The following is a 72,089-nucleotide window of genomic DNA, read 5'->3' as shown; positions in this document are numbered from 1 at the left end:
TTCTCCTGTCCTGTCCTGTCTTCTCTTCTCCTGTCCTGTCCTGTCTTCTCCTGTCCTGTCCTATCCTGTACTGTCTTCTCTCTCCTGTCCTGTCCTGTCTTCTCTCCTCCTGTCCTGTCCTGCCTTCTCTTCTCCTGTCCTGTCCTGTCTTCTCTTCTCCTGTCCTGTCCTGTTTTCTCTTCTCCTGTCCTGTCCTGACTTCTCTTCTCCTGTCCTGTCCTGTCTTCTCTTCTCCTGTCCTGTCCTATCCTGTCCTGTCTTCTCCTGTCCTGTCCTATCCTGTCCTGTCTTCTCCTATCCTGTCCTGTCTTCTCTTCTCCTGTCCTGTCCTGTCTTCTCTTCTCCTGTCCTGTCCTATCCTGTCCTGTCTTCTCCTGTCCTGTCTTCTCCTGTCTTCTATCCTGTCCTGTCTTCTCTTCTCCTGTCCTGTCCTATCCTGTCCTGTCTTCTCCTGTCCTGTCCTATCCTGTCCTGTCTTCTCTCCTCCTGTCCTGTCCTGTCTTCTCTTCTCCTGTCCTGTTCTGTCTTCTCTCCTCCTGTCCTGTCCTGTCTTCTCTTCTCCTGTCCTGTCCTGTCTTCTCTTCTCTTGTCCTGTCCTATTCTGTCCTGTCTTCTCTTATCCTGTCCTATCCTGTCCTGTCTTCTCTTCTCCTGTACTGTCCTGTCTTCTCTTCTCCTGTCCTGTCCTGTCTTCTCTTCTCCTGTCCTGTCCTATCCTGTCCTATCTTCTCCTGTCCTGTCCTATCCTGTCCTGTCTTCTCCTATCCTGTCCTGTCTTCTCTTCTCCTGTCCTGTCCTGTCTTCTCTTCTCCTGTCCTGTCCTATCCTGTCCTGTCTTCTCCTGTCCTGTCTTCTCCTGTCTTCTATCCTGTCCTGTCTTCTCTTCTCCTGTCCTGTCCTGTCTTCTCCTGTCCTGTCCTATCCTGTCCTGTCTTCTCTCCTCCTGTCCTGTCCTGTCTTCTCTTCTCCTGTCCTGTTCTGTCTTCTCTCCTCCTGTCCTGTCCTGTCTTCTCTTCTCCTGTCCTGTCCTATCCTGTCCTGTCTTCTCCTGTCCTGTCCTGTCTTCTCTTCTCCTGTCCTGTCCTATCCTGTCCTATCTTCTCCTGTCCTGTCCTATCCTGTCCTGTCTTCTCCTGTCCTGTCCTGTCTTCTCTTCTCCTGTCCTGTCCTATCCTGTCCTATCTTCTCCTGTCCTGTCCTATCCTGTCCTGTCTTCTCCTATCCTGTCCTGTCTTCTCTTCTCCTGTCCTGTCCTGTCTTCTCTTCTCCTGTCCTGTCCTATCCTGTCCTGTCTTCTCCTGTCCTGTCTTCTCCTGTCTTCTATCCTGTCCTGTCTTCTCCTGTCCTGTCCTATCCTGTCCTGTCTTCTCTCCTCCTGTCCTGTCCTGTCTTCTCTTCTCCTGTCCTGTTCTGTCTTCTCTCCTCCTGTCCTGTCCTGTCTTCTCTTCTCCTGTCCTGTCCTGTCTTCTCTTCTCTTGTCCTGTCCTATTCTGTCCTGTCTTCTCTTATCCTGTCCTATCCTGTCCTGTCTTCTCTTCTCCTGTACTGTCCTGTCTTCTCTTCTCCTGTCCTGTCCTGTCTTCTCTTCTCCTGTCCTGTCCTATCCTGTCCTATCTTCTCCTGTCCTGTCCTATCCTGTCCTGTCTTCTCCTATCCTGTCCTGTCTTCTCTTCTCCTGTCCTGTCCTGTCTTCTCTTCTCCTGTCCTGTCCTATCCTGTCCTGTCTTCTCCTGTCCTGTCTTCTCCTGTCTTCTATCCTGTCCTGTCTTCTCTTCTCCTGTCCTGTCCTGTCTTCTCCTGTCCTGTCCTATCCTGTCCTGTCTTCTCTCCTCCTGTCCTGTCCTGTCTTCTCTTCTCCTGTCCTGTTCTGTCTTCTCTCCTCCTGTCCTGTCCTGTCTTCTCTTCTCCTGTCCTGTCCTATCCTGTCCTGTCTTCTCCTGTCCTGTCCTGTCTTCTCTTCTCCTGTCCTGTCCTATCCTGTCCTATCTTCTCCTGTCCTGTCCTATCCTGTTCTGTCTTCTCCTGTCCTGTCCTGTCTTCTCTTCTCCTGTCCTGTCCTATCCTGTCCTATCTTCTCCTGTCCTGTCCTATCCTGTCCTGTCTTCTCCTATCCTGTCCTGTCTTCTCTTCTCCTGTCCTGTCCTGTCTTCTCTTCTCCTGTCCTGTCCTATCCTGTCCTGTCTTCTCCTGTCCTGTCTTCTCCTGTCTTCTATCCTGTCCTGTCTTCTCTTCTCCTGTCCTGTCCTATCCTGTCCTGTCTTCTCCTGTCCTGTCCTATCCTGTCCTGTCTTCTCTTCTCCTGTCCTGTTCTGTCTTCTCTCCTCCTGTCCTGTCCTGTCTTCTCTTCTCCTGTCCTGTCCTGTCTTCTCTTCTCTTGTCCTGTCCTATTCTGTCCTGTCTTCTCTTCTCCTGTCCTATCCTGTCCTGTCTTCTCTTCTCCTGTACTGTCCTGTCTTTTCTTCTCCTGTCCTGTCCTGTCTTCTCTTCTCCTGTCCTGTCCTATCCTGTCCTATCTTCTCCTGTCCTGTCCTATCCTGTCCTGTCTTCTCCTATCCTGTCCTGTCTTCTCTTCTCCTGTCCTGTCCTGTCTTCTCTTCTCCTGTCCTATCCTGTCCTGTCCTTTCTTTCTCTCTGTCCCCCTTCCTCTCACTCTCTTGCTCTCTGTCTCTCCCTCTCTCATACATTTATTTGCATATTACCTCCCCCATCAAATTATAAATTCCTTGAGATGAGGAACTTCTATCTTTCTTTGTATCCCAGGCATTTTGCACAGAGGCACATATTAGGCAATTCGTAAATGATTTGTGTGTGTGTGTTGTCATGACCTTGCTTAGTTGGAGAAATTACTATTAAGAATGGGAATGAGATGAGATCTATTGGACATATATTATCATCTAATACATATTTCCATGTTTGTCATGTTGTGAAACAACACACATTGCTTACACTAGAGAAAAACTTGGAGGAAATACAATAAAGAATGGTGCATTTCAGTCTTCATTTGCACTGGACCTGATACTTTATGGTGGTGGATCTCCTTTTTCATAATGAGCCCTTTGGAATGATCCTGGATCCTTTGCCTTGTTGATCATAGTTAAGTCATTCACAGTTGATCATCATACATTGCTATGACAACATTCTCCTGGTTCTGCTCACTTCACTTTGCATCGCTTCATTTAAGCCTTTCTAGGTTGTTTTTTGTGTGTGTGTGATCATCTTGTTTGTCATCTCAAGGCAAAATAGTAGTATTTAATTACAATCATATATCACAACTTGTTCAGGCATTCCCCAATTGATTGCCATCCCTTCAGTTTCCATTTCTTTGCTACCACAAAAAGAGCTGCTATAAATATTTTAGAACATATAATTTATTTTCCTTTGATCGCCTTAGGAAAAAGCCTAAAAGTGGTAATTATTGGGTCAAAAAATATGCATAAATGTTTATTTATGAATAAGAAATAATTCTAAAGTTCATAAATGAGTATTGATTGAATGACTCCCTTACCTAAGCCATTGTATTTTTGTTCCTGTTTCCTGAACTGAAAAAGAGCTACTGCTGATGGGGTTGGTGGGAGGGAAGAGGTACCTGACAAGGAAGTCAACAGCCTTTTCAGGGCAGCTGCCAAACTGCCCAGATACATTTGCAGGTGGGGTGTTCTTGCTCAGATCTATTCTCCTGCAGGACCAGGAGCAGCTGAGGGGCTTTAGTGAAGCTTTTCTTTCTTTTGGCTTTGTTAACCCAAACAGAAAGACCCCAAGTTTTTTTTTTTTTTAAACCTTACCTTCTGTCTTGGAGTCAATACTGTGTATTAGCTCCAAGGCAGAAGAGAGGTAAGGGCTAGGCAATGGGGGTCAAGTGACTTGCCCAGGGTCACACAACTGGGAAGTGTCTGAGGCCAGATTTGAGCCCAGGACCTCCCCTCTCTAGGCCTGGCTCTCAATCCACTGAGCTACCCAGCTGCCCCCAAGACCCCAAGTTTTAAACAGTAACTCAGGACCCTGATTCGACAGTGCCACTTTGGATCTTTGAGGGATCAGTGGGATCTGGGTGATCGTGTGCTCGAGATCTTGAAATTGTTTAAAAAATGAAGCTTACTCACCTAAATCACCAAATACTAAAGGTGGAAGAGGCCTCAGAGATCATCTGGTTCAGCCCCCTCGTGTTACAGATGAAAAGTAATTGGTAAAGTGATTTACCCAAAGCCACATAAGCAAAGCTGGACCTGGAACCCAGGTTCTCTGATACCCACATTCCTTTCTTGACTCTCATGTCTGCTACTATGGGGAGGGGAGAGGAATAAAGGGGAAGAGGCTAGCAAAGGGTATTTTGCTAAATGCTTTACAAATATCTCATTTAATCTTCATACCTGCAAGGCAGATGCTATTATTCCCATTTTATAGTTGAAGAAACTGAGGTTAATTAAGTAACTGGCTCAAGGTCAAAAGCTGATAAGTGTCTGAGGCCATGTTTGAATTTGGGTCTTCCTGACTCACAGTTTCAAGCTGTCACAATAGAAGTGCTTTTAGGAAAAGTCTTTGCCATGGCATAATAAGCATTTGCTCTTTCTCTTCCCATTTCCCCCAAAACACAGTTCTCACGTTATCACGTGGTGGCAGTTGCTGGCACTACAGGAACTTTGGGGTATGACTTGCAAATGCTAAGTTCCATTTTATCATTTCTGGTCAGGTGGTGGCTGTGGCTTGGGCTGACTGAGCTGTTGTTTTTCTCCCTCAAAACTAAGCATCAGCTGTGACTGATTAATTGGTAACCAATTAATAGTTACTAAACAGTAGCATTTGTTTCAGCCCCAGACGATTCTTATTATCCACCTAGAATTTCATTTTCTCTTGAGTCTTCTCCCTTCCGGGTCAAAAGAAATCTTTTCCCTTGTCATCCTGATCATCAGAGTATCTATCAATGATTTGGAGTTGGAAGGGATCTCAAAGGCCATTTAGTTCAGCTCCTTGTAGCCAATGAAATTTTCTGGAGCTTTTAATTTTATTTTATGTTTTTACAATTTAAAAAATTTATTTAAAATACTATTTTTAGTTTTAAAATATTAATTTATTAAATCTCTGATCAAGATCTCTAACTAGCCATCAGAGTTCCTGAACAGATGCCAAAAACTCGCTCAGGGCCCCAAAGTTGTGATCGGAGCTGCAGCAGTCAAGCAGAGCTAGGCTGGGTCAGAGAGAGCACAGAAGAGCCAGGCAGGAGAGCAGGGAGAGCGGAGGAGCCTTCCTGGCCAGAAAGCCCGTCCATCTCCCTTCTGACCTCATCACTCAGGCCCTCCCCAGGACACCTGTGACTGGAGAACAGTCACACAGGAAATGAACTCAGACCTCAGCCACAAGAAGAAGCAGGATGCCAAGAAGCCCTCTTCCTGCGGCTGCCAGAATGGTGGCACAGCCTACAGCTGCCCAACATGGCCCGACTAGCTGATTTCATCATCTAATCAAGTTCGCGTTTAATTGATAAATACGGGAGCACCCCTGTGCTGCAAAAAAAAATCAAAGCAAAAGAAGGGAGGTCTTAACCCAGTTTCATAGCCTCAGGGAGAACTGTTGAACTTTAAAATCAAAACTTTAAAGGAGGTATTAAAGAAAAAATTATTTCTCAAAAAAATGACAATTCAATATTAAATTTTCACATCCCTAAGTTTACAAATGAGGAAATGGTCCCCAAGAAGTTAAGTGACTTGTCCAAGACCACACAAGTATTAAGTGGAGGAGGTGGGATTTGAAATTAGGTCTTCAATTTTGTTTATTGCACTTTCCCACTGTATTCTTCTGCCTATTTGTTTCTGAAAATCAGAAATTAGCTTTTTAAAAGAAGGATGAGAGTTCATGATCCCTGTCATATTGGTATTTCTTTGCCCTCTCAGAATTTAGTTTTCATTTGGTTTTGGGGTTGGGCTATTAAGTAAGTCTCAGAAAAGTGGGATTCAAAACCAGATCTTCCTGATTCTAACTCTTATGCCTCATCTACGGAGTCACACTGCTTCTCTGAAAGTTGAATGACTTGCCAAAAATCACTCTATCATCTTTTTTTTTGTTTTTGTTTATGGAAGAAGCATTTAAAAAAATGTTTAAACATTATTTTATTTGGTCATTTCCAAACATTATTCATTGGAAACAAAGATCATTTTCTCCCCCCGCTCCCCCACCACCTCTCCCATAGCCCACACGCGATTCCATTGGGTATCACATGTGTTCTTGATTCAAACCCATTTCCATGTTGTTGGTATTTGCATTAGAGTGTTCATTTAGAGTCTCTCCTCAGTCATATCCCCTCAACTCCTGTAGTCAAGCAGTTGCTTTTCCTCGTTGTTTTTACTCCCACAGTTTATCCTCTGCTTGTGGATAGTGTTTTTTAGATCCCTGCAGATTGTTCAGGATCACTGCATTGACACCAATGGAGAAGTCCATTACGTTCGATTGTACCACAGTGTATCAGTCTCTGTGTACAATGTTCTCCTGGTTCTGCTCCTCTCGCTCTGCATCACTTCCTGGAGGTTGTTCCAGTCTCCATGGAATTCCTCCACTTTATTATTCCTTTTAGCACAATAGTATTCCATCACCAACATATACCACAATTTGCTCAGCCATTCCCCAATTGATGGGCATCCCCTCATTTTCCAATTTTTTGCCACCACAAGGAATGCAGCTATGAATATTCTTGTACAAGTCTTTTTCCTTATTATCTCTTTGGGGTACAAACCCAGCAGTGCTATAGTTGGATCAAAGGGTAGTCATTCTTTTGTCGCCCTTTGGGCATAGTTCCAAATTGCCCTCCAGAATGGTTGGATCAGTTCACAACTCCACCAGCAATGCATTAATGTCCCAATTTTGCCACATCCCCTCCAGCATTCATTACTTTCCATAGCTGTCATGTTAGCCAATCTGCTAGGTGTGAGGTGATACCTCAGAGTTGTTTTGATTTGCATCTCTCTGATTATAAGAGATGTAGAGCACTTTTTCTCACTCTATCATCTTAAAAAAATTTTTTTTAATTAAAAAAAATTCTGTTTTTTGGTTCTAAAGCAGAAGAATGGTAAGGGCTAGGGCAGGCAGTGAGGATTAAGTAACTTCTTCAGAGGTACACAGCTAGGAAGTTTTTTAGGTCACATTTGAACCCAGGACCTCCCCTCTCTAGGCCTGACTATTCCTGCGACACCCAGCTGTCCCCTCCATCACCAACTTCTGCAGCAACGACTTTCTCATGTTTACCCAATACATTGGCCTTTTCTCAGTCTTCATCCTTGTTATCTTTTTCTGGAACATTCAATATGATTGACATCTTCCCAAGAGCCTCGCACCACAATTCCTCAGTATGTGTAATTTCCTCCTACTAGAACATAAGCTAGGGGAGCAACTGGTTTTGTTTTTGTATTTGTATTTTCGGCCCATGTAAATAAATGCTCTCTGGTTCATTCATTCAATTATCCATCCATCCATTCTTCTTTTGGCTCCAGGGAGAATCCTCCCTCTTGGTTTTCCACCTTACTTGATCACTCCTTGTTTTCCCTCTTTGGAACCACTTCTTCCTGCTCCCTGAAAGTAGGCATTGCCCCCTCCCGTCCAATTCTGTTCTTTGCTCTTTTCTCTCTCTACATTCTCTTCCACAGTGGTCTCCTCTACTCACTTTTCAATTTCAGGTAGCATTTTCTAATATAATTTGTGAAATTTGCTTTATTTGCTGTGATCATCATGGATGGAATCAAAATCCCAATTCAAACTTTAATTGAACTATCCTCACATCCCCCATCTACATCACTAGCACATCAGAGAATAGCTCTGAAATCACTGGAAATCCCTTCAACTCTGCCAAGACAGTAAATTGTTCCCAGATTTTTGAAGAAAAAAACCCAGCTATTGTCTACTAGGCTCATACTCCAAGGACAGCAGGGACACAAAGAAAGATCCCATAGAGGGCCAAATATTCACAGCAGCATTCTTTGTGGCAGTAAGAAAATTAAATGAAGTGCTACCTGTTCATTGGAAAATGGCTGAACAAACTGTTAAAGGAATTCAGTGGCATATTAGGGTACCATAAGAAACAATGAATGGGAGGACTTCGCAGAAACATGGAAAGACTTGTGTGAACCGGTACAGATAAAGAAAATAGAACCAGAGAGCAATAGACACAATGCCTACAATAATAGCCAATGAACTACAAACACCCAAACAGCTGCCCAGCTCAGTAAAAAACCCATTTTGATTCTAAAGAAGAATGAAGGAAAAATACATCTCTTTTTGGTAGAAAGGTGGAGAGCTCTGGGTATGCAATGCTGCATATACTCTCTGATGTATGTAGTCTCTTTGTTGGCTGGGTTTCACCCAATTTTTCCTTGTTACAAAGAAGGAATCGATTAGCAGGTGTCAGAAGGAGGAGAAAATGCTTTGGGAAACAATTCTGATATTTTTTTGAAAGGCATAATGAGCAGCTTGCAGTACTTTCTAAGATTGACATCCAGAGGAGAAGATTAAAAATGTTTATAAATAGGAATGCATTTGGGGATTTGACGTGATAATTATGTCTAATTCAGATCTGATGATTGCTCCAAAAGGGTTCTCATTTAGTTTTTACATAGTCCACAATAATAGGAATCATTTCTGAGACACTTCTGTCCACACTAAGAGACAGAAAGTTTTCTGGGGCTGATGGCGGTTCCAGAGTGTCAAACTGTGACTGGAGCAACTCCGGGGGCATAAAATGTCCTTTTCTTTTGGCTAAACGGCCAGAGATCACTTCAGAAGGTCCATTCAAATAAACCACAAGGAGCTTCAGCTCCTCTTTCTCTCCTGGCTCATCATATTTCTGGGTTGCAGCACTTTCTCCTCTCCTTAAGATGTTTCTGTACATTTTCTTTAAAGCAGAACAGGCAAGGACCACACTTTGACCTGAGGACACATTTCTATTTACAAAATAAAACAAAACAAAATAAGGCATGTTGGAGGGGAAATCAGGACCAGTCAGTAGGATCTGCCACATGTGAATGTCTTATTTTCATTTATCACTGGATTGAAGTCTTATCCAAAGATATGATTTAGAATAATAATAACTAAATTTTATATAGAGCTTAAGAGTTTCAAATCACTTTGCCTATATTATCTCATTTGATTCTCACAAAAACTCTATGAGAAAGGTGCTGTAATAATTCTCATTGACAGCTGAGGGCAGTAAGGCATAGACAGGATAAGTGACTTGCCCACTGTCACACAGCTGTGGGCAAATTTGAACCCAGGTCCTTACAACTCCAGACCTGGCATTCCATTCACTGTGTCACCTAGTTGCCCTTGAAACACCTAATTGTTTACTATGTGCCAAATACTGTGCTAAGTATTGGGGATACAATCAGGAAAAAAAGTGATAAAATCTCTGCTTTTAAGGACATCACACTTGAACTGGGTGAAACAAATTATAAAAGAAAAGTCAGGAAGATGGAAAGGCCTGGAAATTCTAAGGGTGCAGTCAATGGTAGGGCTGATGGCAATGCCCAGGGACTATTAGGTTGGCTTCATCCTTAGGTTAGAAGGCAGTGCCAGGCGTCAGGAGGGCTACAAAGCAAGGGGGACCTTCAGGTTTCCCAGAGGAATATAGTTGGTGATTTCCAGCTCATTCTCATTTTGCAGTTCAGGAGGGGTACACTTGCTCAAGTTCTGCCAACCCTGGAATCCCCGTGTTGACTCTGTCCTTGACAACCAGTAGGTGGGTGGTCTCTCATCCTGTTCAATGACCTGCACGTAGTAGGTGCTTAATATAGGCTCATTGTATTAAATTCAGTCAAAGAGAAGGAAAAGAGATTAATTGCCCAAGAAAACATGGTTCTAGGGCTCAGTCAGTAGCTAGGGCCATCCATGAGATTTTCTAGTGAGCAAAAAGCCAAAAGCATCTCTTTGGAAGCTTCTGAAGCTGCTGGGGGCAAGAGGTGAGACAAGTGGCAGAGTATAAGAATAGACAGTTAGCATGACATAATGATGTGCAAATGCAGGAGTTCTTAACCTGTGATCTGTGATTTTTTTTCCCTATTATTTTGATGCTGTATTTCTCCTGGTTCTTCTCCAGACAATCTCATTATTCTCTGTGTGACTGAATCTTCCTTTACTCTATGCTCACTAACTGTGGGTCTCCCCAAAGGTTTTGTCCTAGGCCCTTTTCTCTTTTTGCTCATGATTCTTCCTCACTTGGTTTTTCTCATGAACTCTCAAGGGTTCAATTACCAACAAGAAGGTTCAACGGCTGAGAGGGCGACGCAGCAAAGCACTGTGGAGTGCTCAGGGCGTGTTGGAGCACAAAAGACAACATGGTCATCCAATGCAGCTGAGGAAGTCTCCAGGTGTAACGACTTTTCGTGCCACTGGACCCAGGCTTCCAACACCGAGAGAGTGGGACTGTCTCTGTGCATCAACTTTGCCACTTAAATATCCTTCACGCACAAGTGTCTTTGTGCACACTCATCTATCATAGATGAAAATGCACAAAGACAGTCGTCATCCTCGGTTACCAAGAGACTACTAGTATTTTACAAATTTTGATAATTAATTTTCTTTGCAATCTAATGTATTTTATGCATTTGAAAAAATTATTCCAAGAAGTCCATAGGCTTCACCAGACTGCTAGAGGGATCCATGACACAAAAAAGATTAAGAATCCCTGTTTTAATGCCTAGTTTAAGAGAACAGAGAGGCAGTGTGGTGGAATGAATAGAATAGGGTCTTCAATTTCAGGAAAACCCGAGTTGAAGTTCTGGCTCAGCCACATAGTGTCTGTGGCTTCCTCCATTAATCACTTGACTTTTTGGTGGCCTGGGTGACTGTTGAGAGGATGCTAATCTACACTGATAAAGGATATTTCCTCACTGGGAGGTCCATACACCAAAGAAACTATAGATCTGGACCAAAGGAGAAAAAAACAAACAAATAAACCTAGAAAGGTTGGGAAGAGAGAATTTGGAAACTCCAGACTTTTAAAGACTTGGTTGAGAAGCAGGAAATTGGCTGTGGGCAGTTAGGAAGTGGAGAAGGACATATGAGTTTGGGGGAGGACAGGGAAGGGGCCCAGAAAGGTAAGAGGTCAAAGACAAAGTCTGTCTGTTTCGAGATCTTGCTCAGGGCTTGTTCTATTCTACTTCCTCATCTGGAGCCAAGAGTCATTGAGTTCTTGTCCCGCTTTGCTTCCCTTTTTCTTCTGCCAGGGGTGGTGGGATAGGGCAGTGGGGAAGGGGAAGGCACCCACCAGGAGCTGGCCCTGGGAAGGGGATAATGTTATGTACTTCCAGTGTGAACGATTGACTGTGAGTGCCCTGCTGCTCCCGACCCAGAAAACCAGCTTGGTGACTTGGCCTTCCGAGGATCCCCCCCAGTCTGCTCTGTGGAGAGTGTCCAACTCTGTAGAAGAGACACATTTCCTTCTACTGCTTGGGGACGACTGACCTGGGAACGCCTGGGACTATCCCTGAAGACTGTATTCTGAAATATGCCTCTGCCTTTGCTAGTCCACATGGGATCTAGTCTCACTAACTTTGGTGTTTGTCTCCAAGTCCACTCCTCCCTGCCAGTCCAAGTTCTCTAATGAAAAAAGGATGAAGGAGATTACGGGACCATTTATAATAACATGAATAATGAGAGTCATAACAATAGCTAGTAAAAACACTCTAATGTTTGTAAAATACCTTACAAATTTTATCTCATTTATCCTCCTAACAACCCCAGAAGTAGTTGGCATTATTATCCCCATTAAAAACACACACACACACACACACACACACACACACACACACAAAACAACCCTCTTAGAATCAATATTAAGTACTGGTTCCAAGGCAGAAGAGTAGTAAGGGTAGGCAGTGGGGGTTAAATGACTTGCCCAGGGTCACACAGTCAGTGGCTGGGACAGGAACTGAATTCAGGGTGTCCTGACTCCAAGTCCAGCACTCTGGCACCTGGCTGCCTCCATCTGGTATGAACCTGATGCTGTTCATGCTGTCTCTTCTGTTCCTCCAGAAGCGACTGCACCCTGAACACCAGAACACAAACTATTGGCTCTTTAGCAGCTCCTTTCAATAGAGGGTTTACTGGGCAAGGTTGGGGGGGAGAGGAATATTCATGGGAACTAATAAGACTCCTGATTTATTCTTGGCTTAGTGGCTGGGGAAGGAAGCCCTTAGGGATGGACATTACCACTTCTAAGGTAGAGAAGTACAGTAGATCTCCATTGGGTGTGTTTTATATTAGGAGCCTGGGATGAGAATCTCAGATTTAGTCAAGGCTGCATGAGTGATGTCTCTTTCGGATAAAGATATCACCTGGCATTTTAAAGGGCTGGGGTTAGGGGGAAAGGGGAGAAGAGCAAAGTGAATTTTCAATCAAATAGCTATTTTCTCATTTCAGGATGGCTCAACTTCTTGTAGAGTTTCAAGATAGGACATCATCTCAAAGTTCACAAGCTATTGTGAAGGAACCCTGAAATCAGTGTTGATTATACCTAAGCGTGTGCTGGTAAATGTTAACAATCATTTCCTAGGCAGTTGGTGGCTCAGTGGTTGGAGAGCCAGGCTTAAAGAGAGGAGGTCCTGGGTTCAAATCTGGTCTCAGATACTTCCTAGCTGTGTGACTGAGCAAACTGCTTATTCCCAGTTGTCAAGTTCTTACTGCTCTTCTGCCTTGTGGAATTGATATCAATTGTAAGACAGACATTAAGGACTTAAAAAAACCCAAACAATTATTTCTCTAGGATGAAAAGTGTTTAATACTTGGCATTATTAACATTTTCTCTCTCACATTTAAAGATGTAGACAATCAAAAAAAAAAAACCCAACAAATCAAATCCTGATTTGTAGCATTTGATGTTTTTAAAAATATTTAATTGATTAATTAAGAAAATTTTTCATGGTTACATGATTCATGTTTTTCTCCTCCCCTCCTCCCACCCCTGTCCTGTAGCAAGGAGCAATTCCCCTCAGTTTTACTTGGGTCATTGATCAAGACCTATTTCCATATTATTGATATTTGCACTGGGGTGATCATTTAGAGTCTACATTCCCAGTCATATCCCCATCGACTCAAGTGATTTGATTTTTTTGCATTAAACTTTGAATTAAGTATTTATATGGAAAATTTAACAATTGGGTACAAGCTGAATCCAGCACACCCTTAAAGAATTCTTTCTTCTCTTCCCAGAAATAGGTTTCTAAGTTAGCTCAAAGCCACAGGTATCTTCCTGGGACTTTTTCAAGACTCTTTTGCACCCATTTCACTTATGTAGGGCAGCAGGGATTTCCTTCAGCAAGATAGTCACACTGTTTACGCAGCTGACCTTTTCATTAGCACTGACAACCAGGAAGCTGCTGTAGTTATCACAACCACATTTCTTGGCTCAGAACCCAAGAGGGTAAGTGGAGTATGCCCAATATTGATTCTATTGATTGCTTTAATGGTCAATAATTTGTTCAACTATTTATTAAGCACCTACTTTGTGCCAGGCACTATGCTAAATAGTAGCGATATAAAGAAAGAATGTTAGAAATGGAAGGGACCTTAGAGATGGTCAAATCCAGCCCTCTTATTTTACAGGGAAGGAAACTGAGTTACAGAGAGTAAAGACCATATAAGTTAATAATCCTGGAAATTGAACACAGGTCTTCAGACACTCAGTTCACTGATCTTTCCATGCCAGACCTGAAGGAAATGTATTCTTTAGGATCTGCTTATTATTTTAGTCCAAGGACTAAACAGTCCAGTCAGATGATAGCATAAGAAATAATAGAATAGGATAGGAAAAACACTAGGATTTGAACAATCCCCCCAAATGCCAAGGTTGGGTTGAGAGTTGGCTATATCCCACTAAGAAGTGCTGGATTAGGGGACGGGGGTTCAAATTTTGCCTCTGATAATAACTTGTGGCAAGTCAGATATCTCTTGTAAAATGAGGCTTTTTTTTTTCAGGAAAAGGTTTAATTTTAATTGTTCATAACAAATACCAGCCATAAAAGAATAAAATGAGGATTTTGAATTTGTTACTGTTCAGTCATTTCAGTCACATCTGACTCTTCTTGATTCAATTTCACATTTTTCCATGACAAAGACATTGGGATGGCTTGCCATTTTCTTCTCCAGTTCATTTTACAAGTGGGAAAACTGAGACAAACAGGGTTAAGTGACTTAGCCAGGGTCATGTAGCTAGTAAGTGTGTGGGGCTGGATTTAAACTCAAAGATTCTTCCTGATCCTAGTCCCATTGTTTCACCTAAATAACAACTAAAGTCCCTGTTGACTCTAAATGAAAAATTAAATATCTTATATGATAGTTATATGTTATTAGACAAAGTAACTAAATATTTCCCCCATTATGAGCTGTGTAGACAATTTTAAGAATTGTGTGGGACCAGTAGTATTACAGTCAATGATCTAGGTCTGTTGGCTTTCTGTCTTCACTCCCTTGCTTTCTAATGACCACTGACACCCCAAAATTGCTTAGTGTTTTGGAGAAGTGAATCAAACAAACCTTAACAGACTCTGAGACTGTCCAATAAAACAAAAATTCCCCTCTAGGAACAAGTGGTTGTCCAGCCTTTGCTTAAAGGGTTTCAGTAGAGTGAAGCCTATTAGCTCCCAAAGTGGTCCATGATCAAGTCAAAACTTGTTTCTTGGCAACTTTTACTCATCTGCCCTTCACAGCAATGAAGAACAAGTTTAATTCCTTTTCCACATAATACTCTTTGAGGAATTTGAAGTCTCTTCTCATGTATCTCCATACCTCATATTTTTATGTTTTTCACCCCAAATTTTATGTTTTTTAGTCCAAACAACTGTATTTGCACCTACTAGTGAATAAAACTAAGATGTTATTTGTATAATCCTTATAGATTTTTTTGGTGTCTTAAGTAACTTTTAAAAGTATTTATCCTGAGATAAAAAAGTTGATAATGACTAAGCAATATTTTTGGATTGATTACTTGATCTTTTTATGCTTTTTTTCTACCTACACGTTATGACAGGTATACATCATTGGCCAACAGTTCTCTTACCTCAATAAAATGTCATGCAAGTTGAAAAGCCATGGAATCCTGTCCTGAAAGAAAAATCAAACAATAATGTCTCTTATTACAGTTTGGTTTCATAGTGTATATTTCACAAGATGAACTCAAAGCTTCTAACAAAGCCTAATTATGTCTCAAAGCTCTCCTGTAATTCTAGGGAACTAGGAACTTGAATGAATAACCAACTCACAGAGCTAATTAGTCATTAAAGTGCTTTCCTTGAAGGACTAGAGGCCCACTTATTTTTTTTAGCCTTAAAAAATGAATTTACTTAAAACTTTTTTTATTTTTGACCAATTACATGTAATAAATTTCCACACAAGTGTTCCCAAATTATAAGATTGAATTTATCTCCCTCTCTTTCCCTTCTCCCTCCTGGTGCTGGCAGGAGATTAGATCTGGGCTATACATGCATTATCATGCAAAATATATTTCCATATTGTTCATTTTTGTGATTAATCTTATAAAACAAACCCCTCAAACATAAACCCAAATAAACAAGTGAAAAATCATATGCTTTCATCTACATTCTGACTCCAACAGTTCCTTCTCTGGAGGTGGATAACATTCTTTGTTATAAGTCCTAGAGCCCACTAATAAGTGACCCCATTTAAAAACCATAGTGTTGTTTACCTATATAGTTCAGGTACCATCTGAGATCCAATAAGCCTTGGAGTGCTATGCATTTTTTCCATGCAAATATCATACATTTCATGACACTTTAGAGGTAAAATTTACAAAATGACAGTCACACAGATAATAACTGAAATTATATTTATTAGATTATAATTGATTTGACATTGATCTAAACCCATATCAGAGGTGACAAAAGAGAAGACTTTGGAAGCTTTTTATTGCCCAAAAGTTCCTAGAACTGGTAGGGAAGGGAGAGAAGAATCTGGAACTGGAAGGATCCAAAAACTAGGGATGCTTTCAGTGCCATATAACAATATATTCTAATACCTCATATAAAGAGAGTAGAGTAGTACTAAGGGAATCAAAAAGTAGCAAGGGATAGTGAGAAGACATTAAATTAACTGCAGCAGAAGGCAGATCCCTGGACCTGGAGTCAGGAAAACTTGAGTTCTGTTGGTCTATCTTACCTATATAGACACTGTGATCCTGGACAAGTCACTTAAACTATCTACCTCGGTTTTTTCATCTGTAAAATGGTGATAATCATAATACCTACGTACCTCCAGTGTTGTTGTAAAGATAAAAAGAGATATTTGTAAATCACTTTGTAAACCTTAAAGGGCTACATCCATGCCTAGCTATTAGAGCTGATCTTAGAATTGGAAAGACCCATATTTGAGCCCTACATTTGATATTTTTTAAAGTTAATAAGCATTTATTTTCTTTCCATCATATCTCCCTTGATTGAAAAAACAAAAGCAAAACACGCAACAAATATCTGTACAGTCAGGCAAAACAAATTTGCATAAGGGCTCCATCCAAAATATATATGTTTCAATCTGCACCCCAAGTCCACCACCTCTTTGTAAGGAGGTGGGTAGCATGTTTCATCATTGATCACCTGGATTCATGGCTGATCATTGAATTTATAAGAGTTCTTAAGCCTTAGAAATTTTTTTATCTTAAAGATCCTGTTATTATGTAAATTGTCCTCCTGGTTCTACATACTTTAATCTGTATCACTTCATATAAGTCTTCCTAGGTTTCTCTGAAACCATGCCTTTCATTTTTATATCACAATGTTATTCCATTACACTAATATACTTTAATTTAGTCATCCATTCCCCAACTGATAAACATCACTTCTCCCTTTTCAAACCAGGAAATGAATGTAGGTACTAGGGTTCAAATGTCAATAACTCTTATTCCATAAAAGTTGCTAAATTTTAGACAAGTATGCCATAGTGGTAGTTTCCTTTTTATCCAACTTTTAAAACATTTTTACTGCTATTTGATTAATTTGCTATATGAAATACATCACCTTCTTCATTAAAAAATTCTGAACCTAACACTGACTACAGTGAGTATATATATACTACATATAGATATATATAAAAGAGAAGGAGAGACAGAGATGGAGACAAAGAGAGGAAGAGAGACAGAGACAGAGAAAATTGTACATGAAATTGTGAGTCTTTTATGTCTAGTTTGCTTTTCTTTTAAAGCATAAAATAAGTGCAACATTTAACTTTCAAAGCTTTCTTGCTTGTGTGATTCCTCTGGCCTCTCTTCTTTCTCTTCTATGTATTTTAAAAATGTTTTGAGGACTCTCGTTCTTTCTTGGCAATGCTATCACCATCTTTCCTTCTGATTCCTATTCCTCTCCCTCAAAAGAAAAAAAAACTGTGAAAAAATAAAAAATAAAATCCTTGGAACCAATATGCACAACCAAGTGACATAAATCTCCAGGTTGGCTGCTTTTGGAAATGTACGTTTCATTCTGAGACAGGATTCCATCCCTTCTCGGTCAGAAGGTGGGTAGGGCTCTTTATCACTGGTAATCTGGAATCATGATTGATCTTTGGCTAAAAAACTTGTCAGTAGCTACCTAATATGATCCAGTTAATGAGATGAATTATTATTTTTTTTTAATTTAAATATATTTTATTTGATCATTTCCAAGCATTATTCGTTAAAGACATAGATCATTTTCTTTTCCTCCCCCCCACCCCCCATAGCCGACGCGTAAATCCACTGGGCATTAGATGTTTTCTTGATTTGAACCCATTGCTTTGTTGATAGTATTTGCATTAGAGTGTTCATTTAGAGTCCATCCTCTGTCATGTCCCCTCAACCTCTGTATTCAGGCAGTTGCTTTTTCTCGGTGTTTCCACTCCCACAGTTTATCCTTTGCTTATGAATGGTGTTTTTTTTTTCTCCTGGATCCCTGCAAGTTGTTCAGGGACATTACACCGCCACTAATGGAGAAGTCCATTACGTTCGATTATACCACAGTGTATTAGTCTCTGTGTACAATGTTCTCCTGGTTCTGCTCCTCTCGCTCTGCATCACTTCCTGGAGGTTGTTCCAGTCTCCATGGAACTTCTCCACTTTATTATTCCTTTTAGCACAATAGTATTCCATCACCAACATATACCACAGTTTGTTCAGCCATTCCCCAATTGATGGGCATCCCCTCGTTTTCCAGTTTTGGGCCACCACAAAGAGCGCAGCTATGAATATTTTTGTACAAGTCTTTGTGTCCATTATCTCTTTGGGGTACAGACCCAGCAGTGCTATGGCTGGGTCAAAGGGTAGATATTCTTTTGTCGCCCTTTGGGCATAGTTCCAAATTGCCCTCCAGAATGGTTGGATCAGTTCGCAGCTCCACCAGCAATGAATTAATGTCCCTACTTTGCCACATCCCCTCCAGCATTCATTACTTTCCTTTGCTGTTATGTTAGCCAATAATGAGATGAATTATTGACATCTTTTTTGACTCTCTGATATCATCAATAGAGGTATTCCTTCCAAGGGTACAGATGTCTACCCCTCCATGCCTTCTTATCCTGGCTCTCCATATTTTTTGAATTGTTGACCTGAAGTAGCATCAAAGCTACCTCACTACACTCTGGGGTTAGGTGAGGCTTCCATATAACTACTGTGGGTCTTATAGTAAAGTCCTAATTTCTTCTCTGTTGTGTAGACTGGGAAGTTTCGGGAAAGAGTGGGCTGGAAAACACTAAGAAGCCCACGTTAGCTCTCCTATTCGACTGTAAGGGGCAAATTTTATTTTCTCTTTTGCTTAGAATGCCAACACTATTTGTTCATCATCAGCAGGGCTTGAAGTTGTTCTTTCTAGTAGTCCTGATGATGGACTTGTACTGATCTAAACATATTCTCCTGCCTATCAGGCTACCAATCAAATGATAAACAATCTATGATGTGCAAAGCATGTATGATGCACCGAGAGAGATACAAAGATGGTTGAGACATGGTTCCTGCCCACAAGGAATCATAGTAAAGTCCGGCAGATAATCATAGCTTGAGAAGCAGGGGAACACAGTGGATAGAAAGCTGGTCTCAAAGTCAGGAAGACTGAGTTCAAGTTCCACTTCTGCCATAGAGTGGCTGTGTGACTCTGGGTTATCATTTAACTTTTCTGCACCAGGCAACTCTCTAAATTGCAGAAAAGATGCCAACCTACACTGGTAGAGGAAATTCCTCCCTTAAAGCTTCCTACACTCATGAAATCACCGGTTAAAAAAAGTAATAATAACATGTGCACACAACATAGTATAATTTACAAAGTACTCTCCCTCCCCCTGATCCTGCAGTGCAAGTATTTCAATTATACAGATGAGTAATCTGAGGTTTTAGGGATATTAAGAACTTGTCCAGGGTTACACGGCTGGTAAGCAATGAAATTGGGTTTGAGTCAGGGTCTTCTTTCTTTCACTATTCCATGACCTTCCCCTTTATGTCAATGGCTGAATAGTTCTGTGGTTCTGGAATGAATTTATTAGGTCTGCTCATCTATGGTAGATGATAAATGCTTGTTGGTTGCCTTGATTACTTAAGACTCTGACCTCATCTGAACTAAGCTCTAGATGACCTAAAAGGGGGTAGCCTCTGACTCTGCTTCTGAACATTCTCATTATTAACATAATTTGCCCCATATCTTGTTTGTGGTGATTTGTGCCAGGTAATAGTATCTAAATAGGAGCTTTATTGTCCGATTTCTTTTTTTTTAAACCCTTACCTTCTCTTTTATTAAAAAAACCCTTACCTTCTCTCTTATTAAAAAAATTTTTTTTTTACCCTTTGCCATCCTGCAAAAAACAAAATTTATTCTAAGGCAGAAGGTAAGGTCTAGGCAACTGAGGTTAAGTGACTTGCCTGGGGTCACACAGCCAGGAAGTGTCATGAGGCCAGTTCTTTATCCTTATTAACTTCTTAACTTAACTGTGAATCCAGGCTTAAATGTCAAAGATACAGATTATGAAAAACTAAAACTATCCAGGGGTGAATGGAAACCAGCTTGAAATGGTTTCAAAAGCAAAACATTACATTTTCAGGGTAAGCATTTGCACTTTAGAAATCAAATCAGCAAACTACAAATAAGAGCTTGATTTATTGTTTCATTAATTGTTGAAACTTAAGAAAGTAATGAAGAAAATGATAATAATTCAGATTAAACTTAAAATTGTGTCACGGGTACCTTTCCTTCCCTTCCCCCCAAATAGGTGATTGATAAACATTTACTAGCACACTCTGGCTCAAATCATTACAGTATAGAAAGTGTACTCTTAAGCATGTATTTCACTGTGGTATCCAATATCTTGTAATATTGAATAGATACCTACTAATGTTGGTTCAGGGCCATATACAATAAAAACACTGGCAATGGAGAATAGCCAAGAAAATGTAATAATATGACTTGAAACCAGATTGTTGGGGTGGGGTGAAGGCAGGTCAAGGCCACAGAAAGTGAAAATAATCGTATCTGTATTGGCTTGATTCCAGCCCCTTTTACACAGTTCATAAGTCCTCCCATGCTCTAGCCCTCTGGTCTCTCAGTGATCTTTGAGATTTGCTCTATCTGGAAGCCTGATTATACTTTTTGGGTCAAGTGTGCAAAGGTAAGAGAAGAATATTGAATCATCCTGGAATACTCCCTCCTCCTCTCAATGTTAAGGGAAGAGTAACAGATACAGACTTATTTTTATTTGATTTTCACTAGAACCCTGAGAGGTATGTAGGGAGCTCCAGGACTATTCTCATTGAAGAGGAAGTATGCCATACTGCATCCAGGGTGACTCCTGGCACCAGGAAAACCTGGGTTCAAAATCTTGTTTCTGATACATCCTGGCTACGGATCTAAGGAAAGCCACCTTTTGTACATTGTGTAGGATCTCCCCACACCAATGGAATTCTAGATGTGGACATCTCTATTTTTTTACCCTTCACCATTCTGAAAAAGACAAAACTGAGCTTCTAGAAATTAAGGGGTAGAGTTGAACTTGGGTCCTTTGACTAACTTCAAGCCCATGTTCTTTCTTATAAACATTGTAGCATTAAATTACCTGGTCATTCAGTGGTATTCCTTTCCCCATCTTTTTTCGATTTTCTTCAGGATGATAATCATCTGCATCATAGAATTTCCACCCCAGCTTTAAAAGAAACAAAATATCATGCATGAGAGGTTAAACAATAAAAATTATAGTCATCAAATGTTTATAAACACTGCCTTATTAAGAATAGTGATGAGAGCTATCTCTCTATTATAATAGCTTAGTATTTAAGGTACATAAAGTATTTTATATCTCATTTGACCTGCATAACAGTGCTTCAAGGTGGGTGCTACTATTAATCCCATTTTACAAATAAAGAAACTGAGGTGGACAGAGGTTAAGGGACTTGCCCAGACTAATAAACCTAGTTAATATCAGAGGCAGGATTTGAATTAGGGTCTTTGAAATGTTAAGTCCTACATTGTGCCACTTCACTGCTTGTGTTCACGTGGCAATAGACCCATTCCAAAATGTGTGCATTCTGCACTCGTTTAAAATTTTTCTTTCTATTAGTGAGGTACCATTTTATCCTTCATGCACTGTTATTTTAAATACCAAGACAGAAAATGAAATAAATAAAAATTAGTTGCATTTTATGCACAGTAGGTACAGAGGTTTTTAACTTTTTCTGGGTGATGGAGCTCTTTGGTATCAGATGAAGACTAAGGTTCCCTTCTCAGAATATTTTTAAATATATAAAATAAAATACATAGTATTGTATAGTTATATTGAAATATGGTCATCAAAGTATTTATAAAACCAAGTTCACAGACCCCAAATTAAGAATCCTGATCTAGAAGGGAACAAGGAGATGAAGGACAGTGGGGCAAAGACGTTAGCATGCTATCCTCAGACACTGGGAAATCTGGGTTTAAGTCTCTCCTCTGAGACATTCTGGCAAGTCATTAAGCCTCCTAGTGAGTGGCTCAGACAACCCCTGACATCTTTAAATTTACCAATTTTCATCTGTAAGAGGTCATTACTCACCAGGAGCTTTGAGCACCAATGAAATGACAGGTCTGGTTAAAAAGTGATAGAGGGAAATGACCCCTGATTATTTACTTGGCAGAAAGAAGGAGTGGAAGAGAAAAATAGAATTAAGTAGGCTAATACACTTGTTATGACAAAAACAAAACAGTACCTCAGTTGCCAGGAGTGATCCTACTGTTGATCTGTAAAAGAGTATACAGATGTTCAGACTGACATTTTAGTCTATCATATTGTGGAGAGATGGTGAGTGACGGCCTGAGAAATAGCTTTTTCTGTTGCTAAAGATGGTATTAGAACGTGGAGAATGTTATAAACAGAAAGAATGATTATTAACAGTTTGACTGTAGCTGATATCAGTGAATTGAACATAGAATTGAGTAGTTATTACCAATTTTAAATAAAAGTATTGACCATTGGGCTATCTGATAAAATTTTGCATAATTGGAAAACACAAATTAGAAAGGCTGCAGAATTTGGAGTCTAAGGAGCACAGATGAGATGATAGGATCATAGCTTTAGTGCTAGAAGTCTCTGAGGCCATCTAGGCCAACCCCCTTATTTTTTTTTTTAACACTTATCTTCCAATTTAAAATCAATACTGTGTTTTGGTTCCAAGGCAGAAGAGCAGTCAGGACTAGGCAATGGGGGTTAAGTGTTTTGCCCCGGGTCTAGTTATCAATATAATGACTCACCTAGCTACTTGCTCCAATTTCCCTCATTTTAAAGATGAGAATACAGAGGATCAGAGAAATTAGAAGACTTGCCTGAAATTATTTATTAATTAGTATTTATTAATTAATTATAGAAGAAAGCTTTGAACCCAGATCCTCCAACTCTAGGTGTGAACATTCTTTCTACTATACTATTGAAGACACAAATATTTGCCTATACATTCACTTCCTGTTTCACACTGGGTAAGTCACTGCTGCAAGATCTTTCAAAATCATCTAACCTCTCTGAGACTCCATTTCCTCTTTGGTAAAATGAGAGTGTTGGACTAGATGTAAAATCCCTGAGGGCTGCTACTGTCATTCTTTCTGTCTGCATTTTTGGTCTCTCCCCTGTTTCCCCCACCCCCACCTCCATTAATAAATGCTCTCTGCCTGGCCTTCCTTGCTTTAAGGTTTGAAAAAGTGCTTTTCACATGTTAGCTCTTTTGATCTTCTACAGACCCTTGAGGTAGGGTGCTATTTTTAGTTCCCAATATAGTTGAGAAAATCTGGGATCAGATTTGGTAAGTGACTTGCCCAGGGTCACCACACAGCTCATAAAGCATCCCAGGGGAAACTGGGACATGGTTTTCTAACTACAAGTACATCTCTTTACCACATGCTCAGAAGCTGTAGAGGGGCTACAGTGAATGAAAAGCCCATTTGAGGTATCATTTTTTAAGCTCTCAGCATGTGCAATGCAGTGTGCTAAGACCTGGTGTTAAAAAGAAAGACAAAAGATAGCTCTTGATCTCAAGAAAAAATAATTTCAATAACTAGGTATTTAAAATAAATCATACATAAAAAATGAAGGAGGGATTATTTATTTGGAAATAAGGAAATTTCAGTTTTGAGATAAATTTGACGTTTTTACTGTCACTTGATAATCAACCAGGAAGCAAATGTGCCAGCCACCAGTAACAATGTTCTTTTAAAACTAGTTAAATTCCAGCCTAAACAGCTCTCTAAATCACTCCCTCGGAGCCATTCTCTCCGCAGTCCACGTTCGTTAGTTGGTTTTATAAACCCTTACCTTCCGCCATAGAATTAATACCGTGTATTGTTTCTGGGGCCGAAGAGCGGTATGGGCTAGGCAATGGGGGTTAAGCTACTCGCCCAGGGTCACACAGCTAGGAAGTGTCTGAGGTCAGATTTGAATGTGCCAGTCTTTTAAAAGTCTGCTTTAGAATCTAGCCTCAGGCTCTTCTTAGCGAGGGACCCGGGGCAAGTCACTTAAGCCCGGTGGCCTAGCCCTTACAGCTCTTCTGCCCTGGAATCGATTCTAAGTCAGAAGGAAAGGATTAAAAAAAAAAGTCTACCCAAAACTTTAACGTTATTACACCTTAGCCGAGGGTTGGAGGAAGAGGGAGGAGGGAAGAGGAGACTGGCAGGAGGTAGAGAAAGAGCGAAGTCATCTTTTTAGGGTGCTAAAGTCTGCTTTAAAAAATGTGGCTCACTGAGCAGGAGGGTGAGTGCGCTACAGGGGAGGGGGAAGGGCTGCTCAGCCCAAATGACATAACTAATGCCATTCAATTGGGACTGGTCGCAATCTGCCAGGGAAGTTTCTAGATTGTTTGGGGTGGGGGAGCAGCGCAGGGGGAGGTTGTGGTTCTTATCTTTTGGGTCCCTCTATGGCTTCTAAGCGTCTCTGCGCTGGGCAGTCGTAGAATCCGATTCATGAATGGGGCCGCCATGAGTGACGTGTTACTACGTAGATTTTCTAGGCCTGGGCGGGCCAAGAGCCCGGTTCCAGGGCTCCAGGCTCCTCTGGGCTTGGGGGAGCGAGTCATCTCTAACTGACCCTTTGCAGCGTTTTCAGAGGAGCTGGGAAACCCCAATCCCACGTCTGCCGCTGGACCGGCTGCTCAGCGACCCTGATGTGCCACCTGTCCGCGCCTCTTTGGCTCTCAGTGCCCACCAAGCGCCTGCTACAAACAGACTCATCCCCTGCCTCCAGCTTCCTCCGTCCTGGCGTGGAAACGCGCGCGCGCGACCCCGACCAAAATACCTACTTTCCGGAGCCGCTCACTCCCATCACCAGCACTGCCACGGGAGCTTCCATGGTTCTGTCTCCGGTTCTCGGGTGACTCCGCCCCGGCTCTCCCTCCCCAGTCCCCGAGCACCAGCCTAGCCCTGCCGGTTTTTACTAGCGTCTTAAGCTACTTGGGCCCTAGTCCCTCCCCCGAAAGGGCTTGGGATTTAGGACTCTTGGAGGGTCGGGGCTCCAATCGAGACCTCTGCCCAGTCCGCAGGATTCTAGCCCTAGAGTCTGAGTTCACCTCTTAAATTGTTGAGAACATTTAAGGTTCTTCCCCTGCCCCTTAGCACTTAGATATTCTAGAGAAGAGACTTTGGCCCAGGACTTTACTACCTTGTTTTTATCGGATAGGACTTCTTTAGGAAGCTAAAGGAATCTTTAGGAATCCCTTCTTGGAACTACTAACGAGATTTGATCCCATGCAATTCCACGCATTATTATTTAAACCCTATTGAATGGAGAACCAGCTTTGGAGACAAGTTTGGTCTTTGATACAGGACATCAACTGGGTGATTATTTCATTGACACCCTGGAAAGGAGCAGGTTTATTGATAAGGGGGCCAGGGCTTAGCTGGAGTCGTCTCCCAAAAGCGAAGTCCCGAATATTTGCAACAGCCAATTTATATACTTTTTATTTACGTAATAATAGGCCTCATAACAGTAATCAGACTAGAGACAGCAGGCTTTTCTTGTTTAGAAATGATCAAGGACGAAGCAGGGAGGGAAGGGGGTGTTTCAGAGACGGGGAGTCTGAGAATCTGGCACCTAGGACAAGACAGGAAAAGGAGGGAGGGAGTCAGAGAGGGGGATTCAAGGGCTTCAGGGAGTAGGGAAGAGGAGAGATACACAGAAAAAGGCAAGCCTTAAAGCTCTGAAATTTTGCCTCTACTTTGGCACCGTAGGCAATTAAAAAAAAACAAACAACAAAATTCGACAGGAAGGAAACAAGCATTTATTAATTCAGATTCTCTGCTAGATGCGAGGGATGCAAATACAAGCCACAGGAAAGATGATAGTTCCTGCCCTCAAAGAGCACATTCTCGTGAGGGAAGACAACAAAAGAAGAAGCTGAAAAATGAAGAGGGGGAAAGGAGGCAGGTCGACCTGGTCCCCTTCTCAAAATGGGGGCTCCAGGAGGAATTTATCAATAAGAGAACATAAGGGACCTTGGACAGAGGCAAATATTCCATGATGAGAAGGCTGGTGGGAATGGAATAGGGTAGAAGGGTGGTCCAAAGTGAAGAGGCTCCAGATGCTGAGCAAAGTTCCTGCAGTAGGGCATAGTTTCTAAGAAATTTAGGGAAGAAGTGTAAGGTAGTTCCTAAGACCCATGAGACTATAGATGGTAAAATGACCCACCTCTTCCTCTTCCTTTAGCTGACGACTACCTGGTCAGGAAATGTGCTATGCCTTGGGTATACAAAGATAGAAAACAAAGTTCCTATCCTCAAGAAGTTTATATTCAGGGGCAGCTGGGTGGCTTCGTGGTTTGAGAGCCAGGCCTAGAGACTGGAAGTCCTACGTTCACATATGGCCTCAGACTCTTCTGAGCTGTTCGATCCTGGGCAAGTCGGCTTAATTCCCCTTTGCCTAGCCCTTACCATTCTTCTGCCTTGGAACCAATACACAGTATTGATTCTAAGACAGAGGTAAGGGTTAAAAAAAAGTTTACATTCAAAATTTCTCAAATGATAACTGTTTTGAAGTATTTGAAAGTTGTCCTGTGGAAGAGGGATTATTTAGTTTGAGTGGTAGGACAGAATTGGGACCAAAGGGAGGAAACAATGGAAAGAAACAGTGCCAAAAAAGAAAAAAAGAAATGTGTGTGAAACATTGTTAAAAAAAAGTAGGTGGTTGGCTGATAGCAAAGGATAACAAATGGACAGCCCAATGACAAGAGACCTGGAGGATAGGTAGGAGTGGATAGACTCCTCCTTTCCCTAAGATTTATAGTAGTGTTTGAACATGAGTCTTAGGGGGAAGAGAAGGCATAGATGGGTTAAAATATTCTGGAGTGGGATAAGTGCTTACTTACAAGGATGACAGTACAGATGTTTAGAATTCTGCAGATTTGAATACAATTGTATGCAGGTAATCTAAGATCTATAGAGGATTATTTAAAAAAATACATAATCCCCTACTTGACAAAAGAAGAAATTGATAACCTAGAACAGCAGTTCTAGATGTAGGGTCTAAGAATCCCTGGGAATCTCTAAGACCCTTTAAGAGAGTCCATGAAATCAAAACTATTTTCATAAAACTATTTGCCTACTAAAAGGATTCTCCCTTTTCCAACTGTATATCTGTTTGAGAATAGATTTTCTTCATACACTTCAATCAAAACAATATCACATGCAACAGACTGAATGCACAATTATGAGAATCAGTTTATTGTCTATTGTCAGATGTTAAAGAGGTTTGCAAAAATATGTGAAACAATGCCACTCTTCTCACTAAATTTTTTCGTTTTTGAGAACATGGTTTTTTCTTTCTTTAAAATGTTATTTATTTATAACCTATAGTGAGTTTGTTTTTTAATGAATTAATAGATATTTTAAAATTTTCATCAGTTTTAGTTTTTAAGATGGCAGTTATTGATAGATAAACCCACATATGCCTTAAATAATTTTTAGGAATGGAAAGTATACTTTTGGTCCCGAGACCAAAACATTTGAGAACTACTGAACTAGAGTAATCTTAGGAGATGTCAAAGAGCTACATTGCTGAAAATATATGTAAGATGGTATTTTTAGATTCTTTTGATTAGGTTTTCTTTGATTAGTAGTGAAATTTATGTTATTTTAAAAAAAGAAGCCTTTACCTTTTGGGGGGTAGCTAGGTAGCTCAGTGGATTGAGGCAGTTCCAGAGATGAGAGGTTTGGGTTCAAATCTAGCCTAGACACTTTCTAGCTGTATGACTATGGGCAAGACAGTCCCCATTGCCTAGCCCTTAACACTTTTTTCTGCCTTGGAACCAATACACAGTATTGATTCCATTACAAAGTAAGGGTTTAACCTTCTACCCATGGTCACACAGCTAGGAAGTGTCTGAGGTCACATTTGAACCCAGGACCTTCAACCTTTAGGCCTGGCTCTCAATCCACTAAGCCACCTCTCTCCCCACTATACTTCCTTTTCCAAAAATGTTCTATTCATGTCTTTTGGTGTCTACTGGGGAATGTCAACATCATATAGATATAGGACAATTCTTATAAATTCAATGTTATTACTATTAGCTCATAAATTTACAACAAAACTATCTTCCCAATCTTTTTTCATTTTTGAGATATTGATTTTTTAAAAATCTATACTCAAGCCTGTGGATTTTTGTTTCCAATAATTTCTGACATTTGTTGAATAAAATTTTTATCTCCACAATTGAGACAAAAAGATTGTTCCTTCCTCCATTTTTCATATTTTGAGGACATTCAGCTAAAGTTTAGTTTGTGGTATGAAGTTCAGGTCCAAACCCATGCTTTGCTATATATTTTGCATTTCCTAACCATTATTATTATGTAATGACTTAATTTTGAGGTTTTAATTAGTTTTTCAGACATTACACAGTAGACAACAACATTTGGAATCAGTAAGACCTGAGTCCAAATTCTTCCTCTGATACTTATTAGTTGTAGAAGCCTGGGCAAATAATTTAATCTCTCCCTGCCTCAGTTTCCCCATCTGAAAAGTGGGGATAATAATAGCACCTACCACATACAATTGTTATGGGGATCAAATGAGATAATAATGTATATGCCACTTTGAAAAACACCAAGTGCTACATAAAAAGTTTTAGGCTCTATTTCTCAATTCTCTATACTGATCTTTTAATTGCTTTAACTGTATTTTCTACTATACTTTTTCAGCAACAGAAAACATTTAAAATTAATACTTTGAAATATATCTTCAATACAATAGGATTAGTTCTTCATCGCCTCATGGCTTATTGGTGGTTTTTCTTAATATTCTTATACTTGCTGGTTTCCCCCATATACATTTAGTTATGATTTTAATTCTATGAAGTAGTTTGTTATTTTAATCTTATTTATATCTATAAATTGATTTTGGGAAATATTGACATATTTACTATATTTGCTAGCCTAATAATGCATTCTTTGATTGCAAGAAATCTATCTCTTTTTTTAGTCCTTCTTTAGTTTTTGTTGAAATCATTGTGAGATTATCTGTTATATGGTCGAAAAATCTTTTCTGTGTTTTTGGAGGGCTCTTTGAACTTACTTATGCCAGGCTGCATCTGCTCTACATCTATCCTGTCTTCTAGCCCACCACTCCCCCTCCTTTACCCTTTTTGGGGTAACTGCCAGTTTGCATTTAACCAGTGTGTGATTAGAATCTGTTACCCTATAAACTACACTACCAGCACCTCCACTTTCCTGCTCATGTATAGGGAGGATATAAGTTTGGTGTAGCCCTGCCTCTCGCTCTCTTCCTGAAAACTGCAGCTGTGGTGGTTGGATGAGTGCCTGCCTGGAGAGCTTAGTCATGTGGTCTTAATTTTGTTAGGTAATTAGGTTTTTTTTTAAACTTCTATTTCCTTTTAATTCTTTCTACTTGAAGAGATCATTAATAAACTTTATAAAATATAATTCTTGGAGTGTTGGATATTAATTTAAATCCTACACCAGCCATTAACTTTTCCCAGTCAATACCCAATCTCTTCTAGCTTTTGACAACTGGGATAGGAAAACAATAAGAACTACCTGAGCAAGACTTAAATCCATTCATTGAAAATCACCAGCCTTCACTTAAGTGCTTGAGCAGCCTTGCCATGGAAGACTTCTTACTGTCTCAGAAAAAAATGATTTAAACCTGGAAAAGCTAAGTGTAAGGGCAGCCTTCTCTAAGACTCCAAACTCCTGGAAGATCTTGGGAGCAGTGACTTTGTATCAATTTCTTATATATCTTTATGTATTAATGCCCAAATATTTGATACAGTTTATCCTTACACTGTTTTAAAATAGGCTCATTGAACAGTTACATGGTATGCTCTGTGTTTCTTTATGCTAGATTTTATCTCCTGAACCTTAAAATCTGTAACAAGATATATAGCAAAAAGTATTTTTCTATCTAAAGTTCAATCAACTCCAGTGGCTACCAATCATATCCAGGATTAAATGTAAAATTCTTTGTTTAGCATTCAAAGTCCTTTATAACTGGGATATTTCTTCCTTTCCAATCTTATACTTGATTTTCCTCCATATATTCCATGATTAAGTGACACCAGCTTCCTTGCTTAAATGGGACTCTCTCAATTTCAGACATTAAAGAAAACAAAAACTTTTATCTTCTGTCTTAGGATCAATTCTAAAGCTCAAGAGCCACAAGGGCCATGCCCACAGTCATATAGCTAGGAAATGACTGAGGTCAAATTTGAACTCAGGTCCTCCCAACTCCAGGCCTGACATTCCATCTACTTGTAGTACTTAGATGCCCCAACTTCAGGCATTTTTCTGACTGTCCCAATGCCTGGAATTCTTTCCTTTGTTATCTCTGCCTTCTGGCTTCTTTCAAATTAAAATCCCACAATCTTTAAGTCTTGCTGGTGCCTTCCTTCTAAGATTACCCCCAATTTTTTCTGACTCTAGCTTGTTTGTAATTTTTTTTTATGTGCTCTCCTTTTAGACAGTGAACTCTGCTAGGGTGGGTACTATTTTTCTCATTTCTTTGTATTGCAAATGCTCAACATGGAGCCTGACAGGAGTAGGCACTTAATAAATGCTAGTTGATCACCTGATTTCCTCATGAGTCCTCTGGAATCATGGCCATTTAGGGCATTGGTCATTATTCTGAAGGTGCTGAAAGTGACTTGTTTTTACATTAAAGAAAACAAACAAACACCACATACATTATTCTGTTTCTGCTCATTTAAGTTGGCTTTAGTTCGGATATGCCTTCCCAAGTTTCTTTGAAAAGATGACATTAAAAATAGATCATGGTTTATAGCGGCTCGCTTTTTGTTGACAGAGAATTGGAAATTGAGGGAATGTCTATCAATTGGAGGATGGCTAAAAAAGTTGTGGTGTAGGATTGGGATGGAATACTACTGTGCCATAAGAAGCATTGAGCAGGTTAATTAAAAAAAACAAACTTGGAAAGAACTCCATGGGATAATGAACAATGAAATGAATAGAACCAAGAGAATATTCTATACAGCTATAGAATTAATACCTGAAAAATAAATTGCAAATATTACCCCAGACAGTGAACTGTGTAAAAATGGAGACTTGAATCCAGGACTCCAGTCCCCAGAAGTCCTTGCTCACTTCCCAGAATGCTTTGTAATCGCACTGAATTCTCACCTGGGCAAGATCACAACTTTTAATTTAAAGGAGTTCTCTGCCTACTGAGGGTCTCTTTCCTACTTCTGCTTTGGAGCAGATGCCTCTCATGATGTGAGTGATAATTGAATGGGCCTCTTGATTGTAAACCTTAAATTTTCTTAGACTTAAAAATGTTGGAAATTTCACCATTGGGAAATTTCATACTTGAAAAATTTCCTACTGATAGTCTATTGGAATGTGAACCCCGTTGGCATGGGAGGGTCCTTCTCCTCCCTACTTAAGATTACTTTAGGACAGAAACCTTTTGCTGAACAATGGAAAGGGCTTTGACCTATGCTTAAGCATAGAACAGGAAGTTCTTTGAGTCATGATTGATTTTAGAATTGATACAATAGAGATACTTGGGATGACAGAACCAGGTCTTGGAACTTCCAATCTCCACCCTGCTCAGGGTAACAGGATTTAGGAAGGGCTGCAGCAAAGGATCAAGATTTAATTATTTGAGAATATGACCTTCAACAGACATGTGCAAAGCCACAGACCTCTGGGCGGTCCTGGGTTAAGCTAGAGCCACCATTGGCACAGGGAAGACATGGACAGTGATTGGTAGATGTGAGAACTGAGGGGAGGGAACTTGGATGGTTTCCTTAAAGATAGCGGGGTCTGAGGACTGAAGGGGGTTGGAGAGGTTTTGCTCTGAGAGGTTGTGCTCTGAGAAGCTTGCTCTGAAGGAAGCTGGAGGTGGAGGCCCCTGAGACTGTTTCTCCATTTTGGTCACGTGAGTGATAGGGACTGATCTCTTTCCTTTGCCTCAGCTATCTAAGGGCTTGGGCCTTTTGGCCCAGCCTAAACAGAGGGGGTATTTAAGCCCTATTCCCTTCTCTCCCCTTTCTCTCTCTCTCTCTCTCTCTCTCTCTCTCTCTCTCTCTCTCTCTCTCTCTCTCTAATACTTTTCTTCCTCCTGTTTGTAATTAAACTCCATAAAAGGTTGACTGCTGACTTGAGTTTTCATTAAGGAATTACATAGCTGAATTCCTTGGCGACCTTAAATTAATATATATCAGTCTTTTAAGTGATTTCCTTGTCACACGGTCCACCTAGCATGTGTTTCTCTTACTTGTATATTCTTAAATTATATTCTTAAATTCCTTATCTTAAATAAAACTTTAAAAATATAATACTCCTTGCAGAGAGAAACTAATTTCTACCTGCCTCAGTTCCCCCTAAATTTTTAATCTTTACAACTGAAAGGTGAAAAGATGAAAGACAATTTATATGAACATGTCAATCTCCCAGATGATACCCTCTGTGATGGGGGTTGGAGGATAATGAAGGGCTGGGACATTTATGGATGTGCTTTGTCATGTAAATATGAAGAAAAGTAGGCTAACCTGTAAGAGATTTGTATTTCATGTGTGTACAATCTTCTTTTTCTTTGCATATGGAAAAGCTTATTTTATAAAATATTGAATAAAAACATTAAAGAAAAAAAGGATCATGGCTAATTTTGTGACCCTGGGCAAGTCACTTAACTCTGCCTAATCTTTACCACTTTTATGCTTTGGAGCCAATATCCACAGACAGACCTACAGACAGACTCACAGACAGACCCAGGGACAAACAGACCCACACACAAACCCATAGATGGATCTACAGACAGACAGACCCACAGATGCACCCACAGATGGACCAACAGACAGACAGACCCATAGACCCACAGACACAGACAGACAGAAACAGACGACAGATAGACACAGACTACAGACAGAGACAGACTACAGAGAGACACAGACAGACACAGACAGAAAGAAATAGACACAGACACATAGACGACAGACACAAAGAACAGACAGACAGAGACACTCAGACACACACAGACACACAGACAGACACACACAGACAGACACAGGCAGAGAGACAAAGACCGACAGACCCACAGACAGATCCACAGACAGACACAGACAGACAGACACAGACACAGACAGACAGACACAGACAGACAGATGGACCCACAGAAAGACCCACAGACAGACAGACCTACAGACAGACAAACCCCCAGACCCCCAGACCCACAGACAGACAGACAGACAGACCCACAGACATACAGGCACACAGGTAGACAGGCCCACAGAGAGATAGACCCACACACAGACAGACACAGATGACACATAGAATCAGATGACAGAGACAGACTACAGACAGAGACTATAGAGAGACACAGAAAGACAGAGACAGACAGAGATGACAGACAGACATAGACACAGAGAGACAGACAGAAACAGACACAGACAGACCCACAGACAGACAGACCCACAGACAGACAGACCCACAGACAGAAAGACCCACAGATAGAAAGACCCACAGATATACACAGACACAGTCACACAAAGATACACACAAAGACACAAACACAGACATACAGACACAGCTGACAGACAGAAACAGATAACAGACACACACAGACAGACAGGCACAAACAGACAGACACAGGCAGACAGATGAAAGACAGACATAGAAGACAGGCAGACATAGACAGACACAGACGATAGACATACACAGACATACACAGACATAGATGACAGAGAGACACACAGACACAGACAGAGAGTCAGACAGACATAGACAGACACAGACAGACCGACACACATAGATAGACACACATAGACAGGCAGAGACATACAGGCACAAAGAGACACAAAGACAGACAGACACAGACAGGCAAAAACAGACACACACAGACAGAAACACATATAGACACAGACAGACACAGACAGACTCGACAGAGACAGAGACAGAAAGACACAGAGAGACATAGACAGAGACAGACACAGACACACAGACACAAACACAGACGACAGAGACATAGACAGGCACAGACAGACACAAACACCCAGACAACAGACAGACACAGATGAAAGACAGATGACAGACAGACATACAGAGAGACACACACAGACAGACGCTCACAGACAGACACAGACAGAAAGACAGAGACAGAGACTGACACAGACACACACACACACAGACAGACACACAGACTCAGATAGACATGACACAGACAGATGCACACAGACACACAGACAGACATAGTCACAGACAGACAGACAGACAGACACAGACAGAAAGACAGCTGACAGACAGACACAGCTGACAGATAGACACACAGACAGCCAGACAGGGACAGAGACTGACACAGACATAGACACAGAGAGAAAAAAAAGAGACAGACACACAGACACAGACACAGATACACACACAGGTAGACAGTAATGCAGAAAGACACACACAGTTGTACACACAGACAGACACACATAAAGACAGACAGACAGACATAAACAGACAGACAACAGACAGACACAGACAGAGACAGACAGAAACAGACATGGACATACATACACACAGACACACACAGACTCAGATACAACACAGATGAAGAGAGACACAGACACACACAATCAGACACACAGACAGACACACAGACAGATGCAGACAGACAGACAGATACAGACAAACACAGACAGACACAGACACAGTCACAGACAGACACAAATGAGAGAAAAACACAGATGACAGAGAGTCACAGATGGACACACACAGACAGACACACACAGACACAGAGAGACATACACACAGACATAAAGAGAGACACAAAGACTCAGATAGACACGACACAGATAGACACAGACAGACACACAAAACAGACAAATAGATGTAGACAGACACAGACAGACACAGACAAACACACACAGCTGACAGACACACACAGACACACAAAGACAGACACACAGACACAGACACACAGAGAGACAGACACACACAGAAAGACACAGGAAGACACAGACACACACAGACAGACATAGACAAATGACAGACACAGACACCCATAGACACTGACACACACAGACAGACACAGATACACAGAGACAGACAGACACAAACAGACAGAGAGAGAAAGACACAGACATGCACAGACAGACAGAGACACAGAAACACACACAGACACAGATCCACAGACAGAGACCTACAGACAGACCAGACCCACAGATGGACCCACAGACGGACCCACAGATGGACAGACCCACACACAGACCAGAACTAGAGACAGACCCTCAGACAGTCCCACAGACAGACCCACAAACAGAAAGGCCCACAGTCTAACCAACCCCCACAGACAAACCAGACCTACAGACGGACCCACAGATGGACCCACAGACAGACAGACAGACCCACAGGCAGAAAGGCACAGACACAGTCACATACACACACAAAGACACAGACAGACAGATAGACTCAGACGCACAGACACAGGCACAGACACACAGACACAGGTGACAGACAGAAACAGCTGACAGACACACACTGACAGACAGGCACAAACAGACACAGACAGACAGACACAGAAAGACAGACACACAGATAGATGCAGATACAGACAGACACAGCCAGCCAGCCACAGAAAGACACACGGGTAGACAGACGAAAGACAGACACAGAAGACAGACAGACACACACAGACACTCGGACAGACACAGACAGAGAGACAGACATAGACACAGACAGATAGACAGACATAGACAGACACAGACACAGATACACATAGGCAGACATACATAGACAGACAGAGACATACAGACACAGACAGGCACAGACAGACACACAGACAGACAGAGACAGACACAGACATACACAGACATACACACACACAGACACAGATGACAGACAGAGACACAGACAGACAGACACAGACAGACATAGACACAGACAGACATAGTCACAGACACACAGAGAGACAGACCCAGACTGTCACAGGCAGACACAGACACAAATGATAGACAGACAAGGCACAGACACAGACACACAGATGATAGACAGCCACAAAAGAAAGACAGATAGATGACAGATGAAAGATGAAAGAAAGACAGATGACAGACACAGACACGCACAGACAGACACACACAGGCAGACACACAGACAGGCAGACATGGACAGACTGTCACAGAGAGACACAGACATAGACACATAGAGACAGACACAGAGAGAAACACACAGACATACACACATAGGTAGACAGTCACACACACACAGGCAGACACACACAAAGACAGACAGACGTACAGACAGACACAGACAACAGACAGAAACAGATGACAGAAAGATACAAGCAACAGAAAAAGACAGATGACAGAGAGACACAGATAGACAGACAGAACCACAGACGGACCCTCAGATGGACCCACAGAAAGACTGACCCACAGATGGACCCACAGATAGAGAGACCCACAGACAGACCAGACCCACAAATGGACCCACAGAAAGATGGGCCCACAGATGGATACACAGGCAGACAAACCCAGAGACAGACAAACTCAGATAAAGACAGTCCCACAGACAGTCAGATCCACAGATAGAAAGACCCAAGAGACTGACCAATCCACATGGACAAACGAGACCCACAGATGGACCCACAGATGGACGTATTGATGGACTCACAGACAGATGGACCCACAGACAGACCAGACCCAGAGACAGTCCCTCAGACAGTCCCACAGACAGTCAGACCCACAGAAAGACCCCCAGACTGACCGACCCCCAGACAGACAGACCACCAGATAGACCCACAGTCAGACCCACAGAGAGACAGACCCACAGACAGACCAACAGACAGAAAGACAGACACAGTCACACACAGCCACACACAGCCACACACAGACACAGTCAGACAGAGACTCAGACACACAGACACAGCTGACAGACAGAAACAGATGATAGACACACAGACAGATGCAGACACATACACACACAGATAGAGATAGACACAGATGGACAGATTCAGGCATACAGACACTGACAGACACAGAAAGACAGACACAGGCAGACAGACAAAAGACAGATACAGAATACAGACAAACACAGACACACAGACAGACACAGACAGACAGACATAGACACAGACAGACACAGGCAGGCACACATATGTAGACAGAGACACATAGACAGGCAGAGACTTACAGACACAGATGACATAGACAGACATAGGCAGACACAGACACAGAAACAGACAAGACAGACAGACACAGACACACAGACAGACACTGACACACACAGACACACAGAGATAGGCAGACACACACAGACTGACAGACACATACAGACATAGACAGACATAGACAGAAGGACACAGAGGCACAGACAGATAGACACAGACACAGAAACACACACAGACACAGACACAGACCAACAGACACAGACCACAGACAGATGGATGCACAGATAGACAGATCCACAGAAAGTTAGATCCAAAGACAGACCCACAGACAGACCAGACCCACAGACAGAAAGACCTGGGGAGAGACAGACTCACAGACAGACCAGACCCACAGTCGGGCCCACAGAAATACGGACCTACAGAAAGATGGACCCACAGAGAGATAGACCCACAGACAGAAAGACTCACAGACTGACCAACCCACATGGACAAACCAGACCAACAGTCAGACCCACAGATGGACCCATTGATGGACCCACAGACAGAAAGACACAGACACGGTCACACACACACACACACACAAAGACACAGACAGAGAGCCACAGACACACCAACAGAGACACACAGACCCAACTGACAGACAGAAAGAGATGTCAGACACACACAGACAGATAGACACAAACAGACACACACAGACAGATAGGCACAGACAGACACAGAAAAACAGACAAACAGACACAGATGGACAGACAGACACAGAAAGACAGACACAGGCAGACATATGAAAGACAGACACAGAAGACAGACACACAGACAGACACAGAGAGACAGACAGACATAGACAGACACACACATATAGACAGGCAGAGACATAGACAGATACAGGCACACACAGACAGGCATAGTCAGAAGGACAGACAGGCATAGTCAGAAGGACAGACAGACACAAACACAGGCACAGACAGATACAAAGACAACGGTGTAGCATACCAGGCATGTTAGCATCTTAGATGTATGGTTGATGTATTGATATTGTATCCTATATATTCATTTACCAGACACATGGTCAGATCAGTTAATGATCATTGTATAGAAGTTACAGTCCAAAGGGCAAGAGAATTCCTGAGCTGCCACAGGGTCCTAGCGCACACCTTGTCAGACCACATTCCTTTACAAGCCACATGTCAGGTTAATCTCCACCTCTTTGATCTCGTCATTGTCAATTCAACCAATGTTAAAACCTATGCCATGTTACGTATTCATTGATCACCTCCCAATCCACATTCCTAAAACCTCCAATAAATACTGGGGAACAAGCGCAAATCTCTCTCTTACTTCCCTGGATCTTCTGATTCCTCTGTCCTATCTTTTTCCTCCTGATCTCTCTTTTCTCGCGATGCTGTCACCCCCATGCTTCCTATTAATCCTCTGGTACTCTTGTCTATAGGAGGTATTAAGGAGTTCTTACTCTCCACGTGTTTTCTTATTCCTCATATTTCCCATTAATTCTATGGTACACTTGTCCATGGGAAATATTCATGGAGATCATGCCACTCCCCATGTGTTTTAACCTTTTGTCTCTGAGTCTTTATTATTCACCCATTTCCTTCAGTCTCCCTTCTCCTTCTCAGGTTATCGCCCACAGGTAAAAATTATATAGGGACTGAAGACCAGTCCTTATAAACAGACAGACACAGACGAACGACAGAAGATGACAGACAGACACAGACACTCACAGACAGACACACAGACAGGGACAGGGACTGTCAGAGACAGACACAGACACAGACAGAGACAGACACACAGGTAGTTACACAGACACACACACAGACAGACACTCACAAAGACAGACAGATGTACACAGACAGACACAGACAACAGACAGACAGACACAGACAATAGACAGATACAGACACAAACGACAGAAAAACACAGATGACAGAGAGTCACAGACACAGACACACAGAAACACACAGACAGACAAAGACCGACACAGACAGACACAAACACACTAGACACAGAGTCACAGACAGACAGACACAGCTGACTGATAGACACAACTGACAGACAGACAGAGCCAACAGGCATACACACAGAGAGACACAGGCAGACACAGACACACAGAGACAGGCAGACACACACAGACTGAGACACACAGAGACACACACAGACATAGACAAACAGACACAGAAAGACAGAGAGAGACAGAGACAGACAGACACAGACACAGAAACATACACAGGCAAAGACACAGACACACAGACAGACCAACAGACAGATGGACTCACAGATAGAGAGACCCACAGACAGATGCACAGACAGACCCACAGAGAGACCAGACCTACAGACAGTCCCACAGACAGTCAGACCTACAGGCAGAAAGACCCAGGGATAGACAGACCCCCACATACAAACCAGACCCACAGAAAGACAGATCCACAGATGGACCCACAGACAGGCAGATCCACAGACAGACTAGACCCAGAGGCAGACCCTCAGACAGTCCCACAGACATTCAGACCCACAGACAGAAAGACCCACATACTGTCTGACCGCCACAGACAAACCAGACCCACAGATGAACCCACAGATAGACCCACAGAAAGATGGACCCACAGACAGTCAGAGCCACCCACAGACCCACAATCAGATCCACAGACAGAAAGACACAACCACACAGACACACACAAAGACACAGAGAGACACAGACACACAGAGACAGACACACAGACACTGCTGACAGACAGAAACAGATGACAGACACACACACAGATAGGCAGAAACAGACACAGACAGGCATACAGACAGAGACAAACAGACACAGAAAGACAGACACACAGACAGATGCAGACACAGACACACACAGCCACAGCCACAGATGGACAGAAACAGACAGACACAGGCAGACAGACGAAAGGTAGACACAGATGACAGACAGACAGACATAGACACACAGACACAGAAAGACAGACAGACATACACATACACAGACACACACACAGGAAGAGACATACAGAGACAGGCACACACAAATGACAGACCCAGACACCCACAGACACTGACACAGACAGACACAGACAATAGACACACAGAGACACAGACACACACACAAATACACACAGTCACAGAGACACAGACAGACACACACAGGTAGACAGTCACACAAACACACAGACAGACACACACACAAAGACAGACAAACATAGGCAGACACACACAGACAAGACAGACAGACACAGACACATACACAGACACAAATGACAGACCCAGATATCCACAGACATTGACATATACAGACACAGAGAGGCAGGCAAACACACACAGACTGACAGACACACACAGACATAGACAGACAGACACAGAAAGACAGAGACAGAAAGACACACACAGACACAGAAACACACACAGACACAGACTCACATAGACCCACAGACAGATGGATGCACAAATAGATAGACCCACAAACAGACCAGACCCACATACAGACCCACAGAAAGATAGACCCATAAACAGAAAAGACCCACAGACTGACCAACACCCAGTCAGACAGACCCACAGACAGACCCACAGACACAGTCACACTCAGATACACACAAAGACACAGACAACCTCAGACACAGACCCACAGACACACCTGACAGACAGAAACAGATGGCAGACACACACCGACAGACAGGCACAAACCGACATACACAGACAGATAGACACAGACAGACACAGATGGACAGACACAGACAACAGACAGACACAGGCAGACAGACACAGATGACAGACACAGATGACAGACACAGATGACAGACACAGATGACAGACAGACACAGATGACAGAGACACACACACAAAGAGAGACAGACATAGACACAGACGGACACATACACAGACAGGCAGAGACATACAGATACACACAGACACAGACCCATAAAGACAGACACAGAGAGACACATAAAGACAGACACAGGCAGGCAGATGACAGACAGACACAGAAGACAGACAGACAGACACAGATGACAGAGATAGACACAGACAGAAACATACAGACACAAGCAGACACACAGACAGCAGACAGATACAGACATAGAGAGACACAGAGTGACACACACAGACAGGCAGATGGACAGACACAGACAGGCACACACACACACAGACATGGAGACCCAGACACAGATGGACACATACAGACACAGGCAGACTCGACAGAGACAGACACACACACAGACATACAGAGACACAGACATGCAGGCACACACAGACATATACAGATACACAGACACAGACGGACAGACTGACACAGACACACAATTCATATGAACATGTCAATCTCCCAGATATATCTCCTGTGACGGGGGTTGGAGGATAGCAAGGGGATGGAACATTTTTGGATGGTCTTTGTCATGTAAATATGAAGAAAAGCTAACCTGTAAGATTTTTGTATTTCTTGTGTGTACAATCTTTTTCTTTGCATATAGAAAAGATTGCTTTGTAAATTTTTGAATAAAAATGTTAAAGAAAAAGAAAAAAAAACGGATTGTTACCAGCTTTGTGACCCTGGGCAAGTAATTTAACTCTGCCTAATCTTTACCACTCTTATGCTTTGGAACCAATACTTAGTATTGATTTTTAAGATGGAAGGTAAGGGTTTAGACAAATGTATCATGGGAAGAGGCTTTTAAGTTTGTAAATTATTTGTAAATGCTAGATTACATGATTTACTTGCCCCTTGTTCAGACACTTTCTTTCCATCTCCTTGTGGGCAGCTCTATTTTTTTCTGCAATTGCCTCATCACAGTATTTTAAATCTCTCATTTCATATACTGTTTTTTTTCCTACTGTTAATGTAAATGAAGTACAAAATTAGAGTTTTTTATTATATGTATTGAGGTTGGACGAATACATTTCAGCAGCCTTTGCTGTATGTATATCCCTCAATTAAAAAAAAAATCCTGATTTCAGATGGTGTAAATATATTCATATATAATGATTTGCTCAGTTGTCCCTCCATCCCAAAATAGGGAACCCTTAGTTTCCAAGTTTTTTTTTCTGCTATAATAAGCAGAGCTTTTCTGTACTTTCCCCTCTCTGTCTTTAATTCTTAAGGCCTTTTGATGGCTCTCTCTGGGTCAAAGGATATACACAGTGCAGTAAAGTTTCAGGTATAGTGTCAGACTGCTTTCCAGAATGAATTGACCAGTGATGCTTAGCATTTTAGAGACCAAGTGTCCAAATTGCAACCCTCACGTTGCATATGAGCCTTACTCTAGATAGGGGAAGAGGGAAGTGCTCTCATTGGGCTGCTGGGCAGAGGGGTGGGAGGGGGGAGTGAGGAATGTCTTCAGGCATGGTGGAAAGGGGGAAAAGAGCAGCCCCCTCTGGCAAGTGTGCCATAGATTTGCCAACACAGGACTAGACCAATGCATAACATCTTTTCCCTGTTTTCCTGAAGTTTCTTCAATGTTATTTCCTTTTTGTCATCTTTGCAAATCTGGGGGAAGGGTAGAGAGGACTTCAGAATTGTTTTAATTTGCATTTTCTGGGGCATTTTTTAAACATGGCTGGTTAATAGCATTTTCTCGAGAACTGCTTTTAACCATTTATTGGGAGAATGGATCTGTCTTATAAATTTGATTCCTTATGGATCCTGGAAACAAAAAACTTCCTCCCCACCCCCATACATCTAAAATCAATCTTAAACACTTGATTTTTAAAAATTTTGAATCTCAAATTTTCCATCTCTCTTCTCCACTCTCACCAGGCTGGCAAGCAATCTGATATAGATTCTACATGTACAATCTGTAAAATATTTTCCCATATTAGGCCTTTTGTGGAAGGAAATTTGAACAAAAAAATTAACCACACTTTTCCCCACTTTCTCTGGATTCAGACTCCATTGGTCCTTTCTCTGGAAACAGATGGCACTTAAATTTAAATAAATTTTTGAAAAATAAAATTATTTGGTTACAATACTCACTTTATTTCCCTCCCTCCCCTCCACCCACCCTGCCCACAGCCAACACACAATTTTATTGGGTATTACTTGTCCTTGATTAGAACCTATTTCCATGTTATTGTTTGCACTAGGATGTTCATTTAGAGTCTACATCCCCAACCATATCCCTTCGACCCATGTATTCAAGCAGTTGTTGTTCTTTGATGTTTTTACTCCCACAGTGTTTCCTCTGAATGTGGTTAATGTTCTTTCTCATAGATCCCTCCAAGTTCAGGGTCATTGCATTGTCACTAATGGAGAAGTCCATTACATTCGATTGAACCACAGTGTATCAGTCTCTGTGTACAATGTTTTCCTGGTTCTGCTCCTTTCCCTCTGCATCAATTCCTGGAGGTTGTTCCAGTCTCCATGGAATTCCTCCACTTTATTATTCCTTTGAGCACAATAGTATTCCATCACCAACATATACCACAATTTGTTCAGCCATTCCCCAATTGATGGGCATCCCCTAGTTTTCCAATTTTTTGCCACCACAGAGTGCAGCTATGAATATTTTTGTACATGTCTTTTTCCTTATCTCTCTGGGGGTACAAACCCAGCAGTGCTATTGCTGGATCACAGGGCAGACAGTCTTTTAGCACCCTTTGGGCATAGTTCCATATTGCCCTCCAGAATGGTTGGATCAATTCACAACTCCACCAGCAATGCATTAATTTCCCTACTTTACCACATCCCCATCCAGCATTATTTTCCTTTGCTGTCATGTTAGCCAATCTGCTAGGTGTGAGGTGATACCTCAGAGTTGTTTTGATTTGCATTTCTCTGATTATAAGAGATTTAGAACCCTTTTCCATGTACTTAGTTTTGATTTCTTCATCTGAAAGCTGCCTATCCATTTCCCTTGCCCATTTATCAATTGGAGAATGGCTTGATTTTTTGTACAATTGGTTTAGCTCTTTATAAATTTGAGTAATTAGACCTTTGTCAGAGGTTCTTGTAATGAAGATTGTTTCCCAATTTGTTGCTTCCCTTCTAATTTTGGATGCATTAGTTTTGTTTGTACAAACTCTTTTTAATTTGATGTAACCAATCATCCTGGCTCTCCTGTGAAGAAATGTTTCCATGACCTTTAATGGTGAAAAAGGGCTATCAACCTCCACTGTTTCCAGAGGTACTGCATTGCTTCACCAGATCTTCCTTGATGAATACAAAAGTGTAGTCCATTAGAGGACTATTCATATGAACTGTCAGGATACATCAAGGTTACCTCAGCACAGCAGTAGTAATCACATAATCAAAATCTTCAAGATAAGGCCAATTTCTTTGTTTGACTCCCCCCCCCCCCCATACTATGATCCCCAACCTCAAGAATCGGTCTAATACAATGATTGTTGCATTGCAAAAAAAAAATTTTGTTCTCTAGTACTTTTATAAAGACTTAATTCATGTACAACTTGTTGCACTTTTTCTTTGCCAAGGACAGACCATATACATTTGCATTACCCAACCCACTCAGTACAAAGATAAAGGTTGAGACTCCCCTTGGACTTCATTCCGAAGATAAAGAGTGGCTTCTACATTTGTCTGAAGCAGTTTGTGTAGATAAAGCAAAATTTGCATAGTATTTAGTAGCCCCAAAGCGTCCATAAGACCTTTAAAACTTTTAAAAAGGGCTTTACACTTTATATAGGTGCTGCTAGTTGATGATGCTATCAAAACTTAGATCACTTATTGAGACACCTTGCACTTTTTGGATGTAGGATTTAGAGGACTGGAGTTGGAAACTTCCATGATGGCCAATGAAGCTGAACATCATTAGCATACACAAAGGTAAGATATATTGTCTTCACTCTGGTTTTAGCATCCTTGACTCAGTATATTGACTAACAACTGTTTTGAGGAGGTGGTTGCAGTAGTTTGGAGAAGAGGGGTGGGAATCACTTGGGTTTATCTTGAAATCTTCCTTTGAATTATTTTCACAGAAATAAAATCCAATTATCCAGACTAAGTAACAAATTCAATCTTTTCATTCCCGAGGAAAGAACTTGTGTTTTTATCCTTTTATGTAGTCATCATGTTAGCCAAAATTGTCACGTGAATGCATGAATACCAGTGTATTTTCAATCAAGCTCTGTCATTAGATTTCTCCATAACCATTTCAGGAGCCTGGCATAAAAATACAGATAAAGTCATTTCTGGTTTTATTATTATTCATAGGTGATATGGGCATATAGAATTTGAAATTATCTTTGTCCAAATAGCAAACAAAAAAATGCTACCACAGGCTGTAATGTCCCTTGTCATAAAGAGACTGTGATCAGAGAATTTTGCATCTGCTAGAGCTCCTCATGATTAGAGGCAAGCCATGCTGTATCCATTCATCCATCCATCATTTGGAGAACCAGACATAACAGTACTGCTGTATCATGAAAGAAACTGGTTCATAAAACTTATTCCTAAATCACTAGACTACAGTTTTGAGCATTTTAAAAGTACAAACTCAAAAGACATCCCCAAATCCCCAAAATACTTAATAATAAAAACACTGGTTGATAGTAAAGACATCAGTGAATAGGGTGGGGCAAACTTGTCCTGTAATGGATGCTGTCTTGAAGAGACCTGTTTACTAATTCTTACCTGGGAGAAGGGAAGGGAGCAGTCCAGCTAACTGTGCTGGGTCCTTGGCATGCATGCCCACAGAGAGGTCTGTGTGTGCCATCTCTGGTACACATGCCATAGGTTTGCCATCACAGATCTAGGCTTTCAGAGTTATCGTATAGATTGCAGAGAATCTCACAGATAAGTCTTTCATATAAAGATCTGAAGCTAGATAATATTTCTAGATGGTTATTTTCTAATATCTGTGTATTTTATGGTTATTCAGCATGCATATCTTCATTTAGATCTTACCTGTAGGCTGCATGCCATCACTGAACTGGTATACAATACTGATGAATATCTCTGGGCAAGCATATTTCACTGTAATCTTCTAAAAGTCTTCATAACTGACAAATAAAGCAGGACTGTGTGCTTGCTTGTTCTCGTGCCTTTCACCATGATGTTCTCCAAGATATTGTTGGATACTTTCAATAGGAATGAAAATGCCATTAAGTTTAGCTATATACTTATGGTAAAAATTTTTTTAATTAATCTTTACCTTCCATCCTGGAATCAATACTGTGTATTGGTTCCCAGGCAGAAGAGTAATAAGGGCTAGGCACTGGGGGTTAAGTGACTTGCCCAGGGTCACACAGCTGGGAAGTGTCTGAGGCCAGATTTGAACTTAGGACCTCCTCTCTAAGCCTGGCTCTCAATCCACTGAGCTATCCAGATGGCCCCATTTCATCATTATTCTTAACCTAGCTCTGATAATGCTTGAGTACAAACTCCCAGCTATACACATTAGAAACTCCAACTCATCTTAGAAAAAAAATCTGATAACAATGAAAATGAATTATATGGAAATAGTTAACAATACTTAAAAAGCCATTGTGAGAAGGGGGCTATAAACTTTAGATTGCTAGATAGGCACATGCTACAAAACTTCAAGAATCCCTATTTTATAGACTCTTGGGACCATGAGAAGCTGGGTCTTATGTATTAGAAGTAGGATTTGAATCCAGGTCTTCCTAAGACCAGGGTACTCTCATTTGTTTTATTTATTTCAAACCATCACCTTCTTATTATCAAGTGTAAGACAGAGGAGGGGCAAGGGCTAGGTGACTGTGGGCAGTGACTTGCCTAGAGTCACAGCTAGGAAGTGTTGAGGCTACATTTGAACTTGGGTCCTCTCAACCCCACACTTGGTACTTTATCCACTGTACTACCTAGCTATCCTCCTGCTGTATTTCAAAAGGATAAACTAAGGGTTGCCACAGTGAGAATAAGCCTATGATTGACTTAAAAAGCCTAAAAAAATAAATACTCAACATCTAAGAAAATAAATTCATCAGTGCCTGGACTGAAAAAAAAATGGAGACTATAGGCAAGTTAGCCATTGGCTTTCCTATTTAGTCTTGGGTTGTTACCAATTTATACAGTCAAAAAATACCCCCAACTTTCATGGCTGATTTTACAGTTCTCCCATACAAAATTAACATATCAGGTTAATAAACCACCTAAGGAGCATATGTCTGATAACGATCAGGAATAGGGATGAGGTACAGCTCTACTAGTGAGGCAAGTCTTTCACAATTGACCAAAAATGATCAATAAAGAAGGTTGTTTGATTCCTAAAGCAGGGCTGCCTGGAGACCAGCTGGTTATATCCAGTCTTCATTCATGGGACTTGATCTGCCCATGAGAGCATGACCAGCTACTTTCATTTTCTTGCCCAACATAGGGACCTTTGGTGTCCCTGGAGTTCTCCCCTGGACCTCACCATGGGTTAACCTTTTCCAGGCTGGGAAAAACTACACATGCAGCAATGAGCCCAATATAAGGTTACAAAAGATTGAGTTCTCTCACATTATGGGTTCAGTTTCAAGTTACTAAATAAAAGGTTGATATGATAATATAAACCAAGCACTTTTTTGGGTATTCCCCTACTGTGTATCCAGCACCACGCTAGGCACTAAAGCTCAGCAGTCTCTATTCCCAACTTTAGTTGGGAGCAAAAAACTAATGTCTGTGAAACAAACAAATCAAGCACTTGGGGGAAGATAAGTAGATCAGTGGCTAAGGAGCCAAGGTTAGAGATGGAAGGTCCTGGGTTCAAATCTAACCCCAGACACTGCCTAGCTGTGACACCCTAGGCAAGTCATTTAACCCCCATTGCCCAGCCCTTATTACTCTTCTGCCTTAGAATCAATAAATAGTAATAAATAAATATTGATTCTAAGATGGAAGGTTTTTAAAAAAACAAACAAACCACCAGCAGTTATTCGTACAGTGCTAAACACTTATGTTATGGGAGTTTGGAATAGGGAAGTGATCTATGTGGGCTAGAATAATCAGGACAGGTTTCATGGAGCAAATAAAACTGGACCTGTGCCTCTGATTCAACATGGCACCTACTGTGAAGTAGAAAGTTGAGATAGGTCGTCTCTGTTCTAACAGCTGTTGTCTCAGATGGACAAAATTTGGATAGATGAAGAGAAAGAAGAAATGAAGACAAAAGGAACAACATTCTCTAGTTAGGGGTTAAAATGACCAAGAGATAGGAGAGGATATAAAACAATAAGGATTTTTAATGGAAGACCCATATTTGACATCGAGGAGCAGGAAGTAGCTAGATCATTTCTATTAATTAGGTCCTTGAGAGCTTTGGTTGGAAGGTAACAAGGAAACCCTATCAGTCTTTGAGAAGAGATGACAATCACTACTAGTAGTTATGAAATCCAGATTTGTATAAATAGACAGAATTGTAGATCTGAGGCAGAATTAAAAGGGAAACAAGTTAAAGGTAGGGGGAGACTGGGTTAGGTGGCGATTTGAGAAGCCTTTATATAAATTTAGTAACTGGCGAGTTGGGCTATGGTGGTAGCAGTGGAATTAGAGGTGGAGTGGATTGAGTCATTTAAACAAAAGAACAATTTTCTATCAACTTAAACACAAAATATAAAGGACAATTGAGATTTTAAAAGTGTAAAGGAGAATTGAGTATAAAGGAAAAGAATCAAGATTTTTAAAAATTCAATTTTAATTTTTTGGTTCCAAATTATCTCCCCCCCATCTCCCTCTCCCTCTCCTCCACCCATTGAAAAGGCAAGGAAAACTAGAATTCAGATTTTCCAGTTTGAGAGACATAGCAGAGGTAGTGCCATTAACAAATGGAAATTTAGTGGAAAAAAATATAGGAAGATAAATTTGGCTTCGAGGCATGTTTTATGTGAGACAATTTTGGGACTTAAGGAAAAGTGCCTCATCTAACTATAAATATGGGGCTAGAACATGGAAGAGTGGTCAGGGCTAGAAATAATGATTTAGGAGTCATCTTTGGGAGGTAAAACTTGAAGCTATGGGAGAGGATTAGCTTATTCAGCTTCAAGGAAGACTTTGATCTTTATAGCTAAAACACAGAAAAAAGAGGCAATGAAGAAAAAGGATAGTAAGATAGTGAAGAGGAAAAACCAGGAGAATGGATGTAGTAGAAGCCAGGGGAAGAAATCTTCAGAAAAGAGTTTGTAGGGGGCAGCTGGGTAGCTCAGTGGATTGAGAGCCAGGTCTAGAGAGGAGGTCCTAGGGTGATCCTGGGCAAGGCACTTAATCCCCATTGCCTAGCCTTTACCACTCTTCTGCCTTGGAACCAGTACACAGTATAGATTCCAAGATGGAAGGTAAGGGGGTAAAAAAAAAAGTTAGCATTAAGTATTACACAGATGAAGATGAAGACTGAGAAGAGGCCATTGAATTTAACAAGAGAAAGTCACTGACAATTAGGGCAGGCTCACTGTGAAACTTCCAAGTAGCAATTAGTTACCTTTAGTACCCAAATCTCCACTTTCTAGATTATCTTTACAAATTCCAGGTTCCATTTACTCCCACCTTCCTCAGGACATCCTTCCATTGTCAAGAGCTTCCATTCACTTGATCCTTCCATTGTCAAGAGCTTTTCTCAAGAAAGCATCTTGTAAAGTCATTTACACTGAAATATATTTAATGAGGGGCATCTAGGAGATAGAGTACCAGGGATGGAGTCAAGAAGACCCAAGTTCAAATCTGTCCTCAGATTTTTTTCATTGCAAAGAAAATCCCAAATAGGGTCATGGAAGAATTGACCACAACTGATCAACAAAAATGTTTAATGATGGTATTCTAAATTTCTCTTCTGGGGATAGTGCCCATTTTGGAAGGAAAAAGCTTGGGCATCTGTGGAATTCTAGACATCAATGAGTGAAGTAGGGGAAATAATTTCTTAAGAGGGACAGAGGAGCATTTCCCGACATTCCTGAAATTAAAAAAAAAAAAAAGATACACTATATAAAGTTACCACTTACTTGCAAGGTTAGCTGGGTTGGTAACTTTTAAAGATCCATTCAGTAGAAATGATGTCAGAGCCAGGTTGCAGCAGATCAAGGGCTAGGGAAGCAGGAGTCAATAAATTATAATGTTGATGTGTTTGCTATCCAAAGGATGGAGAGAGAAAAGATGTTTGCTGGATGGAGCACTCTTCTTCCTCAGTGAAATGGATCTTTTCTTGCCAACCTTCTATAGTCTTGTGACAAGAAATTGTTTTGCCTCATCTTTTTGTTGTTCTGCTGATTTTGTTTGTCTGCAGAATTTGTTTAGAGGCATTTTAAAAATAGTTGTTTGGAGATTAATTTGGGAGAACTCAGTAAGTTCCTTCCTTATTCCGACATCTTGGCTCAGCCTTCCAGAGACATTTGCTAGAAAGTTGTTGGAATAAATTATTTTTTAGTTTTAAGATTTCCTCAAGAATGGGAAGAGAAGCATTAAGCACTACAGGAAAGAAGCTACTGTGTTATAACTTGTTACTTTCCTAGCACCTCCCCCCCAAAGTGGTCCTTTAATACTTTGGAAATTGTGCCCCCCTCCCCCCTCCCCCCCACCGCCCCAACCTGTTTATTGATACCTCTGAAAGAGGAGCCTGGTAATTAAGTTTATTAGCAATAGAATTTAAACTACAGTAGCAGAACAGTTTTCTTTCAGGAAGTTTTGTAAACATCAGCTGAAAATTGGGTTAATGGAAGTTTTATAGTTGAATTATTTTTGCATGTTGATAAGCATAGAGAATTGTTGAAATAGTCTATATGGTAAGTTTATTGATTTTTTGTATGATCTTTTATTGCAACATTTGCTTTTACTTTCTATACTCATTTTTGTAAACCCTCAAGTATCTAACCAATACCTTTCCTGGAAAATGTCTTAGTTTAGGTATAGTTATTTAGAGGTCTAGCATAGGGTTGTTTTTTTATTGGGGGGGGGAGTAGATTAGAAAATATCATAAAATAAAGTCAACAGTAAGCATAAATATTCACAACAGCAACCTTTGGGAAGTTCGTATTGTGAAAGGGGACGAATGAAAGGGAAGATTTTACAGAGTAGAAATGGAATGCTGGAGAAGCAGAAGTGACCAAGAGGGCAGTTGGAATGGTCAGGTAGATGGTTCTGGAGATGGAATGGTTCTGAGAACCAACAAAGTCTCTGAGGAGTTCAGTTTTGAACCCTGGAGTGAGACAGCTCCGATTCCCACCTCAGGATTGGAAAACCACGATTCCCTGAGGATTTTTCCTCATCATATCCAATACCCAGAGTGACTGAACTGACCCTCTCTCTCCGTAATTCAAGACCTGTGTGGACTGACTGGACAGTCAGCTGTCTGAGAGGGTTTTACCCTGAAGGGCAGGCTGGGTCAGTCCTGAAGCCTGAAACATCTCCCTCTGTGCCAGCAACCTAAAGATATTTGCCCCTTTAATACTAGATTAGGTTAGCCAGCATAGGCTAACAAGAAGATAGATAAGGTCCTAGCTGTTGGCCAAAGCCAAAGTCAACAAATGTTGACCATTAATCTTTGCTTTTAGCTGAGGGAAGCCCTGTTTGACCCCTTCCCTAACCTCCCCCTTGTTATCCTATCCTAAATGAACAGCTGTTGTTCATCACTTGCAGTCAGATCTTTAAAGGAAGAAGGAAGGTTGGTGGGTTTTAGAGCCAGGAGGGAGATCGCTATCAGAACCAGGGTAAGCAAAGTCCTGCTTCAGAGGTCACTGATCTTTCTCCAGCAAGGGGTGTTACCTGAAGGACATCCAGGAGGATTAGGTTTCATAAAAAAAACAAAAAACAAAAAAACTTACCTAATCAGCTGTCATTCTCCACTCCTGTGGTGTTCCCTAATCTGGTATAGACCTCTGCTTTACCTGTGCCTCCATCTCATGGAAACAAGGCCATAGAGCAGCCATCAGCAGGGAGGAAAATACCCTGGGGGGGGGTTAGCTCACTAGACATTCTGACTAACCATTTTACCAACATCCCAGGGGCACAGCCTTTTCCTATTTTAACAAATTCTATAGCTGCCCTGCTTAAGTGGCTTCCAATTGCCTTTCAAATAAGACACTGTTCTTTTGGTGGCATGTGGCATCGTCCTTCCTAGGATGGCTCTCATTTGCCCTATCCAGCCTTAATATAGTTATCTGTGTATTTTACCTACAAGGAAAACACCATGTTCTGTCAAAATGACATTGCATCTTCCATCTTCCTTCTATCCCTCCTGCTTGAGAGGAACATCTTTTCTACTGTTGTCTTATACAATCCACAGCCGAGGGACACACAGCCGAGGGACACACAGCCGAGGGACACACAGCCGAGGGACACACAGCCGAGGGACACACAGCCTGACAGACAATTTTATCTTCACAACAGCTCTGGGAGATCAGTGGATACTCCCATTTTGTAGCTAGAGTGTAACTAAACTAACTTAAGGCTTGATAAGAAGGGAATAGGTCAGGGAAGACTTCATGGAAGGAAGAGGTGGCAACTAAGGTGGTAGAGAAAGAAGACAGCTTTCACTGGATCCAGATGAGGAGACAGGGTGCTCCAGGCATGAGGGTAGGGAGGGAGAACAGGACAGGACCTGTCTGGTAGTCCAGGATACTTAGAATACATGAAGATGAATAATAGTATAAAATACACAAATGGAGAGATTGATGGGTGCCTCTGTGTGGGTGATGTCAGGAGGGGAAGGCTCGGTGCCAATTTGAACTTTTGTCTTATAAGACAAAAAGTTACTGATGATTTTCCAATTAGGGAGTGAGCTGGTCAGACCTGTGGATTAGGAATATTTAATTTGATATCTGTAGAGGAAAGATTTCTTAGGGGCTGTTATAGTCAAAGTATCAAGTGATGATGACCTGAACTAGAGTGGCAGCACTGCATGGAGAAGGTTATTGTTGAGGTCACATTTACTTGACTAACATTCGTTAGAACTGGTAGCACTCAATACCCACTTGGATATTGGGGGTGGTGGTGAAGAGGGAAGGGAAAGGAGGCTTAAGTTTCAAGCCTGAGTGCCTGGGGAGGGAGAGAAGAAAGGACTTACAAAGGTCCTCAACTGAAAGTCTTGGGGCAAACACAGCTGGAAGTGGTTTAGCACTTAATCGGAGTCATGGCGCGATTAGTCCGGGAAAGGATTTGCAAGTTATCTACATCAGGTGAGAATTGAAGTTATGAAAGCTGATGGGTACAGGAAAGGAAAGAAAAGAGGAGGGATATCTCGAATGGGCTTGGGGAGCAGGTGTAAGCTAACCCAGAAAAGGAGTGAGTAGATAAACCATTGAGGAGATACTAGTATCGCAGAAGTCAAGAGAAGATACAATAGCAATAAAAGTGGTTAACACATACTATAGCAAGAACGCCATCCTAGGTTAGATGATCAAGAAGCTTTTAGTGACCTTTGAGAGAAGAGATTCAGAGGAATAAGTGGTTTTCAAGAACCATAGGCTTCTTTTTGCTTCAATTCATCTACATGGTTGAAGGGGTCAGACTATATTACTCAGATTTATTTCAGCTTAAAAGTCAAGATCCTGTGAAGGTGGGGTACATGGTCTGGCATATTCTAAGAAAAACACTAAAAGGGAGGAAAGCTAGTAAGATAGGTTGGCAGCAATGTTTTTGTTTTGTTTTGTTTTTTCCTCCAAAAGCTAAGGAAGGTTGAGCAGATTTACAGGCAAAGGAGGACCTGTGAGTAAATTCAGGGGATACATTTCAGATATAGGGGACCCCTTGTGCAAGACTCATGAAATGGCAAGAAACAGGCAGAACCAACAAGCAATCTCATTCTTGGTTTCTTGTGTGGTTACACAAGACAGAAGTTAAAAAGCAGCCACTGTTTCACAGATGATCACATTTTAGAACAGTACCTGTGCAAATTTGACAGCTAAGAGGCAGTAGATAGAATACTGGACCTAGAATCTAGAAAATTCTGCCTGACACTAAAGAGTTGTGTGACTACTTGCAGGTCACCTGACCTCTGCCTGCTTCAGTTTTCTCAAGTGTAAAATGGGAATAATAAGAGCATCTCTCTCAGGGTTGTTGTGAGGACCAAAGGAGACATTTCCCAAAGCACGATCATAAATGCTAGATGCTATTACTTTATAGCCCTGAGACATTCACAAAGGTAACAATTAGAACCATACCATAAACGTTGGGGAAGGATGAAGTGATGCTTGGAATTATATTATTATCTTATATATTGCCTTTTGGTATGGTGACACTCCAAACTTGTGCTTTTAACCCAGGATGGGGACTTCCTGTTTTTCTCATCTGGTTCTGGGAGATGCTGTTCCCCTTCTGAGGTCGGGAGCACGTTTCCTAAAAGCCACTAGAGGGAGAATTAGGACAAGAAGAACAGAAACATGCTCAACAGGTTCGTTTGTTTGCAGCCCTGTCCTCCCAGTTTGGCCGTTTCCTGATTTCTCATTGGTTTGCCTCTACTTAACTGAATCAATTACACATATGAAGCAGTTTAACGTATACCAAAGAATGCACCAAATGCTAGGAATACAAATACAAAACCAAGACGTACATAGACCTTTCTGGGTCCAGTCAGAACCCTAATAACGCAGAGAACTTACCCAGAGCAGATGGAGAAGAGGAAGGAAGAACTCAAGTAGGAACGAATGGCTTACTATTCAGCTCTTATACTCTATTGCTAATTGGATTGCTCTGGAGAGAAAAAAAAAACCCAACCCTCTTCTAGACTAATTGCCAACAGCTGTCCCATACAGGACCGAGTGGCCCAAGAGTCTGCAAGGACTGCTTGATTTTCCCATCGCCCCAGGCGCTTTTTTGGTTGACCAAGGCTTATCTATGGGCTCCCACTGAAAAAGCCAATCACTGAACACATGCAGCAAAGTGAACTGCATGGCAGGATAAGAGTGAGGAGCAACTTCTGATTTGTTAAGAATTCCCATTGGTTTTGCCTTTCATTTTCTTCCCCATCCATGTGGATTCTTGTACTTGGGTTGCTCTTAAGCTCTTCCTGGATAATGAAAAGTCCCTGACATGGAGGAGGCAGCAAGTTATTGTAATGCTGTCAGTTTTTATTCTTGTCACCACTTAGGACATTTTTTGGGGGGATTAAAAAAACTCCTTAGCTGTGGTTAGTCTGTTACCTCTATCAATGATGCAATTGGTGTAGCAAATACTATAATTAGGGCTCACTTTGTCTTGTTTCCCATGAAACAGAGACAGGTCACTCCTTATCTTTTGATTTAATACTACCATAATACAATAATGATACAGATGATTTTTTGAGGGCACAAATCCTACAATTATTATTTTTCGAGGCTTTGATAGAACTTCTTCTTTGGCAGGAAAGAAATAGTTACCACCTTGGTCAAAATAGAAAACATACAAACCCCTAAAATGAAAGTTCTTTGGTGAGAAAAGGTGAAACAAACTACAGGTTTTACTGGAGAATATTTGCTTGAATTATCTGTATTAACTATTTACTGTGGATTTTTTATGTTTTTTTTTTCAGTTCAGATAACTTGTAAAAGTCATTATTGCTTACTTCGTCTCTAGCATTCTTGTTTAATTTTTTTTTCTGCTTCTGATCATGGGCCACTCTTAATTTTTGGTCAAGGCATTTTGTTGGGGGGGGCAAAGTGTTGCTTATATTTGGCTTGATATTGTGGAATAATAATAATTAGAGGGCCATCCTCGGGTTGAGGAGGACCAGGTTTAGTTCCTGCTTCTGACATATACTAGCCATGGACAAGTCAGTTGAACTCAGTGCTAGTTAACTCTCTAAAACTATAGCTTACAAATGAATTGTTAACATTATTGGTAGAGGGGATTTCTTCACTGGGAGTTCCCTACACCAAAGAGATCACAGGTTTGCATTTTTTAAAATGGTACTTTTGTACCACATTTATCCCATAATGTTTTCTTTTTTCCTTTTAGAGAAAAGGCAGTTTAATATTTCTTTTAGAGCAAATCCTAGCTTTTCAAAGGTTCTATTTCTCTTTAAGAACCTAATCTCTTAAATCAGTGAAAATGGCTAAATTATTAGGCCAGTATTTGCTTTCTTTTCCTTTTCAATTTTGCTGCTTCATCAAAACTCCATTCATCCAAAATAGTTGAGGAATAGTGTTCTGATTAATCTCATATATGTATTAAGGGATTATTAACCTATACACCATTCATTTTTCCACTGTTCAAAGAATTAGAATCAGTAAAAATACATGACAAAAAATTAACTGTTCACAATGTAGCCTTTGTTTGATGATTCAAAAGATGTTTGGTAGAAGCAAAGATACAGATAGAGAACAAGAAGGGACTTTAGAAGTCATTAAGTTTAATTCTCTCAGCTACAGATGAGAAAACTGAGGTACAGGGAGAATTAAAAAAAACCCCAACTCATCTAAGCAGCTAGATTGCTCAGTGGATAGAGAGTCAGGCACAGAGATGGAGGGCCTGGATTCAAATGTAGCACAGATGCTCCCTAGCTGTCACTTAACCCTAATTACCTAGCCCTTACTGTTTTCTACCTTGGAGCCAATGCTTAGACAGAAAGCAAGGATTTAAAAAAAAAAAAGACATTTAAGATTACATAGCTAGTCAGAGGTGGGATTTGAACCAAGGTCTTACTAACTCCAAGTCTAACACAGTATCCATTGCACCATTGAAAGTTCTCAAGCTAACCATCATGGAGTTCAATTATCATTGAATATACCTAGCAGAAAATGATTGCCAGTTCAGGGGAGATTTCTGGTAGAGAGAATTCTGGTTTAACTGGTTTTTTAAAAAAAGTGCTCCTGTTATAATCACTGTGCCTTCCCCTCTCTCTTCCCTAGTTCAGCCCATCTCTCCCCTGTAGTACTTATTTAATTTAGCTGTTTCATGACTACCTTACACCTGCCTTAAATTGAGCTTGACAGGGCTGGGTAGCAGCCAATGCTAACATTGGGTACTGATGCCCAGGCTTCAGGGTGAAACAAGTGAATCAAGTCATGCCCAATAATACATGGGAGGAAAGGATGATGTGACTTTTCTGGTCCATGCAATATTCTGAAAAACAGCTGATCTCTCTTAGCTTATTCAGAGTACCTCAGGCAGAATAGTATTATACTGTGAAAGAACATTGGCTTACTCTTTCACAAGGCAGTCTGTTTGCTTTGGGGAGATTCTCTGAATGGTAGGGGTTGCTTTTTTTTAAAATTAAAAACATTAAAATAGTGTTCTAAAATTAAATTTTTTAAAAAAAATTAAAACTCCTTACCTTCTATTTCAGAATCAATACTATGTATTGGTTCAAAAGTAGAAGGACTAGACAATAGAGGTTAAGGGACTTGCCCAGGGTCACACAGCTAGGAAGTATCTGAGATCAAATTTGAACCCAGGACTACTCCATCTCTAGACTGGGCTCTCAATCCACTGAACTACCTATTTGCCCCCAATATTTGCTTATAAATTAACTGTGGGCATAAGCCATTTAAAGCAATAATGGTGACTGAGAACATGTTGGTGATTAGTTTTTCAACCTCAACAGAGTCTTCATCACCTTTTTAAATAGCTTTTATCTGCTCTTTTCTAAGGAGCATCTGAATGTGTCTAAATGACAATTTACTGGTAGTGATATTAATATATCACAGAACTTAGCACAGTGCTAAGCATATAATATACAGTCAATAAATGCTCATAGGGATCTACCAAGGAGTCTTGTCTGTGCTAAATACTCAGCAAGCATCACTGTTTATCTCTTTCTGTATATCGGGCATCATTGGTTTCCTTTAAGGATTGAGATGTTTTGCCATTCGATGCATCTATAATGTGTACTGATATCAATTCATTGTTTATATGGCTTTTAAGGCAGAATTTCATTTACCCATTTGCTTTCTTGTATGAGACCAGGTGGGATCTCTTATCTGTAGCTTGATAGATTTTTGTTTATTTTAACAATTTGAATTTTTGTTTGAAGTAGGTTTTCATGAAAAAACAAAACAAACAAACAAACAAACAAACCCACAAACACAAACATATTAGGAATGCTAGATGGAGAGTGTAGTCCAAGCCTGGGACTGGGAGAATATGGGCTCAATTTTGACCTCAGATACTTCCTAGCTGTGTGACCCTGGGCAAATCATTTAACCCTAATTGTTTAGCCCTTGCTGCTCTGCCTTAGAATTGGTAACAAGACAGTAGGTAAGGGTTTAAAAACCAAACCAAACCACATTATTGGATTCTCCTTTCTAATTCATTTTGCTGCCTTCCTCAAATTTTTGTGGTTGCGTTTGTATTATTCACTTTTGATTGGTTATTTTCTTCTATCTCATCCTTTTATATTCCCTCCTCCCTCATTTCCCCCATTCTCCTCTTTATGATGAAAAATAAGATATTAAGAAAGAGGCATGTCTAATACTAATGATCTATATTTTATGTAATCTACTTTAACTTCATTACCCTTTTCTTTTCCTTGCTTAGTCTCTAGTCATAAGTTCTAGATATTTCTTTCATTTGTTTTATTATCCACTATCATCCACCTATTTTGAATAATCCCTGCCTGATTCTATTCTCCTTAATTTCTTACTTCCTCCTCCCTGTCCATGATTACCTGTAGAATTTAATGTATTTTGCCATCAAACTATTTTGTATATATATGTATACATATGTGTTTAATGTTCCTTTGTTTGATTCAGATGAGAGTGAGGTTCACATGTACCCCACTCTCTCAATCCTTCCTTCAGTTTTGTATAGCTTTCTCCTACATTCTGATTATATGAAATTATAATTTCTATCACATCCCTCCATCTTTATTTCCTTGTGTCATTCCTTTTTCCTTCCTTTTTCTTTTTTCTCTAAGGTAATAAAATTTGAACAAACTTCCCCAATTTACTCTGAATTATTTCCTCTATGAGCTCTGAAGACATTAGGATTCTAAGGAGCAAGTTTCTCTCTCCCCTATTAGAATCTAAACACTTCATCATCATAGAGTTTCTTCTACTTGTCTAAAGATATTTATTTACCTTTCCATGTTTCTCTTGAGTCCTGTTTTTCATTTTATACTATGTGCTCAGCTTTGGTCTTTTCATCAGTGATATTGAATGTTCTCTTTTATTAAAGGCATATTTTCCTTTTATCCCCTGCCCTGTAACATTATATTCAACTTTTCTGGATAAATTATTGTTGGTTGTAAAAGTCTTCTCAAATCTTATATCCTAAACTTTCCTTTCCTTTATATTAACACATCTATTCTGATCCAGATTGTGGCTCTTTGGCATCTGAATTCTTTTTTTAGCTATTTGAAATATATTCTTTGATCTGCAGTTACTGGCTTTTGTTTATGGTATTCCTAGAGTTTTTATTTTGGAGTTTCTTTTAAGAGGTGACTAGTAGATTCTTTCTATTTTCACTTTGACCTTTGGTTCTAAGAAGTCTGGATAGTTATCATCCATTGTCCTTGACATATAGTATCTAGCCTGTTTATGGTTGAAGTTTTCAAGTATGATTATGATTCTTTGACTAAATCTGGTTTATTTGTTTCCAAGGTCAGTTGTTTTTGATAGGAGATACCTTATATTTTCTATTTATTTTTAATCTTTCAAATCTTGTTCTAGTATTTCTTGTTGTCTCAAGGAGTCATTTACCTCTGTTGAATTCAATATAATTTCTGGGTAGTCGGTTACTTGAGTGAGGTTTTGTACCTTTTGTACTAATCCATTTATTCTTATTCCATTTCTTTCCTAAATAGCTCTCACTTTCTTTCCCATTCTGGAATAGAGTCCTCAATTAATTTCTGTTATAATTTTAAAACTCTTCCTTTATTTCTTTAGAAATTGCAATAGAATTTGTGGCAAATTTGTGATTTTCTTTAAGGAGTTGGTTATACATGATAAAGTTATTATTTTTATGGGGGTTTGTTTTGAATATTATTGGTGTTTTCTTATACTTTGTTTTTCAATTTTATTTCTTGAATTAGGGTTTTGTCCTAGATTCCAGCTATATTCCTTCTTCCATTTTTTAACCCTTAAATTCTGTATTAGAATTGATACTAAGTATTGTTTCCAAGGCAGAAAGCTGGTAAGAATTAGACAACTGGAGTAAAGTGACTTGCCAAGGGTCTCACAGCTAAGAAGTGTCTGAGGCCATATTTGAACCCAGGACCTCCCATCTCCAGGTATGGCTCTATCCACTTAGCCGCCTATCTTCTCCCCAGTCTTCCCCTTATGTTTTAGGATGAAATAATCTAATTTTGGTCCTGACTTTGCATTTCAGAGTTTTTCCTCCTGAATTCTACTTGGTGTACTTGTACTTAGAGCCCTGGAAGGCTTCAGTGTCCCTGGTCATTGCTCTGTGTTTAGCTGCTTCTGCTCAACTACCAAACCCTCCCCTGCTGACCAGATGCATTTCCCAATGAAAACAAGGAGAATGCTATACTTGTTGAATATCTTTTCCATGTTATGGTATCCTAATAGCCTATCAAGTATCAGAAAAGTCTCGGAATCCTGGTACCTTTTTTGTATTCAGGAGATTAGAAAGTAATGTTAACAATTTGAGTCTTTAGTACCATGACTCAACCAAGTCTTGAGAAAGGTTTTAATACCTCTTAAGGAAAAATAAACCTAATTTGTATGGGGCAGGGATCAGGATAGCATTCCTACAATGTTTTTTAGAGGTTTTACTTAAATTATTGCTTTTCCTCCTTTCTTTCATTTACTCAATTACTGATTTCTTCTCCTTTTTTCCTTGCTTTTCTTTCCCTTCTCAGTTAATTGGTTAATATAGAATCTCCTCTTTTCTCCTTTCCTCCAACTTCTTCATTTAATCTATTTATTGCATCTTTTTAAAAGTTTTTTCTTTGTTCTCTTCATTATTTCCCCTCCCTTCTATTGTACTCCACAGGCACCTATTGACTTAGAAAACAGAATGTTCTGTTGTATTTTTTTTTTAATTTTGTTAAATACTTCCCAATTACACTTTAATCTAGTTCAAGCTACACTTGGGATTATTGCCCTGTGGGCCAAGTTTTTGATACTTCTCTTCTATGTTCCAGCACACTATTTACTATGCTATTAGCTGCCATTTAACTAATTAATTAATTTACATATTTGTTTATCTATTTATTCACTCATTCATTTATTTATTTAGTGGTCACCAAAATCATTTGGTGTTGTTTTATTTTATTTTTTAAAAAGTTTATTTATTAATTTAGAATATTTTTCCATGGTTACATGATTTGTGTTCTTTCCCTTTCCTCCTCCCACCCCCTTCCATAACCAAAGAGCAATTCTACTGGGTTTTACATGTATCATTGATCAAGACCTATTTCCCTATTATTGATATTTGCACTAGGATGTTCATTTAGAGTCTACATCCCCAATCATATCCCCATCAACTCATGTGATTAAGCAGTTGTTTTTCTTCTGTGTTTCTGCTGCCACAGTTCTTCCTCTGGATGTGGATAGTATTCTTTCTCATAAATCCCTCCAAATAGTTCTGGATCATTGCATTGCTACTAGTAGAGAAATACATTACATTCAATTGTACCACAGTGTATCCATCTCTGTGTACAATGTTCTCCTGGTTCTGCTCCTCTCACTCTGCTTCAATACCTGGAGGTTGTTCCAGTCTCCATGGAATTCCTCCATTTATCATTACTTTGAGCACAATAGTATTCCATCACCAACAGATACCACAATTTGTTCAGCCATTGAAGGGCATCCCCTCATTTTCCAATTTTTTGCCACCACAAAGAGCAAAATTTTTAATTGAAGGTTCCATTTTTCAAGTGTTTTCTATTTGTGTTCCTCTTTTTGGAAATAGTTTGTTTATACTATTTGACTATCCCAGTGTCTGGTAATGCCCTTATAATCTTGTTTAGCTTCCTGTAAAGTCTGAATAACAGGCCCTGACCTGACATTTGAGCCTGAAAATATCTTGTAGTAAATTGACAGGGACTCTCAGGAACTAGGAAGGAGTCTTCTTGTATACTCTTCAAGTTATCTGCTCTATCCAGTGCTAAAGCTGCTTCTTTCTTCCTCCCTCCCAGGAGTTCTACTCAGTAGTCAAGCAGGAGACTCTTTTTCTTTTTCCTAAGGAGTCTTCTCCTTGCTCCTTTCCATACCATGGGGTGGGCCTGGGGCTAATGCTCTGGTGTTCCAGCAGGTTGTGGGATAGGGAAGGAAGGGGATTCCTTTCCTGAATTATATGGAAATCTGATGAACTCTCTCCAAGTTAAAAAGCAGCCCATTCTAGACTGACTTGGGTTTATAATTCTGTAGCCTGGAAGAAGGAGGGAGCCCATTTATTGAAGCAGTAGGAGACTCCTCTATGCATTCTCCCCCAAATGTATACTTGTTTCCTCAGTGGCTGAGCCTTCCTACTAAAGTCTGGGCTAGATGCTCTCTTTCTACCTTAGGGTAGAATAAATTAGAAATCAGACTGGTTTCTTTTGTAGGATATTACTTCAAGACAATTGGTTCTAATAAGTAGAGGAGACATAAAAGCCATAATTAGGCAGCAGGCTAAGTGGTATTTTGGAATAATTACCATTTAAAGTTATTTTTCTGGCATATGCCTATTACAATTTTAAACAATGATCCAATAGCTGGCTTCAGGCTGAGCCTCATGGGTTTTCTCCCTTGATTGGGTCATCAAGGTTTGATCCTCAGTTTTGTAGTTTCAAAATATTTATTTTCATCAGCTCACCCTGGAGTGACTGGGTGCTTGGGAGCTGATTCATGTTAACTAAGCCTCGTTTGTACTGAAAACCTCCCGTAGAACTTCTCTGTGTGTGTGTGTGGGATGACTTGGCTTCCTAAAGGCATTGATGCATTGAGGAGGGGCTTTGACTAGAGGCCCAGGGATGGCGTGGCTGTCTTTCAAAAGGCACTCGTTACTTTTGGAGAGGCTTATCATCAGAAGGTTATTGATGATTTGGTTTTGGTGATAGAAACTGTGAAACTGGAGACAGAAGTCCTGAATTAAAAAGTCCCTTAATCATTGCTTCAGTTTTCACAACCACAAAATGGGGATAATAACAGCTGTTTGTTGTGAGGAGCAAATCAGCTAATATTTGTTAAGTGCTTAAGCATAGTGCTTGGAATATATTAGGCACTAGACACATGCTTATTTCTAATGATGTGGAGGGGTTGAGGTGTCCATGGACGGGAATGCCCACACTGATGAAATCGCAGATCTTCTAAAGTTATAATGAAATAGTCAAATTCATAAGAGCTTGCTTTATCCAGCAGCAAGAGCTCCTGGATCCCCATCCCTGATGGGGCATCTGTGATGGAGAGTCAGATTGTGGCTCAAAGAAGAGATAGTTTCCTAATAATTACCAAGGCAATGGGTTCTTTATCACTAGAGGACCTCCTACTGAGCACAACATGCCAGAGCTGGTCTGGGAATTTTGGAGTAACCTGCAATGACCACACACACATCTTGGCTTGTCAGTTCCTCTAAAACTTATCTAAGGTTTCCAGTTAAAATTGTTGACCACAATTGGTCTGAGATTATTTGGTTGCCTTTTCAAAGTGGCTATATGGTTCTGTGGGGAGAGGGTTTAGTCAGAATTCAACTTTAGCCAACACACACTTATTAAATGCCTATTAGATACAAGGCAATGCCCTAATGGCATAGTCATCCAGTCAAGGATTGGATTGACTGCTTTTGAAGGTGTGTATGGGTGTAAGTCTCTAAAGGCTCTGGGTGTTTTAGTTCTTCCACCTTTAGGAAGAATGAAGCTATCCTAGGACTGGAGCTGCAAAAAAACAAAGGAAGAACTGGAAAGAGTAAAATAAGGAGACGGAGAATTGCAGTAACAGCAACAAGTGGAAGATGCTTCTAAGTGGAAAATGATTCTAAGACTTGTTGTGGCTAGAGGCTTCTCCTTCCCTTGGCTTGCTTCTTAGCTTAAGAGAATCCATCAGGGAGTGACTGAACTATGTCTTCTGAGAGAGTCTGCTGGAAAATAGTGAATTTGACTCTATTGTTTCTCCCTTTTGTTTTATTGCTGCATGCAACAGGTGGCATGGTTTGTTAGCAATATCTCTGCTTTAAAATTTTTTGCCTATTGATTATTTGTATAATGATGATTTTTTAGATAAATATAATTTTAATTGTGTCCTTAGTTGTTGATTTTTTTTTTTTTTGCTACAAGAGGATGAAATAAAAGGGATAAAATGAAATAAGAGGATGAGATAAACCTGTGGAAAATTGATAAAAAGAGCTCAGCTGGCTGGAATCCTTTCTTTCCAGCCTGTCAATCAGATTACTGGGATCCCAGAGCTTTAGGAATTATATCAATAGTCTGTATTTTTATGATTTCTAACTTTGCCCAGCAAAGAAATCGCAAAGAACGGGAAGTCTTACCCTAGACTAAAATCTTTATGAGACAATATCTTTATATCTCAGCCAACAGGATGCTCTCCACAAAAGGTTTTCCTGCTTTCTCCACTCCTTCCCATCTATCCCCACAAGAGAGAGGAAAGAGGAGAAGTGAGATAAGAGTAGGGAACCCATGGTAGAGATTAGGGATGGTCATAGAGAATCAGGAAGTGGGTGAGTGCATCCCAGCCAAACTGACATCCACTGTGACATCTGCTGGATTTTACTAGGTCTAGGGACACAAAAACAAAAACAGACAATGGTCATTGCTTTCAAGAGGCTTATGTTGTACTGTCGAGACTGAGACTGAAGGTCTGGTTTTGTCCTATGCCAGCTACCTGACTGTGGGAAAGTTATTTAACTTTATGGATTATCGAGTATCAATTTCTTCATCTATAAAATGAGGAGTTTGGACTAGATGGCCCCCGAGGTCCCTCCAACTTGAAATCTATGATGCTGAGATCTATAAAGTGATAATTATTATAATCATGATAAATACTCTTGGAACAAGCAGACGTTACTTCACCAGGAACAAACAGATGAATTTGTCAAATGTTACCCAAAGTGGCTTTGAATAAAGCCAATAATAAAGCTAAGATCCCAAGAAAAGAATCAAAACATACTCCATGGATGACATCTACCTGAACTCAGGCAACACTATATTGAGAAAGAGGCACTATGCAAATGATCTTCACACAGATTTGTTTGTGGAAACAGGAATTTATGTTGGCAGTTCAGGATCAGGTTGTAATTCTAAGAAATTACAGAAGGGTCATGCTTATGGAATCTGGATTAGTGGTGAATATAAATTATAGCATGGGAACAGTAGATGCTGTACAATATAACCTATAGTGAAGGTTCTAAAAATTGGTATATAATAATAGATAGCATTTACATAGCTTTTTAAGGTTTGAAAAGTACTTTATATATTACATATATGTGTATATAGATATACAATCTCATTTTATCCTTACAACAGCTTTGGGAGGTGCTGATATTATTCCCATTTTGTTGATAAGGAAATAAAGGCTGAGGGCTGCCTAGGATCACAGAGTGAGTAAGCAATCTTAGAAAGACATGACCTAGTGGCTAGAATTACACCTCAGAAGCAAGCTCTTTTTCATGAGCTGAAAGGCAATAAGTACTCATCTTATGAAAACAGACCTCAAAATATACTGGAGAATGCTTTCAATAAGCCATATTAAAACGGAACTGTTAAACCCTTCTAGTATTTTTGCCAAGAATCTCTCCTCACCTTCCACCCACAGTAAAAAAACCTGACCACAACAACAATATGCCAGTCAGTGTGCTAAGAGCTTTATAGAGATCATCTCATTTAGTCCTAACAACAACCCTGAGAGGTAGGTGCTATTATTATCCCCATTTTAAAGCTGAGGAAACTGAGGTAGATAAAGGTTAAGTGACTTGCTCAGGGTCACACAGTTAGTGTCTATGGCCAAAGTGTGTCTCAGATCTTTCTCTATCAAGGTGTAGCACCATCCACTTAGTTGTCTAAAGAACATTTCAAAATATAAGGGAGATGAAAAACTTGTGGGACTTGGATCAGGTGCATATTTCCTTCTCTTGCTACTCAGGGTGTATGGAGGATGCTATGATTCTTTTATGCAAAAATGAAATGATTTTACCCACTTGTTCAAAATTCCAATGAACATTAAACAAAAGAATAGTTTTTCAGTTGTATTCGACTTCATGACCCCACTGGGGTTTTCTTGACAAAGATACTGGTGTATTTACCATGTTCTCCTCTAGCTCATTTTTACATGTGAGGAAACTGAGGCAAATGGGTTTAAGTGACTTGCTCAGGATCATATAGTTGATAAGTACCTGAGGCCAGACTTAAACTCTTCTTGACTCCAGGTCCAGCATTCTATTCACTGCAAAATCTAGCTTCCCTTAAAGAAAAATAGCTGGGTAGCAATTTGTCCTAAGATCATTTCCTTTTAAATCCCTTTAAAAATAAATAGAAGTTAGTTAAATATTTCCACTATTCTCCACAGGAAAGATAAAATGAGATTGTAATAATAGCTCACATTGATATATTTATTATTTATTTAATTTATTGAAACAAACAAACAAAAAAAAACCTTGACCTTCCATTTGAGAATTAATACTATGTTTTGGTTCCAAGACAGAAGAGTGGTAAGGGCTAGGCAATGGGGGCTAAGTGACTTGCTCAGGGTGGCACACAGTTAGGAAGTGTCTGAGGTCAGAATTGAACCCAGGACCTCCCATTTCTAGGTCTGGCTCTGGAACTACAAAACATTTGTTGGTTGAAAACTTTAAGTGTCTATTGTCTGTATAGTATTATGGTAGCATTTGAGGGAATATATGTGATTTAGATTCAATTCAATTCTATGAATACTTGTTAAGTGTCTAATATGCCAGTCACCACAAAGTCAATAATCCAAACAATTTGTGCCCTCAAGGAGCTTACATTCTACTAATAAAATGAAGGTCCCTGCTTCCATGGAGCTTACTCTACTAGGGAGATGATTTCCACCCACAGAAATAACTATATGATATGATATATAATAAAATACACAAAATTACAGAGTAAATACATACAGTAAAGAAGAACAAAAAGTGTGTTCTTGTAACTATATAGTTACAGAGGATGTATTTACATAATGTAGACAAACTAAAGTGTTGTGTGAGCTCAAATGATTATGTAACAATAGGTGACATAGTTATATGATGCCTTATATCTCATTTAATCCTTATCAGTTAATCCTACCAGGGAGGTAGTACAAGTACTATTATTTTCATCCTCCCTTTTTTTGGATAGGGAAACTGAGGCTCAGAGAAATAAAGTGATTTTCTCATGGTCACCCAGTTGACAAGTATCAGGAGGCAGGACTTTCACCTCCTATGCCATTTTACCTCCTAAATTCTATTGAATCAAATCAGTACGAATGGAGAGACTATCTTTTTGGTTCTCTAGTAATCTTTGGCTCTCAGTGGATAAAAAAAACAACCAAACATCACTTATTTGGGTTCTGTGGTTGGGTTCTTATTTGGCTTCATGTACTTACTAATGGTCCCTAGTGGTTTTGGGTCTTAGTTGCTGCTGTGGAATTCCCTTTCCAACTGAAAGAATCCATTTCAATGAAGCTGATCAAAAGAAGCCCTGAAATTTGGCTTAGTTGAATTATCAGGTAAAAACCCGTCTTCACACAAACTTGGGAAAGAATAGTTAAAAAAAATGGAAAGGTTCTAAAGGCCCTTCATCTATCCTTTTCTACTTATTTTGCTGGGGTGGGGTTGAGATTAGGGTCCATTTGGGGACATTTTGGCAGGGATTCATTGTGGCTTTAAGTATTTTTGGGCACTGGGGAGCTGGATGGGGATGCCTCCTGGGTTCAAACACTGAGATTTGGGATGTACATTTAGGGTCCTGATGTCTTGCAAAGAGGCATGATTTAGAAAGATTGGAGAACCCTGAAGCCACTAATAGAAGTAGTAAAGAGAGAAGGAGGTGTTATTTTTTTCTAGACTTTGGAGGGATCCAGGGAGGTCTGGGGTGGTAGCCTTCTGGAGGGTGGGGGAAGAAGAAGAGGGACACTGGTCTAGATTCTTTCCCTTCCTTTCCTACACCTCTTTCCACACTATCTGCCCTAAGACTGCTTTACCTGGAAATTCCAATCTTGGCAGTTTTCACCAAGGCAGCTGTGCATTTGGCAGAGTCTACTGTTAGCAAGCTCGGTTGCCCAGCAAAATTTGTCAAACTGATCCAGCTCTTTCATGTCGACATGACAGGGGAAGTCCTATCTGGTGGAGAGACTTCCGATCGCTTCAACATCTCCAATGGCGTGAAACAAGGCTGCGTCCTTGCTCTGGTGCTATTCAACCTATACTTCACCCAAGTATTACGACATGCTGTGATGGATCTAGACCTGGGCGTCTACATCAAATACCGACTGGATGGCTCACTATTTGACCTTTGCCGCCTGACTGCAAAAACAAAGACAACAGAGAGACTCATCCTGGAAGCTCTCTTCGCAGATGACTGTGCTCTCATGGCCCACCAAGAAAGTCATCTCCAAACCATTGTGGACAGGTTCTCTACTGCAACAAAACGGTTTGGCCTGACTATCAGCCTCAGCAAAACAGAGGTGCTGTTCCAACCTGCACCAGGGAGGCCAACGAACCAGCCGTGCATTACAATCGATGGCACGCAGCTTTCTAACCTCAACACTTTCAAGTACCTGGGCAGCACCATTGCCAATGAAGGGTCCCTAGACCACGAGATCAATGCCAGGATCCAAAAGGCCAGCCAGGCACTCGGGCGGCTGCGCTCCAAAGTCCTCCAACACAGAGGTGTAAGCACTGCGACGAAGCTCAAAGTGTATAACGCAGTGGTCCTCAGCTCGCTCCTGTACGGTGTGAGACATGGACACTGTACCGGAAGCACATGAAACAGCTGGAGCAATTCCACCAATGCTCCCTCCGGTCAATCATGAGGATCCGATGGCAGGACCGAATCACTGACCAGGAAGTCCTCGACAGAGCCAACTCCACCAGCATCGAAGTCCTGGTCCTCAAAACCCAGCTACGATGGTCTGGACACGTCATCCGCATGGACCCACAGCGAATACCAAGACAGGTATTCTATGGTGAACTGTCAGCTGGACTCAGGAAACAAGGCCGACCAAAGAAAAGATTCAAGGATCAGCTGAAGTCCAACTTGAAGTGGGCTGGCATTACACCAAAGCAACTAGAACTCGCTGCCTCTGTCAGAAGCAGCTGGCGAACCCACATTAACCATGCCGCCACCACCTTTGAAGATGAGCGACGTCAACGTCTTGCCGCTGCACGTGAACGCCGACACCAGGCCACAACCGCACCTCCCGTAACAACTGGCGTCCCAGGCCCCATGTGCCACAAACTCTGCGCCTCAGCCTTTGGACTCCAAAGCCACATGAAGGTACATCAATAGATGATAATGCCCAAAGACAATCGTCATTCTCGGTCACCGAGAGACTACCACTGTACTGTTAGTAATGGAGTTATCATGGCTCACAGAAGGGGAGGAGGAGCATCAATTTTTTTTTGTTTGCCCTTGATGCCACCATGTAGAAATCTAACCATGAACCTGAAGTTCTTTTTTTTTTTCATTTGGGGAGGCTTTAATATTAAAAAAAATTTTTTTTTTTTGGACAACTAGGTGGTATAGTAGAAAGAGCACTGGGCTTGGAACCTGGAAGATTCATCTTCATGAGTTCAAATCTGGCCCCAGAAACTTAGTAGCTATGTAACTTTGGGCAAGTTACTCATCCCAATTTGCCTCAGTTTTTTCATCTGTAAATTAGCTGGAGAAGGAAATGACAAACTACTCCAGTATCTTTGCCAAGAAAATTCCAAATGGAGTTGCAAAAAACAAAACAAAACCAAAAACCAACAACAACTTGAGGACAGCTAGGTAGCACAGTGAATAGAATGCCAGACCTGGAATAGGTGGGACCTGGGCTCAAATCTGATCTCAGACATTTTTCAGCTGTGTGACCCTAGGCAAGTCACTTAATTTAAACACTTTACCCAATTGCCCATCCCTTGCTGATTTTTTCATCTTAGAACTGGTACTAAGACAGAAAGTATGGATTTATTACCAAAAAAAAAAATGGAATCATCTTGGGGTAGCTAGGTGGCTTGGTGGATAGAGTGAGGTCTTGGGTTCAATTCTGGATTCAGACACTTCATAGCTTTGTGGCCCTGAGAAGCCACTAAACTCCGTTGTTTAGCCTAGCCCTAATTGCTCTTCTGTCTTGGACCCCCAATACTTAGGATCAATTCTAAGATGGGAGGTGAGGGTTTAAATATATATGTATATATACATACATACATACATATATATATGTATATCCAATTCTCCTTAATTACATGTAAAACAGTTTTTAATATTCATTAAAAATTTTTTGAGTTCCAAATTCTCACCCTCATTCGTATTCTCCTTCCCTTCCCTCCTCCCTAAGATAGTAAACATGTGCAAGAACTTGAAGATCTAAACAGATGGAAAATACTTATCCTTATGGGAGAGTGCAAGGAGCTAAGGGTTGTTTTAGGATTCAGGTTTAATAGACCTTACTTGGAGTTTTGAGGAGCTCCAAACAACAATTACTGTTCTCCTCTAATGGTTCAACTTCTATCTTTCCATAGAAAATACATAACACAGACTACACTCCCTTTCTTTTTCTGGTGGCTCTTATTGCTGTTCTTAGTGTGTTGGAAGCAAGAAATGTCTATGGATTGAATTGGATATCCCTGATGGGTCTGCTTGTCTCTGTCTCTCGCTGTCGGTCTGTCTCTCTGTTTCCCTCTCCCTCTTTGTCTCTGTCTCTCTCCCTCTGTCTCCCCTTCTCTCCCTCATCTCCTTTCCCCTTTCTTCCTTTCTCTCCTCTTCCTTCCTCAGTCTTGCCCTCCATCCTTCCATCTCCCTTTCTCTCTTCCCTCCTCTCCTCTCTTGATTTGGCTTTCCAAATTTAGGATCTTGCATATGTTCCTGTAAGGTTGAAATGGTGAAAAACATTCCTAGCAATACTTTTTTTTAAATATTGTTGTAACAAAGAACGAAGCATTTATTAAGCAGTTGCTATCTGTTCCTTGATAAATGTGCTGGAGATACAAATAGGAAAGAATAATTCAATAAGGTCAGTAAAAGCTACCAAGACAGTGGCCACTGATTAGGGAATGACTAAACCAACTGTGGTCCCTGAATGTAATAGAATATTATTATGTGGTAAAAAATGATGCAGATGAGCTCTTCAGCCTAGACTTGTGAGAGGATGGAAAGTGAAGTAAGCAGTAACCAGGAAGTCAATAAACACAATGGCCATAACAATGTCAATGAAAAGAACAAAGCTCTGAAGGTGAATGCCTTGAAATGATCATGACCAGGCTTTTCTTCCTGAGAAGAGGTGAGAAATCATAACTTCTTTTTCTTTTCAGAGGCGTTTACATTGACTATTTCATGTACTCTCAGACTTTGTTGATATTTTAGTTTTACAGAACTGCTTCTCCCCGTCCCCCTTTCTTTTTAATGCTTTGTTGTGAGGGATAGTTCCCTAGGCAGGGAAAGGAGAGGGATTTATTAGGAAATGAAAATGACATAAAAACAAGAACTATTAACAAAAATGTAATGTAAAAATAGTTTAAGATGGCAACCAAATTACTCTAAGGTTCTTTTTCTCCTTTGATAGCTTCTAGTTGAATGCTTTCTTTTCTTTATACCTCTTGAGCAGTGGTCCTCAAATATTTTTTGGTGGTGAACCCCTCTCAATAAAACATTTTTGAGCCCATATCTCCAACATGTATATGTTTACTCATTTATAAATAATATACAAATGATAAAAATTATAACATATTTACATGCTATTATGTTATAAAACTTAGACAAAATAAAAATTAAGAAAAGATGAGATAAAGATGAAATACATTTTTTATCCTAAAGTCAATAGGGAATCACTAGTGTTTATTTATTCATTTTTAATTATCATGCAAAACACACTTCCATATAAAAGTAAACTTCTATAAAACCAAAATCCCCAAAGAAAACTGTAAATACACTGGTGTGAAAGATATTATGCTTTGAACTGTGTCCATCCTTCTCCAACAGCCCTTTCTCTTGAGATGATAGGATTCCTCATCATAAGTCTTTCAGGTTTATTCCAGATTGCTGAGGAATAGCCAAGTTTTTACAGTTGTGCATTATACAATATTGTTCTTCTGGTTCTGATTATTTCACTCTGCATTGGTTCATGGAAATCTTTCCAGCTTTTTCTGAAATCAT

General features: G+C 40.6%; 1 protein-coding gene and 1 long non-coding RNA gene across 2 annotated transcripts; both read right to left on the bottom strand.

Moving 5' to 3' along the window:
- Window positions 1–6,083: 6,083 nt before the first annotated feature.
- IDNK (IDNK gluconokinase) lies at window positions 6,084–25,007 on the bottom strand. The gene is made up of 5 exons (XM_001379217.5): window positions 24,743–25,007; window positions 22,172–22,202; window positions 21,043–21,129; window positions 15,029–15,072; window positions 6,084–8,918 (listed from the first exon to the last, which is right to left on the bottom strand). The coding sequence occupies exons 1-5, from the start codon at window positions 24,790–24,792 to the stop codon at window positions 8,576–8,578; spliced, it is 555 nt and encodes a 184-aa protein (XP_001379254.2). The 5' UTR covers window positions 24,793–25,007; the 3' UTR covers window positions 6,084–8,575.
- An 18,002-nt stretch (window positions 25,008–43,009) lies between these two features.
- On the bottom strand, window positions 43,010–50,320 carry LOC103100914 (uncharacterized). The gene is made up of 3 exons (XR_470207.2): window positions 49,936–50,320; window positions 45,908–46,080; window positions 43,010–45,163 (listed from the first exon to the last, which is right to left on the bottom strand). It is a non-coding gene; the product is annotated as an uncharacterized LOC103100914 (long non-coding RNA).
- Between the last annotated feature and the right edge of the window lie 21,769 nt (window positions 50,321–72,089).

The sequence above is a fragment of the Monodelphis domestica genome, chromosome 7 (genome assembly GCF_027887165.1).
Source record: "Monodelphis domestica isolate mMonDom1 chromosome 7, mMonDom1.pri, whole genome shotgun sequence".
NCBI classification, from domain to species: Eukaryota; Metazoa; Chordata; class Mammalia; order Didelphimorphia; family Didelphidae; genus Monodelphis; species Monodelphis domestica.
This window is presented reverse-complemented; position numbering and strand designations above follow the sequence as displayed.

What these genes read in the sequence shown, in the direction of transcription:
- IDNK (XM_001379217.5), bottom strand. Translation starts at nt 24,792, where the DNA reads ATGGAAGCTCCCGTGGCAGTGCTGGTGATGGGAGTGAGCGGCTCCGGA. An exon ending in GGAGTGAGCGGCTCCGGAAA is followed by an intron (nt 22,203 to 24,742) that starts GTAGGTATTTTG and finishes ACTCTTTTACAG; the next exon opens with ATCAACAGTAGGATCACTCC. An exon ending in GAATACCACTGAATGACCAG is followed by an intron (nt 15,073 to 21,042) that starts GTAATTTAATGC and finishes TTTTTCTTTCAG; the next exon opens with GACAGGATTCCATGGCTTTT.